The sequence below is a fragment of the Azolla caroliniana genome, unplaced genomic scaffold, assembly GCF_043228905.1.
Source record: "Azolla caroliniana isolate FFs.n. ecotype wild unplaced genomic scaffold, voAzoCaro1.0.p SCAF_7, whole genome shotgun sequence".
Lineage (NCBI taxonomy): Eukaryota > Viridiplantae > Streptophyta > Polypodiopsida > Salviniales > Salviniaceae > Azolla > Azolla caroliniana.
Window position 1 is genome coordinate 7,754,672 of NW_028230442.1, and position 72,089 is coordinate 7,826,760.

A 72,089-nucleotide genomic window follows, 5' to 3' on the forward strand; every position below is an offset into this window, starting at 1 on the left:
TATCGTCTATTGTACTCCCGGTACCGATCATATCTATCATGCCGGTCGTAGTTATCCCGCCGATCACTGTACCGGACATCATTCTCCCGTCGATCGCCATACCAGACCTCCTGTGCCAGTCGGCCGCGGTCCATTCGCCGCCAACGTTCCTCTTCTTCATCCCGGCTGCTGCGTGGCTCTATTTGTCGGACGGGCGGTGCTTGCCGGTTCAATAGATTATACTCGCACCTATCCGTCGTATGGCCCTTGGATTGACAGATTACACATTGTGTCCTCATAGTGCATTCTAGTGTCGAGTGTCCGGAATTCAAGCAGGTTGTGCACTGTATTGCTTGCCGAAACCGGAGGTCTTCATCGGACGGTAACGCCTGTTGGAGTGCTCCTAGTGTGAGCCAAGAGCTTGTCTTTTCCATCTCTCTCACCCGGTCAATGACCTGGTCGATGATACTTGTGTGGAAGTCAATTACCGTGCAAACCGTGCGTAGGGGTTCCCGCAGCGCATTTAGGAATATAGTCCGTAATTCCTCCTCCTGGGGTGCGTGGGCAAGCTGACTATGCATCCGTTGAAACCGGATGACAAACTGGGGAATGCTCTCCCCTGCCTCCTGTCGGATGGTATAAAATAAGCCCACCATTACTGTCTGGTCCACCTCCTTTTGAAAAAAATGCAAGAATTTAGCTTTTAAATCTGCGAAGGTGGTGATGGTAGACGGGTCCTACGTCCGGCGCCATCTCGCTGCCGGTCCTTCCAACAGGTTCCTCTTCCTCCGGGGTCAATCGCTGGGACACATGGTTGGCTTCCCATGTCTGTTCAAAGGCGTGAACATGAGCTTCCGCGTCCGGATCATCTCTATACTTGGAGTACTGGAACGACATGTTGTCGTCTGGTATTGGTGCGCGGGCTGGCAGTGTTGGTGGTCGTTCCTGGATTTTCTCCGGCGTCGGTGGTCTTTCTTGATTTGTTTCCAGCGTTAGTTGTCTTTCCTCTTCTTTTGGTGACGGAGGCCTCTCCTCTTCGACTTCCGGTGTCGGAGGTCGCTCTTCCTCTGCTGGTTCCGAAGGTTCCAGCCTTAGCACTTCCAGTTCCGGTGTCGGTAAGGTGTCCGATCCTTCGTCCTCTGGTCCACCCGGGGTTTTGTTGTTGCTACGGTAGTTCGTGTGCACATTGTATTCCCCTTCGGAATCCGATTCATACGCTGAAAAGGCTTCTGCTTCGCCTTCTCCGTTTGCCAACGCCTAGAGAAGGGATTCGGTTTCCCAAAGGCTGCTTAGGCTGTTGCCGTCGTCCGGGTGCGATGTTTGCTGTAACCAGAGGGAGTCCTCCGCTACTCTCTGGATTACGTTGGAAAACGAGCGATCCGCTCTAATTTCCTGCGCCGCTTGCTGGAAAGCCTCACGTCTCCTTTGCCTTTCGGCAAGGCGTCGAGTTTGATCTGTAACCAGGTCATGCGTTGATCTAGTCATCCATTTGTGCCGTCGTTCGCTGCAAAAACAAGAATCGTGGTCGCCAAAAACTGTGTTAACTCTTAGGGCCGGACAATGGCCTAACACAGGGTGTCTACGGAAGACACTTCACCAAAAGGGTGTTACGGCAAGAGGATTAGAATCAACAATTAATCCGACTTAATTAGGCTACTTAGTAAGATCGTCCTTAATAATCACACGCGTAAGATATAACAATGAATGCAGAACGGCAATTAACACAGAGAGATAAAAACACTAAGCTTTATTAATTAACGGCTCCTCATTACATTGTATCCGGGCCTTTAAATAGGTTTCCGGTTTGTAGTACAAAACGGTGCCAACTGCACCTGTTCGGGATCGGTCGGATCCGGAACGGCATACTGATTCTGGTCCGTCCGTCCACACTCATAGCTTACTTATAACCATTCCTAATAATTAACTAACTCCCCGTTTCACACTCTGGACTCCTTTGTCGGCCGGGCCGGTAACAAAGAGTTCGCACTGACGAAGATCCACACGGCCGAGAATGGGTCAGATATGTTGACCAAAGTACTGATACCCGACAAGCTGGATGCATGTCGGAAGCGGATCAGATTAGTAAGACATCCCATGCTGGAGTGAAGGGGGAGTTTGTTAGGAAACAGGTCCCTCTGGATGGGAAGTAGGAAGACCTGATGAGAACCAGATGTGGTGTACCCGGCAACGGAAGACCCAGTGAGAACCGGATGTGGAGTACCCGGCAACGGAAGACCCGGTGAGAACCGGATGTGGCGTACCCGACAACGGAAGACCCGGTGAGAACCGGATGTGGAGTACCCGGCAACGGAAGACCCGGTGAGAACCGGATGTGGCGTACTCGACAACGGAAGACCCGGTGAGAACCGGATGTGGAGTACCCGGCAACGGAAGACCCGGTGAGAACCGGATGTGGCAAGCCCGGTGAGAACCTCTCATCGGATGGAAGGGACATATGTGTAAATATGTTCCAGAGAGCCCATTGGGGCTATATTTGTAAATAGCCCGAAAGTCATATTAGTATAAATATGACCAAGAGCAAACTTAATATGGAGACAGAGTTATTGGTGTAACTGTTGTACAATGCATAAGTGAGAGAGAGAGCGATATACAGAGATTGTGTCTCTGTTGTAACCGCCGCTAGGCGAAGATTGTGAGCAAGAGGTCGTTTCCTTTGTGCCCCCTGTTGTATTCTTCTTACAGAGTGATAGTTTGGAGTCTGTGAACTCCCGTGGTTTTTCCCTCTCAGGGTTTTCCACGTTAACATCCTTTCTCTTTCTATTTTGTGTACTTACCTCTATTCCCATTTCATCTGTGTTTTGATTGTCATCAAGTGATCTACGCTTCGGTTGTGGCCGGAGATTAATCCGCGTATTACACGTCAGTAAGAAGCAGCCAAAAGTTGCCTTGTCGAGCATTGAGGCCCAATACCGAGGAGTGGTTATCGCGACATGCAAAGCCATATGGCTAAAAATGCTTTTGACGGATCTGCGAGTGGAGGTGTCTGATCCAACGACGATCTATTGTGACAAGCTCAGCAACATCCAGTTGGCAAAAAACTCCGTCTTTCACGCCCGGACAAAGCACATCGAGGTGCACTACCATTTTGACCAAGACTGCGTTCTCTCTAGCGAAGGGGAACTGCTACATGTTCTAACGGATCGATAGGTGGCCAATATCTTCACCAAACCTCTCGGTTTAGACAAGTTGTGGCAATTTTCCGGTGCACTAGGTGTGCAATACCTCGATATGCCGACATTGAGGGGGAGGAATGAGGAAGAAGACCGAAAAGCCAAGTTGGAAACTGATTTCGATTTTGGCCCAACTGAAGAAGATAGAGTGCACAGGATGGTTGCAGAAGCCAAGATCGGACGCAAGGGGAGCCACCGGAACGGAGAACCCAAGCTGAAGCCAACCGAAAAAGGAGGAGGCGAAGCCGGGAAGACCACGACATGGACATGGTACGATGTGGTAAAGGGTTTGAAAATTGACGATGAGTTGGAGACAACCAATTCAGACAAGAGCTGGAAGAATCCGAGGTAGCCGATTCGGAAAAGGAGTTTGATTTGGAGGAGCCGAATCAACAGAAGTCAACACCGACACGAAGGAACCGACGGGTCGAGACGTGCCGAAGTCGCAACAGGGAAAGAGATGAGATGGGCCTTATGAGCAGACAAGCCGACCGACAAGGTCGAGGAGCGCGAAACCGAACGGGTTGAGGAAAGCAGAACTGGACCAGTCGAGGAGCGCGAGCAAGGCAGGAAGACGTTAGGTGGAGCCAGAGGAGAGGACCAACTACCACAGACAGAACGATCTGACCTCAAGTTGAGCTTGAGGGGGAGTGTTGAGTGGACAAGCTCAACTAGATCCGGATTGGTGATATAACATGGTATGGCTTCATTTGAACCTATGACCTTGTGTCACATGGGTTGAAGCCTTACCATTAAGATATACATTGTAATACAAAAAATATTATTGCATTATTTCACTTAGGAAGTCCATGTATATTCTAGATTTCTCTAGAACATTCTAGAAATGTCAAGAGTATTCCTAAGCCACTATAAAAAGAGGCACATGGCATTATTGAGAACCAAATCAGTTCAACGCCAATCTTAAGCCTCCTAGCTATTCCTGTATATTCTCTTCATATAATATATATCTTTTGTTATCATCACACACACACACTCTCTCTCTCTCTCTCTCTCTCTCTCTCTCTCTCTCTCTCTCTCTCTCGTTCTACACCCCTCTTAGTACTAATCCTCATCTTTTAGTACTAATTCTCTCTCTATCTTAGTACTATTCCTGACAGTTTGAACTGATTTTGTCATTCCTTTTATCGTCTTACTTATCCCTCCTTTCTCTAATACTATGGCAGTTGTTAGCGCTCAAGAATATCAATCCATTTTCTCAGAGTTGCAATGCTTGAAAGAGAAGTTTCTCGCATTGGAACAAGAAAATCAACGACTGTAGGGAGATCTTCAACAAATCTCCTTAGAAAAGTAATAAATGCAACAACAACATGGGGAATAGCGTTATACGTGCGGCAACTTGAAGCAACCATTGTAATGTTGCAACAACAAGGACCAAGTACGCAAGGGATTCATAAAGAACCCAAGATCGGCCTTCCTATGAAATTCAATGGAACGCGATCACAGTTCAGAGGATTCCTTAATCAAGTACGATTAGTCATTAAAATGCATCCTTCCCGATATCCCACCAATGCATCACGAGTGGGTCTAATAGGCACGTTGCTAAGTGGCTCAACTTTGGCATGGTTCGCGCCTTTGTTAGCAAAAGGAATCTCCATTACTACATAATTTTGAGGAGTTTATAAGCGAGTTTAAAGCTTTTTTTGGAGATACTGATAGCATAAGGACGACAATCAACAAAATCCGACGATTACGTCAAGGCGATCATCTAGCCTCCGCATACGCTACAGATTTCCGTTTACTTGCCTTCGATATCTCATGGGATGATCAAGCATTAATGGAACAATTTTGATTCAGAGGATTCCTTAATTAGGTACGATTAGTCATTAAAATGCATCCTTCCCGATATCCCGCCAATGCATCACGTGTGGATCTAGTAGGCACGTTGCTAAGTGGCTCAGCTTTGGCATGGTTCGCGCCTTTGTTAGAAAAAGGAATCTGCATTACCAAATAATTTTGAGGAGTTTATAAGCGAGTTTAGAGCTTTTTTTGGAGATACTGATAACATAAGGACGACAATCAACAAAATCCGACGATTATGTCAAGGCGATCATCTAGCCTCCGCATACACTGCAGATTTCCATTTACTCGCCTCTAATATCCCATGGGATGATCAAGCATTAATGGAACAATTTTGATACGGCCTACGAAATGATGTCAAAGACTTACTCCTGACTTTCCCTGAAGAACCAAAATCGCTCACAGAGGCAATTAATCGAGCGGTAAGATGCGATAACTGGCTTTTTGAGTGACGTTTGGAACGCTAATTACAAATGTCAAGGACTAGGTCAGAGCCCACATACACCTCGGTTGCAACAAAACCATTGCAAGGGAGTCATACAATGCATCTTCGGCAAATACTCCAACACCGATGGAAATCGACACCACACGTCGTCGTGGTCCATTGTCGGAAGAAGAAAAGCAACGAAGCCGAGCAAATCGATTATGTCTCTATTGCGTAGGGCTAGGGCATATCGTAGTAAATTGTCCACACAGGCCAAGAAGACAAGTAAATCAGGTAGTAGCTTGTACTAAACCCGAGTCTATTTTCATTAGAAATTTCTGATAGATCTAATAGTATTGTTAAGAATTAGGTAAGTAATTAAGCAAGGGTTAATTAGTACCTAATTATGTGATTAAGTTAAGCGGAAGATTAAGTGATATGTGTGTGAGAGGAAGAGAGAGAGGAAGTTACACTTATGAACAACACAAGATAGGGGATGAGTAACTATATTAAATTAGCATTATTATAATCATCATCATCATCATCATCAAATACAAAAATACCTACAATGAGGTATATATAGATCTCATGTGCAAGGGTGCACATGTGTGAGTATAATATAGGTACAAAAGTGTAAGTCATATATTAAATGTACTTAGGAGTGGAGGATCTAGAATATCCCACTTAAGTACAAGGTCCTATTTAAGGCATTATAGTCAACACTGTTGGGGATATGTCCCTCCGGTGGGAGGAATCGACTGTTCGGAAATAGCCGATAGTCGACAGTCGAAGAGTTGACAACAGAGAGTCGATTGTTTAAACATATTATTATTATTGTTATAGTAATAATAATAGTAATGATATATAGCAGTGGCTACAATTGTAAATAGTCCATACGATGTATAAGTATAAATACATCTAGGGCAAACATAGTAATTAGTGAAGACAATAGAAGTGTGCGTAATAGAGACGTGAGAAAGAAAGAAAGAAAGAAAGAAAGAAAGAAAGATATATTAACGTCTTCTAAGGCCAAATTTGGCCCATGAGACAATTGGTTTACGACAAAAGAGTATTTATCCAGTCATCATAACTAAAATAAAATTAAGTAAAAAATAGAACTTAAACTAAAAGAGTTCTAGTAGTGTACAATATGTAGTATACTCGAAAGTCACTATACACTAAGCCTAATTTTATTTCCACCCAAGCCTCTCGAAAAGAAGTGGGGGGTCAAAGGGTCTTGATGTGGGTTCCAATGTAGAGAGTGCCCTAGCCATGGCTTCTAGGCGGTGTAGCTCACGTTCCCTTATTTTCAATATTGCGTCCACATCACGTCGAGTTGCTTTGAAACCCGGCACCCGAGGACGTCTGGTTCTTCTCTAGTTTTCTGCCTCATCAATGGAAAGGCCGAGTGGTGCAAGTGTGTCGGCATTCGTTGTCTCCTCAGGTTCCTGAAAAACTTCATTTGTTACATGTTCGTCATCATTAGCAACATTATTGTCAACATTTTGTAACTTATTCTCTCTGTGTTGTTTTAGCTCTAGAATGTATTTGCCTAATTTCTTTATATCTAGAGTATCTAATAGTTTGGGGAGGGTGGGAGACGGACCAAGTATGTCTTGGTATTTTGCCCTTATCTCGGCATAGGTTGGACACTTGCATGTAAAGTGGTACTCATCCTCTATCTCTATGTGACATAACCTACATATCCTTTCCTCCCTAGGGACTCCACTAGTACGGCCATTCTCAATCTCAAGTTGGTGAGATGATATTCTAAGTTGTCCAATGGCAATCCTTAGTGCATGTGGTAAGAATACATCTAGATATTTTGGCCGCGTGATAAAACCTAACTCAGAGAAGTGCATGAAGTGTTTCTTATAGTACAACATTTTAGATGGGAGTGGCTCTAGTGGGGTGATCCATTTACACCGAGTGTAAATTTGCCATATTTCTTGGCGTATTACTTTATTGCGGTCCTCATGAGAGATTAAGGTGTTATCACTCGTGTGGTTGTACCTAAGGGGAGGTAGGTTATTAATGTCTAGACCATTCGCAAGAAGCCAACTCACCATCATGCCATACCATGAGCTAGTATAGCCAGACTTATACAATGATCGAGAGGCCTTAAAGGCTTGATGAGATATTCTATCATGTGGTTGGCTATGTATCCTATCAATGAAGACTACAAGTTGAAAAAGTGCCTCTACTAACATTGGGGGTAACGTGAACTCGGCCCTAATAATGTCATGTGGTACAGTCGATTTGCTTCGGAGTTGGCGTGATAGCATCATCACCAATGGTCTCTCTAATTGCGTCCACATGAAAGATGGTAATCCTGGAGCCCAAACCGCTGATGCATACATGAGGGAGGGGGTCACTAATGAGTCAAAGAGCCACCCTTTAGTCCGTGGCTCTTGAAAGTGTGCTTGGTGGCATTGTCTCTCTAGGAGTGAGAGGGATGCATGTCCTCTCGTAAGTCTATCCTTCACTGCCTGTGTCATCGAAAATTTACCTGAGAGGGCACTAAAAGTGACTCCGAGATAAACGTATGATCCAACCACCTCAACTGGGCTATGGGAGATAGTTAGGTGACACTTAGCTCTAACTTGGGCCGATGTGTGGAAGATAAGGACTTTCGTTTTCCCTAGATTCACTACCAATCCTCGTTGTACACAAAAGTCATCTAAGGCATTAAGGTGCCTCTATAGGTCGTGTTCGGATTCAGAGAGCAAAACTATGTCATCCGCATAGAGCAAGATACGAACCTGCGTATCCCCAAGGACCACTCCGGTGCCTCCCTCACAAGCAATAAAATCTGTGATCTCATCAATGTAGATCCCAAAAAGCGTCGGTGATAGGGGGCAACCTTGTTTTACACCAATAGTGCTAGTGAAACGATTAGATAGGCCACCTGGGCATCGGACACACCCGGACACTTGTTCATATAGTGCGTAGATGGTCCATACCATATCATCTGGTATCCTCAAGCTTTTAAGTCTATCAAACAACCGCTCTCTAGGGACTGTGTCAAAGGCTTTGCGTAAGTCCACAAAACAACAATATAATTTCTTCTTGCGAGCCTTAGTTTGGTCAATTAGGCATCTAAGTGTGAAGATATGATCAATAGTGGAGAAGGCTCGTCTAAAGCCAGCTTGTTCAGGTGCACGAAGGTTTAGGGTCTCCATATAGTCGCTAAGCTCTGCTTCCATTACTACACCATATAACTTAGCAAGGGTATGGCCTATCATAATGGTCCTATATGTATTTGGGTCCATGGGGTCCCCCCCTTTATGTATGGGGGCCACTGTATTCATAGTCCACTGTGGTGGAAAACCCTCCGCAAGGGCACGATTGAAGATTAGAGTTAGCAAGGGAGCTAGGCACTCTCTCGCATATATAATGTGTTCTGCTCGCAATCCTGTGTGGTCCATGGACTTCCTATGTTGTAATTTCTTTATGACCTTCATGACCCTAGAGGTCGTGAAAAGTGTCCCCGTGGTAGGCCGGGGTGTGGAAGGCATTGGAATGGGTGGTTGGTTTGGGATTTGGTAAAGTCTCTCTGTATATGTGTGCCAAGTTTCGGGATCTTCGATGGGTGTTTGTGGTCTTGGCTCCCGTAGTCTCTTCCATGCCGTGGCACAATCGCTACTCATGAGCATATGGTAGAGTTCCCAGTATTGGGATGCCTCCCACGCTCGTCTCTTACGACGGGTCATCTTACGCATTTCTTTGCGAGCTTGTATGGAGGTAATACTACCATTGAGTTGCGATACTGTAAGTTGTCTATGTAAGTCCCTACAATCCTCGTCATACCATTTATTTTGTGGCATTGATCCTGATCTACCTTAATTTGAGTGTTTTGTATATGGGAAACTACTAGCTGCTGCGAAGTGAAGGATGTGTGTGAGTTTTGTACTAAGGCTTTCTAACGGTAGGGAGGGATCAAGGGAGGGGAGATGGGCCTGAACATGTTGAGAGTATATGTCAGAGAGCTCATGTGTGAAATGTATTGTGGTGTGATGGCATGGTTGACTAGACTTGGTGACCTTAGAGATATCACATTTTAGCTCGAAGTATAAGAAACTATGGTCTACGCCAATAGGGCATGGGGCCACTCGGAAGGAGTTAATCATGTGGGTAGCTTCAGGGCGCCCTATTAGATAGTCAACTGTGCTTTCCCCTCCTCCATGTGGGAAACATGTGAGCTCTTCCGAGCCCGACCACTTAGCTAAACCATTATATATGACCATCCGGTGCCGACTGCCAAGTTCGAGCAGATGATGGCCAAAGCTCGTGGCGTCCGCACCTTGATCCTTTGATCTACGTGTGGTGCCTATGTCTAAAGGATCAACATTTACCATTTCTAGGTTTCTATTCATCTGAAATACTGTGCATTGTCGGGATTGGGTTCTCGCATTGAAGTCTCCTACAAGAAATACTTCTCCTTGGGAAGAATATCGGATTATGTCATCCGATAGGGGTTCGTATGGAGAAGGCCCATGTGGCATTCCTTCATCGACTAATCTCGTCAAGCCACCAATATTATAACGGGATCCTTTTGGGGGAAAGTAACAAATGGCGAAAAATACTGCCTGGTCTTTGCTTGTGGAGACTTTCACCCACATAAAATGAGCTTCTGGGTCTATCTTCATTATTTCTATCCTATTATGTAGCTCTCTACGAAACAGTATCGCGACACCTCCAGATCCCCTAGTAGTGTGTCGACGTGAGGTTTGTCTAAAAGCGGACTCCCAACGGAATCCTTCGACCCGTGGGAGTCCTCTATTTGGGCTCTGATGTGTTTCTACCAAGAAAAGTATATCAGATACCTTTAGTATCTCCTCTAGGTGGCCGGGGTGTGCCCAGAGTGCGCCATTACAATTCCATAGGGTCATCCTAAGTGCATTTTCTGTCACATGGGCCACACGCCGTCAATTAGTAGTGCGATCATTTATGATCACTCGCCCGTCTCGGTAAAAGGCGCAATGGCCTTCTTTACGAGCTTGCATAACTCGTGGCATACAATTCTTGCGATGCTCAATTTGCATCTTAGTGAGGTCTTCATCGAGATAGATGGGGTCCCCATCCATTCCTCGAAGGATTGGTCTCTTCTTAAAGAAAGTGAGTGGCGTCATAGTTGTGTGTGTAACAACAAACGCCAAGAACCTTGTGTGGGTGATACACTCAGAAAGAGTGTTGTAATCTCTACCTTGTACATCCACTGTATAGTGAAGTTTCTGCTCTCCCGTGGTTTTGTCTCCCGTTTTAGGGTTTCCACGTAAATCTCTGTGTACTGTGTTGTGTGCCTGTGTTGTGTATTTTTTTTTCAACATCGTTTGAGAGTTTACGAATCAATTCTCAATAATCTGGTATCAGTGCTTGAGGTGCAAGCATGGAAGGAGGTGTGAACGGCTTCCCAGGCATGATAGTTCTAAACTCACAGAACTATGCAGATTGGAAGATAAAGATGGAGGACCTTCTCATAGTCAAAGACCTGTATGGGCTAGTTGACAGAGTAGATATACCCAGGAGGGTATTGGAGTCGGATTGGAAACTTCTTAACAGAAAGGCGGTGGCCACCATCTGACAATGCATCGACGTAAGTGTCTTGCAACATGTGGCGAACGACACAAATGCACACAAGATGTGGTAGAAGTTGTCGGGTCTATATGAGAGGAAGAACGCGCTCAATAAAACCTCGCTGATGAGAAAGATTGTACGACTAAAATATAGAGACGGGGAGAGCATCATCGAACACATCAGCACATTCATGGGGTATGTGAATCAACTTGCTACAACCAAGTTTCCCCTGGATGATGCGATGCAGGCCATTCTGTTGATGTGCACATTGCCGGATAGCTGGGAGAACCTGGTGGTTACTCTCAACACCTCTTGTCAAGAAGAGAACTTGTCTTTACAAACCTTAAAGATAAGCATCCTAAATGAGGAGGCAAGGAGGAAGGACAAGGGAGTCATATCCCAGTCGGAGTCGAATGTAACACAACATTCAGATAGAGGAAGGAACCGGCAAAGAAGTCCACAAAGGAGAGAAAAGTCCCAAGCCAGATCGAAGTCCAGATGTAAGCTTGTGTGCTTTTACTGTGGTAAACTTGGACACTTCCAGAAGGACTGCCGACGCATGAGAAAAGACAAGGGTGTTGGAAACAATGTCTAACCCAGGAAGACTCTTGATGAGAAGAACACTTCTGTCATTGCTATGAGAAATGAAGAACGGTTGTTCATCTGTGAACAGACAAGTGCAAATCTTGCAAGTGAAGAATGCCCTTGGGTGATCGATTTCGGGGCATCGTTCCACATAACTCCATCGAGAGAGTATTTCTCGACTTACATAGCCAAAGATCACGATTATGTGAAAATGGGTGATAGTGGAGAGTGCAAGATCGCCGAAGTCGGAAGTGTCAGCTTGACGACGTCGACAGGGTGTCGATTGACTCTGAAGGTGTTTGACACGTCCCCAATATTAGATTGAATCTGATATCGACTAGAAGGTTGGATGATGAAGGCTATAGTGGTAACTTTCAGAATGGCAAGTGGAAGTTCTACCAAGGAAATCTTATAGTGGCCCGAGCACAAAAAGAAGGAATATTATATATGATGCATGCCCGACTGTGCAAATCGGAAGTAAATGTGGTAGCTGACTCAGTAGGAGAGATATGGCATAAGAGGCTAGGCCACATGAGTGAGAAAGGAATGCACCTGCTAGCCGACCAAAAGCTTCTACCAGAAGTCAAGGGAGTGCACCTGGAGAAGTGCGTCGACTGCTTAGTCGGAAAGAAGAACAGATCAACATTCCACACAAGACCACCAAGAAGAAGAGAGGCTGCACTGGAACTGGTACACACGGATGTGTGTTATGTAGATGCTCCATCGCATCGAGGTAGACAATACTTTGTGACGTTTATTGACGACTATAGTCGGAAGACATGGGCCTTTGTACTGAAGTCAAAGGATCAAGTATTGTCGGTTTTCAAGGAGTTCCAAGCTAGAGCTAAAGGAGAGTCGGGTCGGAAGTTGAAGGTTGTTTGAACCGACAATGGTGGCATGTATAGAGGGCAATTCAAGGAATACTGCAAGTGCCAAGGTATTTGGATCGAATACACAGTGCCAAAGACCCCAGAGTTGAACGGGCTTGCAGAAAGGATGAATCGAACAATCATGGAGAGGGTAAGGAGCATGCTCTCTCATGCGAAACTGCCGAAATCCTATTGGGCTGAGGCGATGTACACAATTGTTTATCTTATCAACAGGTCTCCCTCAATACCATTAATGGGTGATGTCCCACAGAGAGTGTGGACAAGGAAGGATGTCTCCTACCAACACCTGAGGGTGTTCGGATGTTTGGGGTATATGCATGTACCGAAGGATTAGAGGTCGAAGCTCGACAATAAGTCGAAAGCATGCATATTCATGGGATACTCGGAAGATGAGTTCGGCTATAGGCTATGGGACCTAGTCAACAAGAAGGTAGTGAGAAGTCGGGACATAGTCTTTCTTGAAGATAAGACGATTGAAGACTGGAAGCAACAGAAGTCGGATACAACTCCCCAGTCAATCCTGACTATCGTCAATCTAAGGTCAAGTGAATCGACAACGTTGGCTATTCGGAGACAGCCAGTCAGCACAGCCGAATCCGAGTCGGTCGACTCGGAGAGACCGACTGACTATGAGTCAGAGTCGGCAGAGCTGCTAAGGTCAATTGAAGAGTATGAGTTGGAGTCGTCTAACCTGGAGATGCCGGTTGACATGCAGGAATCCAAGCAGAGAGAAGAGTTGGCAAAGACATCCGAAAGAGAGCCAACAACGAGTGGAAGGAGATACCCACTCAGAGAAAGGAAAGCACCGACAACATATGCCAGTCAATACATCCTCGTGACTGATGAAGGTGAACCGGAGTGCTATGAAGAAGCCATTGCCGACGAGCACAGAGAGAAATGGTTGAGCGCGATGCAAGATGAGATGGAATCCTTGCACGAGAATTACACCTACAACCTGGTAGAGTTGCCAAAAGGTAAGAGAGCACTCATGAATAAGTGGGTCTACAAAGTGAAGACTGGAGAAGTCGACAGTGAGCTCAGGTATAAAGCCCATATAGTGGTGAAGGGTTTTCAACAGAAAAAGGGCGTCGACTTCGACAAAATACTCGCAGCAGTCGTGAAGATGACATCCATTCGAACTCTTCTGAGTATAGCAGCTAGTATGAACTTGGAGATCGAACAGTTGGATGTCAAAATCGCATTCTTGCACGAGGAGCTAGAAGAAGAAATCTACATGCAACAACCCGAAGGCTTTGAGGAGAAAGGGAAAGAGAACTTGGTGTGTTGAGTGAAGAAAAGCTTGTATGGTCTCAAACAAGCTCCATGTCAATGGTACAAGAAGTTCGAGTCCTTCATGATGGAACACTTGTTCCAGAAAACATAGGCTGATCACTGTGTGTTCGTCCAAAGGTACAAAGAAGGAAACTTCTTGATTCTCTTGTTATATGTTGATAGTCAGTCAAGACACAAGGAAGATCGGAAGTTTGAAGAAAGCTCTAGGCAGGTTGTTTGCCATGAAAGACCTTGGACCGGCTAACAGATCTTAGGAATGCACATAGTTCGAGACAGAACTCAAAAGGTGCTATGGTTGTCACAACAAAGTAAGTGACGAAGATCCTAGAAAGGTTCAACATGTCGGACGCAAAGCCGGTCGGCTCGATGTTGCTGACAAATTGCAAGTTGAATGCGAAGCAGTGCCCGAAAGGGGAGAAGGAGAAGGCCGAGATGAGGAAGGTACCATATGCCTCGGCCGTCGGCAGTCTAATGTATGCTATGGTCTGTACGAGACCAGACATAGCATTTGTTGTGGGAGCAGTAAGCCGATATATGAGTAATCTAGGAAGAGAACACTGGGCAGCAGTGAAGTGGATACTCAGGTACTTAAAAGGCACCTCAGGGGTGTGCCTAGGGTATGGTGTCAGAAAATCTGTGCTAGAAGGTTTTTCCGACTCGGACATGTCGGGAGATGTAGACTCAAGTCGATCCACGTCGGGGTACATGATGACCTATGGAGGGGGAGCAATGTCGTGGCAATCATGACTACAGAAGTTTGTAGCCTTGTCAACTACAGAGGTAGAGTATATGGCAGCGGTAGAGGCTGGCAAAGACCTGATCTAGATGAGAAATTTTCTCAATGAGCTAGGGATGAAGCAGAGGGAGTTCTTGCTTCATTGTGATAGCCAGAGTGCCATACATCTTGCCAAGAATGTTGCATATCACTCCCGGACCAAGCACATATAGAGAAGGTATCACTGGTTGCGGGAGAAGTCGAAGAAGGAGAGTTTACACTTGTGAAGATCCACACGGATAACAATGGATCCGACATGCTCACGAAGAACCTACATATGGAAGGGGGAGTTTGTTGGGGATATGTCCCTGCAGTGGGAGGAACCGACTGTTCGGAAATAGTCGACACTTGATAGCCGACAGTCGAAGAGTCGACAATAGAGAGTCGATTATTTAAACAGATTATTATTATTGTTATAGTAATAATAATAGTAATGATATGTAGCAGTGGCTACAATTGTAAATAGTCCATACGATGTATCAATATAAATACATCTAGGGCAAACATAGTAATTAGTGACGACAATAGAAGTGTGCGTAATAGAGACGTGAGAGAGAGAGAGTGTGGTGCCATAGTTGTGTGCCTAACAATAGACGCCAAGAACCTTGTGTGGGTGATACACTCAGAAAGAGTGTTGTAATCTCTGCCTTGTACATCCACTGTATACTGAAGTCTGCTCTCCCGTGTTTTTTCTCCCGTTTTAGGGTTTCCACGTAAATCTCTGTGTATTGTGTCATTGTGTGCCTGTGTTGTGTATTTTTTTTTCCAACATAGTTTGATTTTGTGGTTTTACGAATCAATTCTCAACAAACACTTCTAACTAGATTCTATCTAGGTAACTACAAAGTTACATGGTTGACTAAATAACTAAACTAAATTGTGCTTGATCTCTCAACATGCCCCCTCAAGCTCAAGTGTGAGGCGTCCGACATCTGCTTTGGCTTTTGTCTGCTTTGTGTGTTTCCGTCCGGCCTTCAGCTTTCTTCGGCCTTTCCAAGGCAATCACGGGTCCTCCCCCTCAAGCCGGTGATGAAGGCTTGTAGTGTGTGGACGAAGGTCGACTACTTCCACCCATCGTGGGTTACGAGCCACTTCGGTGGAGCTCTTGGGCTCTTGTTCGACCGTTACCTTCATCGCGAAGGCATAGTGATGGGCCATGTACTCATTATAGCTGAGCTCGCTCGCCAATGTGAGTGCCTTCTTTGCTCCGGGTGTCCGCATGATGGGTACACCGAACTCATTGTCTAGTGAGGGAGCCGACACATCTAAATAATTGTCGTCAAGGTGATCGACTTCATATTCGGGCATCTTACCTTTGCCTTTGTCCAAGTTCGTACTTGGCTGCGACGTGCTTGGGTCGCGTGGGGGCTCTTGTGGCCCACTAGGCCTTGTCGTAATCGTACTTTCTTCGAACATGTGTTTGAAGTGATCTCCATCTTCTACCTCTTGTTCGGTAGTCTCGTGAGGATTTTCGGCCATGGTGAGAAAACCCGAGCGGGAGGAATAAAACAAGATGTGCAACATTGCACGTGAACTTAGGAAAATTGTAACATAGGAATAATAGACAAATGTAAGGAGGAAAAGTAAGATGTAAAGGTATAAAGGTGATGTGCACTTTGTAGACTAGATGTAAGTATGGGTGTAGGGAGTAGTGGGCATTTAGTATGTCGGTGAGAGGAGAGGGAGTTAAGACCCATCAATCTCACCTCCTAAGATCGAGGTCAAATACTCTCCTTTGAATGAAAGGGGATTTGATCACTCATTTTTGTAATGTGCCTCACCCCTTATTACTATAAAAGGGAGTGAGGGGTCACTTTGGAGGGGCTTCCACTTTTGGGTTTCTTTGGGTTGCCATTAGGGTTTTCGGAATTATGGGTTTTAGGATCTCGTTTTAGGGGTTTCATTTGTCTTCTTCTTGTTCTTCTTCTTTTCCCCTATCCGGTTAGGGTTTCATCTAGAGGGTTTACATTCGGCCCACACGACCACGGTTGTAATTGGTCTGGTGCTTTCCATAATGTATCTTGTCTTCTTTAGATCTTATTCTCTTGAATCTTAATCTCTCAAATCTTAATCTTTCTCTTCGTTCTCGGTTAAACTCCCAAGCTTCTCGCCCTCCTCTTACTCCCTAGTCCAAGACCCCCATGGTCCTGTCCTATTTGACACACACGCGCAGATTTCCGCGACAACGGATTCCGGGTCGAGCGGAGTTAGAGTCGAAGTGGTCTCTAGTGCATACCAGGATGCGGACTCGTCGAAGACTAACTCTCAACTTACCCAAATTGCTTGGGTAGAAGGGTTGTAGAACTTGTATGCCTTCTTCTCGGACGAGTATCCTATGAGGATACATTCCTCCGACTTCATGTTGGGCTTCTGTCAGCTTTCGTTCGGGATGCGTACATTCGCAATGCTTCCGAACACCTTGAGGTGTGATAGGATCGGCTTCCTTCCGACGAGGAGCTCGTAGGGAGTTAGCTCATGCACTCCATTGGTGGTGCATCAAGTCATGAGATAGACTACCGTGGATGCCGCTTCGGCCCAATAGAAGTTCGACATGTGTTTCTCATGCATCATGGCGCGTGCTACCTTGACTATTTGCCGATTCTTCCTTTCGGCTACTCCATTTTGTTGGGGTGTGTGTCGACACGAGAATTCTCTCCGGATGCCTTCACTTTGGAGGTAGGAGGTGAATTCATCGGAGAAGTACTCCTTTCCTCCTTCCGATCGTAGGCATCGAATGTGCTGACTGGTTTCTTTTTTGACTTGGCTCTTGAGCTTTTTGAAGTGGGAGAGCACTTCGCTCTTCTTCTTCATCGGGAAGATCCACGCGTAGCGCAAGTAGTCGTTGATGAAGGTGACCTAGTATCGACAACCATAAATCGTTGACGTTTGAGCCGGTCCCCATACATCTAAATGTTTGACGTCGAGGAGGCCTTTGCTTGCGTAGCTCTCCTTCAGGAATAGGAGTCGATGTTGTTTGCCGAGTTGACACGCTTCGCATACTCGGTTGACTCAAATGTCGGAAGTCTGATGATGAAGGTGACCTAGTATCGACAACCGTCGATCGTTGACGTTTGAGCTGGTCCTCATACATCTGAATGTTTGACGTCGAGGAGGCCTTTGCTTGCGTAGCTCTCCTTCGGGGATAGGAGTCAATGTTGTTTTCCGAGTTGACACGCTTCGCATACTCAGTCGACTCAAATGTCGGAAGTCCGATGACGACTCCCTTTGATTGCATAGCTCGGAGCCGTTGGAGGTTTATGTTGGGAGACAGGTCCCTCCGGATGGGAAGGAAGAAGAACAGTGTCGACGAACAAACTCGACCGAGGCCAATAGGCCGAGGCCGAAACGGTATGAGGAGTTCCCGGCTACGGAGAGCCGGATGATACAGACCTGGTGAGGACCGGATGAGGAGTACCCGGCTACAGAGAGCCGGATGGTGCAGGCCCGGTATGAACCGGGTGAGGAGTACCCGGCTACGGAGAGCCGGATGGTGCAGGCCTGGTATGAACCGGAGGAAGAGACATATTCGTAAATATGTTTTTGAGAGCCCATCGAGGCTATATTTGTAAATAGCCGAAAAGTCATATTAGTATAAATATGACTTAGGGCAAACTTTTAGTTGTGTGTTGTTACTTTTCTTGTTGGTGCAAGAAGAAGAGAGAGCACGTAATAGTGTACAGAGTGAGAGTGAGAGAGAAAGAGGTTGTTGCCTCTGTTGTAACCGCCGCCTGTGGCGAAGAGCGTGAGTCCGAGGTCATTGCCTCCGAGAACTCACTGTTTTGTACATTCATACATAGTGACAGTTTGCAGCCTGTGGGCTACCGTGGTTTTTCCCCTAGTTTGGGGTTTTCCACGTAAACCTCCTGTGTAGTGTGTGTGTATCTTCCTCTCCTTTGTATCGTGTTTTGTTTCCCGTTTTCCTGTGTGTCATTCTAACCTCGGTTGTGGCCGAGCGTTACGCATAAGGAATGTTGGGTTCCCGTCAAGTGGTATCAGAGCGAAATCGACACAGAAAATGGACGAATCATTTGGCGGCATGTTCAAGCTCACCGGCTCCAACTATTCAGTATGGAAGTCGAAGATGAGGTACATGCTCGTTGTTAAAGACCTCTGGCTGCCGGTTCAGTTCGGGGACAAGAGACCGGACAAAATCGACGCCGCGATATGGGAGGTGATGCACATGAAGACAACGGCGTACATACGGTGCTTCATCGACATGAGCCTATACAACAACTTCAATGAAGAGAGCAAGGCTCATGAGCTCTGGGAGAAGATCGGCATAATGTTCCAAAACAAAAATGTTGTTAATCAGGTTTCGGTATTCCGGAAGCTAGTAAGACTCTGGTACCAAGATGGCTCCAACATGGCGGAGCACATGAATGCCTTCCAGGGGCTAATCCACCAGGCAACTTCATTGGAAGTACCTCTCGCCGATGAGGTACTTGCGCTACTCCTGCTCGGTTCCCTCCCGGATAGCTGGGAGACGTTGGTTGTCACTTTGGGCAACGCCGGGCCGGAAAGAAAGCGGTTATCCCTAGCAACAGTAAAGTCAAGCTTGCTAGATGAGGAGGCGCGTCGGAAAGACAAAGATACGAGCTCCGACTCCAAAGCGCTCCTTACTGAATCGGAACGTGGGAGACATAGAAACCGTAGTCCCCCGAATCGGGAGAAGTCGAGGACACGGTCAAAGTCAAGGGGGAGGCCTACTTGCTTCTATTGCGGCAAGCCGGGACACTTCCAAAAGAACTGTCGGCATTTCCGTAAAGACAAGGAAACCGACGGTACCGATTCGGAGCAAACCCCGAACCGGAACGGTACAGACTGGAACGGTAAAGAACGGAGGGGGCCGGACCGGAAGGGAACGACGGCAATCGCGGCAAGTGAAGAAGAGTTTATGCTCATCACCGAGGACTGTGAGATAAACCTTGCCGGCGACGAGATGACCTGGGTGGTAGACTCCGGAGCGTCGTTCCACCTTACCCTGGACCGGAAATGCTTCTCATCCTATTCAGCCGGTGATCACGGCTGTGTCCGGATGGGGAACGAAGGAACATGCCGAATTGTCGGCATAGGAGACGTGTGGTTGACAACACCAACCGAATGCAAGTTGCTACTGAAGGATGTACGACACGTTCCGGAAGTTCGTCTGAACCTGATATCAGCCGGTTAGCTAGATGATGAAGGCTACACGGGTAGCATCCGGAACGGTGTCATGAAGTTCAGCAAAGGGAGCCTGATTGTGGCTCGGGCCCGGAAGGTAAACACATTGTACCTGATGTACGCCTGGTGATGTCCGGAAGAAGTGAACGTGGCTTCCGACATTGCTGGTGAGCTGTGGCACAAGAGGCTATGTCACATGAGTGAGAAGGGGATGAAGAGGCTTGCAGACGACAACCTCATTCCAGTGAAGAACGTGCACTTAGAGAAGTGCACTGATTGTCTGGCCGGTAAGCAGAACCGGACCTCCTTCCGACCAAGGCCACCGATGAGACGTAATGCACCACTTGAGTTGGTGCATACGGATGTGTGTCAAGTAGACACGAAGTCACATGCCGGAGCGCAGTACTTCGTAACGTTCATAGATGACCACAGTCGGAAGCTGTGGGCCACACCGTTGAAGACAAAGGATCAGGTGTTATCCGTCTTCAAAGAGCTCCACGCGAGAGTGGAAAGAGAAACCGGCCGGAAGTTGAAGGCGGTTCGAGCAAATAACGGAGGAGAGTACCGGGGGCAGTTCGAGGAGTACTGCCGCTCGAAGGGAATCCGGCTCGAATTTACCGTGCCGAAGACGCCGGAACTAAACGGATTGGCCGAGAGGATGAACCGGACCATAATGGAGAGGGTCCAGAGTATGCTAGCGCATGCAAAACTACCCAAGAAGTTTTGGGCTGAGGCACTGTCGACGGCGACATACGTGATAAATAGATCACCCTCAGTACCCTTGGACGGAGACACGCCACAGAGAGTGTGGACCGGTAAGGAAGTATCCTACCGGCATCTGAAGGTGTTCGGGTGTCTCGCGTACGTGCATGTAGCAAAGGACCGGAGAGGAAAGTTAGATCCAAAGACCCGGCCATGCATATTCCTCGGTTACGGTGACGATGTCGGGGTAGTTGTGGTTCGTGCGGCGAAGTCGCAGGGACTAAGGTTAAGGGGAGTTGAAGGAACTTTTATAAGGCTTGCGCGCAAATGTTAGGAAGATAAAGGATATGAAGAATAATAGTTTAAAGTAATATGTGTGAGAGAGAGACTAGTATAGATAAAAGATAGAGGCAATGTATGATTCAAGACGCAAGATAGAGACAAAGTATGATTTAAGACAAAAAAGTATATGATATGTATTACGAATACAAGATTTTACCAACTTTACAATGTTTGGTAGCAAGATGAACCCTTTCTCTACCGACCCTTGATTCGAACTCACGACCTCAACTTCGAAACAAGAGGTTCTCCACCCAATGAGCTAGTCTTCTTCAATTGATTGTATTATTTTTTCACTCTCTCTTGATTCCTTGATCCCCTTTTGTTTTCCTTTCCTCTCTTTTTATAAGTATTTCCATGCATATGGTAATGTCATGCATGTAATGCATGAGTTACATCTGATGCATGATCGCCACATGCATTGCATGTGATGCATGATAGCCATCATGCTCATTTGAGCTCCCATGTATTGGGATAAGTATAATGATGGATATAACCCTAAAACAAATAACCTAGTTTAGTGGTGTATGGTTTGTGCTTGATATACAAGGTTGAGGTTTCAAAATCCTCAATTTTACTTAATACAATATATAGCTTCATTCTTATATCATGAAGCACATTTATTACATGCTTTTACAAATAAATAGCCTAGCCTAGTGGTATGTACATTGTACATCGTATATAAGGATGTGGGTTCAAGTCTCTCAAATATTATTAAATACAACATTTAAGCTCATTTTTATATCGTGAAGCACATTCTTCACGACACCCACCCCCTCTGAACTTGCACATTGGTTGTGCAGAGTTCATCCAACACTTCTTCCGATTCTTTTAGTTCTTCTACTTCTTCATAAAATTCAGGCTCTAATGACTCCCTCCTTTTAAATATTTTAATCCTTTTTCCTGCAATTGGGATACGAATTTCTGTCCCATCTAATTCATTGAGGAAATATGTGGCTTTATCTGTTATTTTCCTAACTTCATAAGGTCCAAACCATCTTTTTGCAAACTTCCGAATAGTACTGTATTGATTATCTAGGCTATTATCATATACTAATACCCAATCTCCCTCTTGCACCTTTCTTGGTCGTATTCTTTTCATCTTGTCAAATCTGTCCTTATTCTTGATTCTTGCCTCTTTCAATCTAGTAGCTGCTTTTTCTATGTCTTCTATCCTTGATTGAAGTTGTCGTATTCGAACCGCAAGTAAATCTTCCCTACTCATTTCTGATTCCCAAGGCAACACAGCCCATGTAGTTATCTTTTCTTCAATTGGCATTATTGGCTTCTGTCCTGTGATTAATTCTGCAGGCATATATCCAGTAACAGTGCTGTGAGTTGTCCTATCAGCCCATAGTGCATAGGGTAAGGTTTTTGGCCAATCACTAACCCGTCCTCTACATGCCTTTGCCAAAGCTTTGACTATTGGCCCATGTCCCCTTTCTACCTTTCCATTAGCTTCTGGATTGTACGCCGTTGTCAAAGAAAGCCGAATTCCTATTTTGTCGAAAAAATCTTGAGCTTCCGCAGAATTGAGTTCTCCCCTATCTGCCACTATCTTCCCGATACATCCATATCTACAAACAATGTCCTCCAAGATGAATTGACATACTCCTAATGTCCCTTTTGTTCTCAATGAACGACCTTCCACTTGATTTGTTAGATCTTCTCTAGCAAGAACCAAGTATCTCTTTTGTCCTACTCCAAGTGGCATTGTTACCAAATCTATCATCCACTTGTAATGCACCCCCGGTGAGTATGTTGGGTGTAATTCATCACAAAATTTTACATTTGAATAATATTGACAAGTGGGACAAGTTTCCACATACTTTTTTATTTGCTCATAGTATCGAGGCCACCAAAATCGTTCTTTAATCTTACTGAAAGTGGCCCACACTCCTCGATGACCAGCCCATTCTTTGTCATGCAGCTCTTTGATTATCTCCTTTCTTTGCCCTTCAGAACCTATTACTCTTTGCGGGTTTCCAGTCTTGGTTTTCGGATGTCGCCATAGATATCCTTCATACAGGAAGAACTTATGGGCTTTCTTGCGAAACTGTGCGAACTCTTTTCCAGATCGACCTTTATACTTGTCAGGGGTTTGTAGGTATTTTCCTATTTCCTTGAATTCATCTTCATACTCCTCTTCTAGAAACTGCATTCCTCCTTCCCGAGTAATGCTTGTGGTAAGGACTGTTTGTTCTTTGTCCTCATCGTCCGAGTCTGGAATCTCCTCTTCCTCATACCTTGCTCTTGATAACATATCTGCTACTGCATTTCTATTCCCAGAGATATGTCGAACTTCAGGGTTGATTGATCTAATATAAATACACCATCTTAACATGGCTTGATCTGGAATATCACAATTAGCTATGATACCCAGAATAGGCAAACAATCTGTTTCTATTATTACTTCAGCACCAATTAAGTAATCTCTGTCTGTCTTTACAGCTGTTACTATCCCTCATAGCTCTCTTTTCACCTGTGCATATTTTCTTTGTCGACCACTAAGAACCTTTGCCCCGAATCGGACTGGATACCTTTCTTCCCTATCTTGTTGGCTTATCACCCATCCAATTCCAATGGGACTAGAGTCTACTGTGAGATATATGGGCCGGGTGTAGTCTGGTTGCTTTAATGGTGGAGCTTGTGCCAAGTAGTACTTCAATTTCTTCATTGCCTCTGAATGCTCTTCACTCCATTCAAATGTCTCTCCTTTTCTTAGGAGTCTATATAAAGGTTCAGATAAATGGGCATAATGCGGAATCCATTTACAGTAAAAAACACATACCCCCAGAAACCTTCGTACTTCTGAGATGGATGTACATTCCTCTTGCATATTTTGAATTGCATTGACCTTGGTTGGGGATGGCTTTCTCCCATACGGGCCACACATATGACCAACTATTAATATCTCTTTTGCCCCAAATATTGACTTCGCCCCTGATAAGGTCAAATGCACTTCTTCCATCCTTGATAGCACCTTCTCACAATCCTTGATATGATCAGCAACGAATTGACGGCAACCACTTTCGTCCAATTCCTCGTTCTTCTCTTCCTCCTTGCATCCCTTAATTGGAACATCATCTAGAAAAGGCATTGTAATATGAGGAATAAAATCACGAAGTACCTTGTTCATTCCATTCATCATATGCGCCACTGAGTTGGTCGCTCCTTGCGGCAAGGTGCACATCCGTACTAACCCTATAGGTGTCTTGATAGAAGTTATATCTCGACTTTTGATAGCAAGTTGAAATTGATCATACCCGGAATAAAGGTCTCCCATTGAATATATAGCTCTTCCTGCAAACATCTCAGCAAACTCATCCACAATTGGCCCTACTCCCGAGTTTCGGATTGTTACCTTATTCACGGGTTGCATATCTTGGATAAATTGGAGTCGCCCATCTTTCTTTAACACAGTGAACCATCGACTCGAGTAAGGAGCGTTCGATGGTTCCAAGATACCCATCCTTATCTTTTCTTTCAAAAGTTCTAATAGTTGAGGGATTCTAGCCCTAGGCATGGGTATTGGCTTAAAGTTCCATGGAATATGAGGGATAGTGAATATAACCATGGGCTCCACAATTTCTAGATCCACACACCCTATTTCCTCCGGTTGGAATGCAAACGCCTTTCCATGCCTTTTTAATATCTCCCTGAACTGCTTTTCTTCAGCGGGTAATAGGAAGTCACCCCCTCCTATTTTCATCCCTTGTATTGTTTCCGGAGTAAACACATGTCCTACCTTTCGTGGGTCTCTGATCATTGGCTCTGTGGCTGCTTCTTTGATTGCCTTTTCACTATCCCCTGGAAGTGGAGCAGCAATAGGACGAACCTTCTTCTCCACTGTCTTGTACTTTGTTAGTACATGTGCTTCATGATCCTTTCGAGCAACTTCTTCAATGACCTCATACATCTTGATTGAATGGACAGGAACTTGGATTTCGTTGTCTTCTTCCATTGCTTCCAAATGAGTTATTGTATCTTCAAAACTTAATTCTTCAAACATATCCTGAATTTCTTCATCATCATCTATTAATCCAGAACACTTAAAGTACTCGAAAGCATTTTGTATTTTATTATTATTTACTTTTAGTATAAAAGTAGCACCATTAGATGAGATTGAACAAGGAATATCTTTATTTACATTATTATTTATGGGGTTTTCTTTTATGCTCGGGCTATCACAGCCCCTACCTGTAAAAGCCCTATCTAAAAATCCTGGGAAAACTCTTCATCCATCTCTTGAATTGGATGTTCCCTCAAGCATTCTTTGTTTCTTTCATGGTTGGGCCTCACGGTTAAGAATTGGACAGTCTTTCTTCCATCTTGACTCTTGATTCTCGCGAAAGCCGAACCATCATCAATAACCTTTGTTTCCATCCTCACTGCGGTGATGTAGGGCTGGCCAAGGATGACGGGGTAGGTTGATCGATCCTGCACAAAGAAATTTTGATTCACCGAGACATCACCAATTGTTACCTTCACACTAGGACATGCTCCGAATAGATCCTCCGTAGTTTCTGTGGCAGCTCTTATTTTCCACCCATGATTCTTGTCAATCGGCCATCGTCCTCGAGCGTAAAATTCCGATGACATCATGTTAATCTCTGATCCATGATCGATCAAAGCAATACATGGAATTTGTTGCTCCCCAATTTTTGCAGGTGCCTCCGTTGTTGCTCGAGCCCAATGGTCCCTTGTATAGTGACTCCTATCCCCTTCATGGACGCCAACATCATTCTGGTTTTTTACACTTGCAGCATTGATGGTGCCACCATACAAATCTTGGAGTGTTGCTGCACACCCTCCCGTAATTTCCTCCGTCACCTGTCTCTTCCTTCTAATAATATCTATGATAACTTCATGAAATTCTTTCTTTGCTATACCCAACACTTCTCTTAAAGTAAATTCTACCTTACTATTTAATATTCTTGTTTCTAGTACCTTTTTTATATCCGTCGTTGTTTCTATGTCTGAGGCAAGCTTGAAAGATGGGCCTGTCTTTCCTTTTACTTTATCAGCTTCCTTCGGCTCAATAGCACCCTTTTCCATCTCCCTTCTCTTTTGTTCTCGTGTCTCATGTCTCTTTGTCGGATCAGCTTCCTCAGCTCTCTTCCGCTTCTCTTCCACTAGCACATCTTGTGCATTCACTTGGGCGAATGCTGATAGCGCGTCTACTGGATCATTCCATCCAGTGAAGTTTCGTATTTCATCTCCCACTCTTTTTAATTCATCCACTCGAACCTTCCCTTTTCTTGCATACTCCATCACACCCTGCCAAAAGTCAGATCCACCATATGAGTCTTCTACGCGCAACCCTAAGGTTGCCACGGATTGTATCGCTTGAGTCGTTTCTCTCTCGGCATCTTCCATTAGCTTTTTCATTCCTCCTCGCCCGAAGTTGAGTTGAAGTGGTTGTCGAGTCTCTGTCGAGTGAATCTTGCCCTCTTGATAGTAGATTTTATTACGATTAAGAGCATCCCTATGCTCTTGACAATCTTTCTTCTGGTGGTCGATACTATCACACCACATACACCTTCGGACCATTCCACCTCCCTGCCTTGATGAAGTCGAGCTTTGTCCCGATTCTAGCTTTGTCACTTTGATCGACAAGTCTTTCATGCCTTTCACCAATTCGTGTAAGAGTGATTCTTCTACTTTCTTTTCTCCCGACTCGTTCCCCGTTTCTTCATCATTTCTGTCGGGCAACTCCATAAACCATAACTTTCTTTTGCAGAAATGGGCGCACGCCCTTTTCACCTCCTCCCAGTCTTCGGTAAGTCCACTTGGACTATTCTGATCTTCTAAAAGCATTCCCAAGTCCTTCCTGTCTTTAATATTAGTAGCTTGTAGAAACAATATTACTTTATCTGGTACTATTATATTTCTATCTCTAACATTTAGTTGCTCAAATCTTTCAGAAAACTCTTTTAATACTTCCAAAACACTTAAATGTTTATTAGACTCTACCCAATCCATGAAAGCTCGCCTTGTCATCCTTGATATATCGTTGAGGTTGTATTCATTGAGTAATGCCCTTTCGAATGTTGTCCATGTCTGATTCTCCCTTTGGAGCTCTTGGATCCTCTCTTGTAGCCCAATCGCAGCGACTCAACTAAAGCTATTAATTTTTGTAGCTTCGTCGACACCGCGTTTAAGCATTTCTTCATTATAAATCTTCAGAAATCTTGTTAAATTTATACCTTCGAAGATTCCTACTCGTGCGAGAATATTGTCGACGGCTTTGTCGATGCTTGCCATCATCCCTTGTTCCCGCATCACTTGTTCCATCATCGTACACATAAGCCTCATTTGCTCCTCCATTTCTCCTCGTCGCCGCCTTCACGTCGGGTTCACCAAATGTGTCGGGGTAGTTGTGGTTCGTGCGGCGAAGTCGCAGGGACTAAGGTTAAGGGGAGTTGAAGGAACTTTTATAAGGCTTGCGCGCAAATGTTAGGAAGATAAAGGATATGAAGAATAATAGTTTAAAGTAATATGTGTGAGAGAGAGACTAGTATAGATAAAAGATAGAGGCAATGTATGATTCAAGACGCAAGATAGAGACAAAGTATGATTTAAGACAAAAAAGTATATGATATGTATTACGAATACAAGATTTTACCAACTTTACAATGTTTGGTAGCAAGATGAACCCTTTCTCTACCTACCCTTGATTCGAACTCACGACCTCAACTTCGAAACAAGAGGTTCTCCACCCAATGAGCTAGTCTTCTTCAATTGATTATATTATTATTTCACTCTCTCTTGATTCCTTGATCCCCTTTTGTTTTCCTTTCCTCTCTTTTTATAAGTATTTCCATGCATATGGTAATGTCATGCATGTAATGCATGAGTTACATCTGATGCATGATCGCCACATGCATTGCATGTGATGCATGATAGCCATCATGCTCATTTGAGCTCCCATGTATTGGGATAAGTATAATGATGGATATAACCCTAAAACAAATAACCTAGCTTAGTGGTGTATGGTTTGTGCTTGATATACAAGGTTGAGGGTTCAAGTTCCTCAATTTTACTTAATACAATATATAGCTTCATTCTTATATCATGAAGCACATTTATTACACACTTTTACAAATAAATAGCCTAGCCTAGTGGTATGTACATTGTACATCGTATATAAGGATGTGGGTTCAAGTCTCTCAAATATTATTAAATACAACATTTAAGCTCATTTTTATATCGTGAAGCACATTCTTCACGACAACGATGAGTTCGGTTACCGAGAGTGGGACCCGGTCGACAAGAAGGTATTCCGGAGTCAAGATATTATCTTCATGGAGGACAAGACGCTCGCCGACTAGGAGTCGGAGAAGAAGATAATGAACTCCGAGTCGACCGGTAAGGATAGACTCTACGATGAGCAGACCCAACCGGAAAGAGACCGGTTAGCACTCGAGGAACCAGCCGGTTACGGTGAGGATACCGAACCGGCAGAAGAAGAGGAAGAGGAAGCTGAGACCGGAACCGGCCAAGACCCCAAATCGGATTCGGATGAAGAGCAAATGGAGGAGCCGGTTACCGAAGCCCGAAGACGTAGATGGCGCCCCGGAGATTTCCGGATGCAGAGCATGTTCTACTGACCGATGAGGGGGAGCCGGAAAGCTTCGAAGAAGCGAAGGAAGACACCCACAGCCGAAAATGGTTAAGTGCCATGCAGGATGAGATGGATTCCCTGCATGAGAACCATACATACGAATTGGTGGAGCTGCCGAAAGGAAAGCGGGCACTCCGAAACAAGTGGGTGTACAAGTTGAAACCGGGAGATGCCGGCAACCCCCCGAGATACAAAGCCAGGATCGTGGTGAAGGGGTTCCAGCAGAAGAAGGGCGTGGACTTCGACGAGATATTTGCCCCGGTAGTAAAGATGACCTCCATCCGGATGGTGCTGAGTATAGCAGCGAGCATGGACCTCGAGGTAGAGTAGCTGGACGTGAAGACGACATTCCTTCACGGTGACCTCGAAGAGGAGATCTACATGCAGCAACCGGAAGGATTTGTGGAGAAAGGGAAGGAGCACCTGGTATGCCGGTTGAAGAAGAGCCTGTACGGACTGAAGCAGGCTCCCCGGCAATGGTACCGGAAGTTCGACTCCTTCATGACTGATCAAGGGTACCACAAGACGCAGGCCGATCACTGCGTGTTTGTGAAGAAGTTCGAAGGAGGGGACTTCGTGATACTCCTCCTATACGTGGATGACATGTTGATCGTCGGACGAGACCAAGTAAAAATACGGATGTTGAAGAAGGCTCTCAACCGGACCTTCTCAATGAAAGACTTGGGTCCGGCAAGACAGATGTTGGGGATGCACATCATTCGGGACCGGTTAAAGAAGCAACTATGGTTGTCAGAGGAGAAGTATGTGACAAAGGTGCTTCACCGGTTCAACATGTCAGAAGCAAAACCGGTCGGATCGACACTTCCGGCAAACTGCAAGCTGTCCGGCAAGCAAAGCCCGAAGACGAGAGGAGAGAAGGCAGATATGATGAAGATTCCATATGCCTCTGCCGTCGGGAGCTTGATGTACGCAATGGTTTGTACCCGACCAGACATTGGATACGCAGTCGGAGTGGTGAGCCGGTTTATGAGCAATCCCGGCAAGGAGCACTGGAACGCGGTCAAGTGGATACTTCGGTATTTGAAGGGCAGTTCAAATATGTGCCTCCGATTCGGCTCCGGAAAACCTCAACTGGACGGTTTCACCGATTCGGACATGTCGGCTGATGTGGATACCAACCGGTCTACATCCGGGTATGTGATGACATATGCAGGGGGAGTTGTTTCGTGGCAATCGAGCCTGCAGAAGACGGTTGCATTGTCAACCACAGAGGCGGAGTACATGGCGGCTGTGGAAGCCAGCAAGGAAATCTTATGGATGAAGGACTTCATCGGTGAGCTCGGTATACGACAAGAGGAATACCGACTCTATTGCGACAGTCAAAGTGCCATCCACCTTGCTAAGAATGCGGCCTACCATTCTCGGATGAAGCATATCCAGCGGAGGTATCACTGGATCCGAGAAAGAGTAGATGATCAGGAGTTCGCACTGACGAAGATCCACACGGCCGAGAACGGATCAGATATGCTGACCAAAGTGCTGACACCCGACAAGTTGGATGCATGCCGGAAGAGAATCGGACTGGTAAGACATCCCATCCAGGAGTGAAGGGGGAGTTTGTTGGGAGACAGGTCCCTCCGGATGGGAAGGAAGAAGAACAGTGCCGACGAACAAACTCGACCGAGGCCGATAGGCTGAGGCCGAAACGGTATGAGGAGTTCCCGGCTACGGAGAGCCGGATGATACAGACCCGGTGAGGACCGGATGAGGAGTACCCGGCTACGGAGAGCCGGATGGTGCAGGCCCGGTATGAACCGGGTGAGGAGTACCCGGCTATGGAGAGCCGGATGGTGCAGGCCCGGTATGAACCGGAGGAAGAGACATATTCGTAAATATGTTTCTGAGAGCCCATCGAGGCTATATTTGTAAATAGCCGAAAAGTCATATTAGTATAAATATGACTTAGGGCAAACTTTTAGTTGTGTGTTGTTACTTTTCTTGTTGGTGCAAGAAGAAGAGAGCACGTAATAGTGTACAGAGTGAGAGTGAGAGAGAAAGAGGTCATTGCCTCTGTTGTAACCGCCGCCTGTGGCGAAGAGCATGAGTCCGAGGTCGTTGCCTCCGAGAACTCACTGTTTTGTACATTCATACATAGTGACAGTTTGCAGCCTGTGGGCTGCCATGGTTTTTCCCCTAGTTTGGGGTTTTCCACGTAAACCTCCTGTGTAGTGTGTGTGTATCTTCCTCTCCTTTGTATCATGTTTTGTTTCCCGTTTTTCTGTGTGTCATTCTAACCTCGGTTGTGGCCGAGCGTTGCGCATAAGGAACGTTGGGTTCCCGTCAGTTTATGTGGCTGATTCTCTTGTGCCACAACTCGATGCTTGTCTCGGTTTTGAGACCTTTAGCGTACATTCCCGATTTCACCTTGTTCGAATCGAGGATGAACATTCGACCATCTCTCCGTCCCTTGGCTATGAGTTGGCCATCTTTCTCGATGAAACAACCTTCGTTGTTGAAGCGGACTTGTATGCCTTGCTCCACGATTCGACTGAGACCAAATTCTTCGTTATTGTGGGCATGTGCAAGACATTCTTGATGCAGCTTTGTTCGCCTTCTTTCCTGAATGGGATGTGTGGTGTTGTCTCCCGTCTCTATGAAGCCAAGTCGATCCGGCGTTTGTAAATCACGAAACCACTCTTCATGAGATGTCATGTGATGTGAGGCGCCAGAATCAACGAACCACACGTCTTCCGAGTTGGAGGTGCTTGTGGAGTTGGAAGCGGACATAGAGTTCACTCTATGCCTCATTACGAATAGTCCGCCGTAATCGTCGTATTCGGAGTTGGTGACATAATTCGTGAGTTGTCGACTTGTCGACTTGTCAAAGCCAACTCGCTTCTTCTTTTTCGGCATTCCTCCTCGCGGTGGCTGATTTTTCCGCAATAGTTGCAAGTTGCGGGCCTCATTTGCCGGCCTTGTTCGGCATGGAAGCTCCCCCTTCTTCCGAAGGTTCCTCGATGGCTTCCGTGAAGGTTTGAGTTCCCTTCATGTAATGGGCTGAATTGATCTCTTCTACTGCCTCAACCTCGTCCTCGGCCTCCATCCGAACTCGAGAAGAACATTTTTCCTTTTGATGTCTTGGTTTTGGTTTGGACGTGGTTCTCTTCAACCATTAGCATTGATTGAAGGTCGAAGAACGAAGGAGGATTTTCTCTCGCCAAGATTGCCGTCCGTAATTGATCAAATCATTGTGCGAGGCTGCCCAAGCATACTTGAACCATCTCGTCTTCATCGACGTTTATTTTGATGGAGCCAAGTGAGTCGCAAATGCTCTTGATCTTGGCGGCGTAGTCCGACACAGACATGTCTTTTTGCCAAATGTTGTTCAACTCTTGTCGGAGTTGATGCTTTTGGGCGGTCGTGTTGGCGGCGACCATTTTCTTTAAGTTCGCCCACGCTTCTTTAGGCGTCTCGAATGTGGCTAAGCATGTGGTCGTGGACACATGTTGCCAAGCAATACATGACTCGACTCGTCGCTTGGTCCCATGTTGCATAGTCGGCGTTATTTGATTTGGGTCGATTTTCTTGAGCGCCGTTGATGTAGCTCCAATACCCTTGGCCGACGAGGTATTGGGTCATCTTGTACTCCCAAGATGAATAATTGCTCCAGTCTAGCTTTTCATTAGGGAGCGAGCTACCCATTTATTTGTTCATGTTGATTAGTCTCATCTGATATCCCTAAGAAAACTTTATTGCCCAACATCTGTAGTAGTTATTGATGGACGTCCCATTGCTTTCTAAAATATCGTAGAAGAGTCAGAGCCGAGTTAGAACTTGTCCTAGATAATTTGGTGTGTGTAGTATCATTTAATATAATTAGTAGTCCAGATCATCGAATTGTCTTGGGGTTACCATGGTTCGAATTACATAACCCAGACATAGATTGGAGAACAAGAGAAATCTAGTATCGACAAACCCAAGGACCTACTCATAGGATTGCAACCATTTTGCTACATCAATTGCGTGAGGAAGGACGCAAGGAAGCAATGTTTGTCTTCGTAGTATCAGTAAAACCTTCCAACACCACTAAAGAGGAATCCACACCTCAACTTCCAGAGAAGTATCGTCATTATGCCGACATGTTCAATAAGGTACAAGTCAGTACAGTTCCTCACCACTGACCGTATGATTGTCCCATTGATTTACAACCGGGAAAAGAGACATGTTGGGGACTAATCTACAACTGGTCACCAACCGAGCTTGAAATCCTTCGAGCCTACATAGAGGATAATTTGGCAAATGGTTTCATTCGACATTCGAAATCTCCAGCCGGCACACCCATTTTCTTTGTCAAGAAAAAGCATAGATCACTTCGTCTCGTCGTAGATTACCGTGGGTTGAATAAGGTGACCATCAGGAATAGGTATGCACTTCCCCTTATCTCGAGTCTTTTAGAACAGATCACTGGTGCAAAGATCTTCATAAAGATCGACTTACGAGGAGCATATAATCTCGTACGGATCCGACCAAGAGATGAATGGACGACCGTGTTTCGCACCATATATGGGCACTTCGTGTATGTGGTTATGTCATTTGGTCTCACTAATGTGCCAACAGTCTTCTAGCACATGGTAAATGATATATTCCGAGATCTCTTGGATATTTGTTTGATCATCTATTTGGATGATCTACTGGTTTATTCGAAGACTCAAGAAGAACATGATTCTCATGTACTATTAGTACTAAAATGACTTTGAGAACATGGTCTTTGACGAACCCGCTTATTCAGTTCCTCTTCTTTTTTCTTCCCTTGAGACCTCATAGGAGTTCACTCCTAGTATCTTTGCAAATGTTGTTAGTGAATCTACTAGGTCGTTCCCTCCAGTACTACTCCTTATCTCATGCTGACCTTGCATACATCATGGCATTGAACTTTCTTTTCATTAGCCGACTTGATCACTTTTCGCTAGAATCTTGATCCAATTTGGAGATCACCACCCTTCAATCCAAAGGTAGTCAAAAAGTACATTGCTTGTATTTTCTTCGATTCTGCGTCCTCCATCAACTTCTTCAATCCACCTTTGCCAAAGTTAGACTCATTTGCATGACGATGGTTGCTTCCATTTCTAGGACTTGACTGAATCCCACGTACCATTTTGATGCAAAAGGCAACCATTTCATATTGTATTTAACGAGCTTCCACTGCTCCATATGCTCTTACAACATGGCCTTATTATCATGCACGAGGGCTCATCGCAGTCTAGCAATGATGCGTTGTCTGATCCGAGTAGATCTCACGAAAGGGGAGCATCATGCGCACGAGGAAACACAAATGTTAAGAAGCCTTAGATTCGGTACGCAACGATATGTCATGTATTGTCGACATGCAAAGAAAGGGTGGTGGGACATCTCGAACTTCCTGGATCCCCTCTACCACCAAGGAGACATGGGAATGACTACACACACCGTCTTTGTTCACCGGTTCGATGAGAAGCGGTCAAGCCAGTCAAATCAAAGGTTAGGAATGGTGAATCAAGTGGTCAAACCGGTCATCGCGTGTCAGTCAATGGCTAGGTATAGGAATGGTCAAGCATGTGGTCAAGCCGGTCATCGGATGCCGGGCAATGGTGGATGGCTAGGATAGCCTAGGAATGGTCGGTCATTTGGTGTTGGTCAATGGCTAGGAAGGGTCAAGCAAGTGGTCTCATTTCCTTCCTCCATTCTCCATCTCCATCATTTCCATCTCCATCTCCTTCTCCTTCTCCTTCTTCTCCTTCGCCTTTCTCCCCGCAGTGATGCCCAGAGAAGGTTCCTCTCTCAGCCACACAACAGAATTGACCACCCCCAAAACTGAGGAGCACAGCTGCTGCACCCTTCACCATCGCAGAGGAAAGCACTTCTCCCAAGAAAAGCCGGAGGAGATCGATGACCCTAAAGGAAAACTAAAGCTTATCGATTCAGAAGATAAACTGAAGGTTAATGGCTCTCTCGTAAATTTGAAGATTAATGATCGTGAAGTAGAAGCGGAGTTTGAGCCAGAAGAAACATTGAAGATTGTTTCGGACAGGAAAGTGAAGAACAATTGTGAAGGAAGCAGCTCAGTTTGTGCTACATCTGGACAAAGTTCAACCTATCTTAGTGGTGCTGAAAGAGTGGGTCAGGATGTGATCAGACAAAGGCTCGATTCTCTTTGGATCGCAGATTCAGCAGCGGATGATGAGCTTTCGGAACTCCAACAAGAAGCTAATAAGCAGGAACAGCAAGATGAGGTAAGCCATGGATATAGATAGATAGATAGATGCAATCTAATAGTTATATCTATCTATCTGTCTATCTATCTACCTACCTATCTATCTATACATATATGGATGGATGATTTGTTACATGCTAGTTAGACACCTGTTCTCAGTGTGTAGATTGCATCTGTATAATAGATAGATGCAATCTAATAGTTATATCTATCTTTCTGTCTATCTATCTATCTACCTACCTATCTATACAGATATGGATGGATGATTTGTTACATGCTAGTTAGACACCTGTTCTCAGTGTGTTGATTAAGTATGTAAACTTCAAGGTATGCGAACCACTTCCATTGCCTCCTCTTCATAGGATGCTACTGATTGTCAGATTTGGCAATGCTTATGACCATGATTTTGGTCTTCGCCACATTGTTCTAAACCAATATGCTCATAGAATATGTACTATATTCAAATGCTTTTGCAGTCTGCAAAAATTGGGACCAAGTTTTAATTTTTCTTATGTTATCCTAGAGCTTCTTGGATGAAATCTTCAAGTTTATCAATACATAGATTGAATTGGAGGGCATACTTGTCTCACTTCCATGGTGCTCATTCTTCAATCTGCATCTTAGTTGTTGATAAAACCGTGTATTTTTGCTTTCATGAGTGTTGACACTCCAAATATCTCCATTCTTTCCCATAACCAGGTAGCTATGATTTCATGTGTGTTGGGCTCAAATCTACAAAAGAAGACTGCAAGGGGTTGTTTTTTAGGTGACTTCCTTCATTATGACCTACCAACAAAGAAGATGAGCACTAGTTTCTGTGTTTGGGTCAAAAGCTTGCTTTTCCCACAACTCTCTTGCTGTTGTCAGCAATTCATTGAGTTGATGTTCCACAAGACTGCGTAGAAGTTTTGCCATACAAGGTGCCAACGTAATTGTTTACTGATTTATATCCCCTTCTTTGTATTGTGGGATGATTACATTATCTTGTGAACCTTGAGAAAAACCTTGTCCATTCTTTAACCATAGGTCCAATACATTTTAGCATTTCTAAAAATAAGTTGCACTTCTCATTACCTCCTTTGTCTCAAAACTGTTATTTTGCATAAAGGGAAATGCGTCGGTCATGGATGCCTTGTCATTCATTTATGATTGTTCCGTATATGTCAAGATTTCAATTGGGGAGAAATGTCTGTTTACTTCCATGCCCCCTTTGGATCCTTTTAAGTCCTTAAATATCTCGTGTCACTTTTTCAAGTTCAGATTGTCTACATTTTGCTGTTCAAGAATGTTGTATTCCCTTTGTCCATGCATTACTTAATTCCAGAGTAGTCTTAAGCTTTCCTTTGGCTGCCTTACATTTATCATCAAACCATACATTGTAAGGTGGCCTTTTTACATGTCTTCTTTTTATGCTAACAATAGAAAAATGAGAAGCCACATTTGTTCAATAATATACGTTGGTATGTCACAACAGGAGGGAGAAAATACAGAGATCACTCATATTTACATGAGGAGAAACTTCCTCTATATAAAGGCCAAAATCTGGCCGTTGGGGTAACTAGCTGTTGGAGCTAACTAGCCGTTATAACTTTTAATCATTCTCAACACTCCCCCTCAAGATGGGCGAAAAAATATCCATTAAGCCCACCTTGTCACACAATCTAGTAAGAATTGCTGGCCCAAGCCCCTTTGTAAGACAATTTGCTACTTGATTTCAGTAGAAACATGACTCAATTTTAATATTCCATTATCAAGCTTCTCCTTGATAAAGAATCTGTTGATTTCGATGTGCTTGGTCCTATCATGCTGTACCGGATTGTTGGCAATGCTGATTGCTGACCTATTGTCACACCGCAACATCATCTGACTTTCTTGATTCACCTTTAGTTTTACTAGGAGAGTTCTCAGCCATAACATCTTCGCAACTCCTACAACAATAGCTCTATACTCTGCTTCGGCTGTTGACCTTGCTACTATTGACTGTTTCTTACTCTTCCAATAGACCAGATTGTCCCCAACAAACATGCAGTATCCTGATGTGGATTTCCTATCATCAGCACAACTGGCCCAATCAGAATCACAATAGCCCGCAATGTTAAAATGACCATGTTTTCTAAAGATCAATCCCTTCCCCGGGGCACCTTTGAGATATCTTAGAATATTGTACACTGCATCCATATGATCTTTCCTTGGATCATGCATGTAGCGACTTACTACACTTACTGCAAATGAAATATCTGGCGGGTGTGAGTCAAATAAATCAGCCGACCTACCAATCTTTGATTGTTTTCACGATCAACTTTCTCTCCTGCAAGTTCAGTTAGCTTGATCTTTTGGTCGATTGGAGAAGCTATGGGCCTACAACCCAACATTCTAGTTTTTGTGAGAAGATCTAATACATATTTTCACTGAGATAGAACAACTCCTTTTGCTCCACGAGCTACCTCAATTCCAAGAAAGTATCGTAGCAATCCTAAATCCTTCACCTCAAACCCTTTACCCAATTGCACCTTCAGTTGGGCAATTTCTCCTTCATCGTTACCTGTGATAATTATATCATCCACATACACAACAAGTAATGTAGTATGCTCCTTCTGTTGTCGAAAAAACATTGTATGGTCTGCATTCGTTTGTTGGTATCCCATACCCACCATAGCCCTTCTGAACCTGTCGAACTAGGCTCGAGGAGATTGCTTTAGTCCATAAAGCGACTTCCTTAGTTTGCAAACCTTACCTACTATTTGAATTGTACCAAAACCTGGGGGGATATCCATGTACACTTCCTCCATTAACTCTCCATGAAGGAATGCATTTTTTACATCTAATTGATGTAATTTCCAATCCTTATTCATTGCTAAAGAAATAAGCGTTCTAGCAATGCTCATCTTTGCTACAAGTGCAAAATTCTCATCGTAATCAACACCATATGTCTGACTATATCCCTTAGCCACCAATCGTGCCTTGTATCGATCTATTTTTCCCTCTGGGGTTTGTTTTATTGTAAACACCCATTTGCACCCAATTGCCTTCTTTCCTGGTGGTAGTGACACAATCTCCCAAGTTTTGTTCTTCTCAAGAGCTCCGAGTTCTTCTTGCATGGCTGCTTTCCACTTTAGATCTTCTTTAGCAACCTGCCAACACTTGGGTAAAGTGATAGAGTCTAATGATGCAATGAATGCTCTATGTGTAGCTGATCTGTTAGAATAAGAGATAAACTGAGCAATATCATGAGGAAAACCATAACGATCAGGAGGGACTCCTGCATTACTGCAGGAGGTCCTCCTAACCTCTATAAGAGAAGGAGAGGAAATCATATCACCCGTGATTTCTGGGTTTGAGAGTTCTATAGGTATTTCAGAAGTCGAGGCAGGTCGGGACATGGAACTTGATGGCACAAGTGGCATTGAAGGTGTGTTCATATTTCCTTCTTTCTGCCTCCTCTTCTGTGTATACACATTTAGCTCCCCCTCAGCTTGAGTCCCAACACATATAGGTTCCTTGTCTTCTTTTCCTTCTTCTTCTTTATCTCCTACACTTACTTGTTTCTTAGCTGATGTAGGGATCAACAAAGGAATTGATCCTTATTTTAGCAACCTCTCACCATTATCTCTGTCCCTTATATTTTCAGTCTCAATTAAGTCATCAAAGGGTGAAGTTACCTCTTGTTTATAATATGGTTCCGACTCTCGGAAATGCACATCCATGCTCACAAATAATCTCTTCTCTACTGGACTCCAATAAACATAGCCTTTTGTGTGGCAGAGTATCCCACAAATACACATTTCACAGCTCTAGGATCAAGTTTTCCTACAGATGGTCTACTGTCCTTTACAAAACACACATCCAAACACCTTCAAAGGAAGGATTCCAGAGTTATTCCTTTACAACAACTCACATAGAGACTTCTACTCCAATACTCTAGAGGGCATTCTATTGATCAATGCGGCAACCGTCTAAACTGCTTGTCCCCATAGCTGCTTTGGGACATTCATAGAAATCATCATGCTTCTTGTTACCTCTAGAAGATGTCTATTCTTCCTCTCTACTACTCCATTTTGTGTTGATGTATATGGGCATGTAGTTTGATGTTGTACTCCTTGATCTGAGATGTATGCCCTAAATGTAATGTTAGTATACTCTGTTCCATTATCAGACCTCAACACTTGTAATATTGCACTATATTGAGTTTTGTAAGGGTTAGGAATGATGTCAATCGGGCTAAGGGATACTCAGGATTCACCCTAGTATAGGCCCTTTAGATGCAATACTGGAGCTATGGTAGAAAAGATAGAGAGAGAGCAGTAGTTGGAGAAGCTCACCTTTGAAGTGAGATCCAAAAGTTTTTAACTTATGTTTTATAAGACCCATTTTGGGTTGGCCAAGTTCACAATGAACTTGGCCCAAAAATAGTGAAAAAGTGGTTAGTGACTTTTGGCCTTTATAAATAGGCCTATACACATGTACACACTATAAGGGGGTCATTTAGGGCCTTTGCCCTAACAATTTCCCACTTAAAGGCATAAATGACGCCTTTAAGCTACGTGACTCCCACCATTTGTATACATTTCTGATGTTGTGCTTTGGGTAAGCACTTGATCAGTACATCCGCAGGGTTTTGTGATGTGTGGACCTTTATCAATGTGATAAGGCCATCCTCAAGCACTGCTCGAATGAAGTGATATCGCACATCAATATGTTTTGTGCGTGCATGAAACATAGCATTCTTTGCCAAACAGATGGCACGTTGGCTATCACAACCAAGAATGGGTGCCTTTTAGGCAAACCAAACTCACTACATAGATGTGCTAACCATATTGCTTCCTTGGAAGCCTTAGTGGCTGAGATATATTCTGCTTTGGTAATGGACAAAGCAACAACCTTTTGCAGCTTACTACACCATGATACAACACCACCTGCAAGTGTGAATACATAGCCACTTGTGGATTTTCGTGTATCCACATCACCTGCCATGTTAGAGTCACAGAAACCCTTCAGCTCTAATGGGTCTTTTCCATAACAGGCATTTATTTTTAGTCCCTTTTAAGTACCTCATAATGGACTTTACTGCATTCCATTGTGCCTTGCCCGGATTAGCCATGAATCGGCTTACAACTCCCACCGCATAGGCAATATCAGGTCTAGTAGCAACCATAGCATACATAAGTGAACCACAAGCTGAAGCATAAGGTACACCTTGCATGTCATTGATTGCTTCTTGTGTCTTAGGACAATCTTCCTTCGAGAATTTATCATATGGCTGTAATGGCACTCCAAGAGGCTTTGCGTCAGCCATACAAAATCTGTCCAGCACCTTGTCAATGTATTTTTCTTGAGATAAATACAATGTGTGCTGCTCCCTTTGTCTCCTAATTCTTACTCCAAGTACATGTTCAGCTCCCCCAAGGTCTTTCATTGAAAATGCAGATTTCAGCTGCTTTTTAAGTACATCAACAGTGCTCCTTTTCTTGGCAACAATGAGCATATCATATACATATAGTACAAGAATGATTGGGCTGCCACTTTCATCTCTTTTAGTATACAAACAGTGAATAGCATGGCTTCTTTTGTACCCATGTTTGAGCATAAAAGCGTCAAACTTTTTGTACCATTGTCTAGAAGCTTGTTTCAGCCCATACAAGCTTCTATTGAGCTTACATACCAAATGTTCCTTTCCAGGAATAACAAAGCCCTCAGGCTGTTTCATGTAAAGCTCTTCGTCAATGTCACCATGCAAAAAAGCTGTATGTACATCCATTTGGTCTAATTCCAAATCAAGTGCAGCCACTATAGCAAATAGCACTCGCAAAGTGGTCATTTTTACCATAGGAGAAAACACTTCCCGAAAATCTATGCCCTTAGTTTGAGCATATCCTTTTGCAACCAGCCTTGCTTTATACTTGGGTTTGTCATCAACGGTCTTGATTTTATATACCCATCTGTTAGGAATAGCGTTCCTTCCTTTGGGCAGTTCAACCAAGTCCCAAGTATTATTTGGATGCAAAGCCTTAATCTCTTCCTACATAGCAAGCTCCCACTTATTGCTGTGCTCACATGCCTTTGCCTCTTTATATGTAAGAGGTTCTCCCTCATCGGTCAACATTATGTAGTGCAACGAGGGGTCAAATCTGCTCACATTTCGTCTTATACGAGTAGAACGTCTCACCCAATGATCCATATTGTCAGGTAATGGATCAACATCAAGTGGCATGTCTAAATCATCATTGTTAGGCTGCTGTCCATTATTTTCAGCGCCATTTTCAGCATTATTATTTGGCTGCATATTCCTCTCAGGATCCTCATCTTGTTGTCCAACATCTTCTGGTTCCAAAACCACTGGATGAGCAATATTTTCAGTCCTTTGTGGTGGATCCTGATGGTCAAAACTGGGTCTAACAGGTGGCTGGTCATGCTGAAATCTAACCCTTTTATGGTCATCTTTTGAGGCACAATTGTTTTGTAGAGGCCTTGCCTCATTGAAAACAACATCTCGGTTGCGTATAACCTTCTTGAGCTGGGGTATCCAAATCCTATAACCCATTTCGCCTTCTTCACCATATCCCATGAAGAGGCCCTTAATGGACTTGGCATCAAGTTTGTTTCTTAGCTCAGGCCTTATATGTACAAAAACCTCGCAGCCAAAGACACGTAAGTGATCATATGAAGTAGGTTTGCCAGACCAAACCTCTTCAGGGATGTCACCCTTTAAAGACGTGTGAGGGGATCTATTGCATACATGTACTGCAGTTTTGAATGCCTCTCCCCAAAATCCATGAGGGAGATTAGCGGTGGACAACATGCATCTCACTCTCTCACAAAGTGTCTTGTTATATCGTTCAGCCACGCCATTAGAAGAGGGGCTGCATGGAACAATAAGCTCCCTCTTAATACCTAAAATTTCACAAAATTTCTTGAATTCAGCACTTGTATACTCACCACCATTGTCCATACGCAAACATTTCAGTTTTTTGCCTGTTTGGGTGGTCACAAATGCATAAAAACAATTAAATGCAGCTAAGGCTTCATCCTTAGATTTAAGCAATTGAACCCAAATTTTTCTAGAGAAATCGTCAACAAATGAGATAAAATACATTCCGCCCCCCATAGATTTGGTGGGCATGCTACACACATTAGAATGAACAAGATCAAGTACACAAGACTTATGAGACACACCAGAGTAAAAGGAACAGTTCACTTGCTTTCCATATTGGCATTCATTACAAAAATCAAGCTTCGTGCCTTTAGCATCAAGCTTCTTTAGATTATAAAGCCTAGTGAGACCCTTTTGGCTCATATGGCCAAGTCTCTTATGCCACAACTCCATATGGGAGTGAACTTCAGCCAAAGCAATAAATTTGCTTGATATAGCATTTCCATGTAAGCAATAAAGAGTTCCCTTCTTTGTGCCTTTCACAATCAGCCTTGAACCTTTTGTCATTTTCCAAGATCCTCTCTCAAAGAGAATGCTATAACCATGCATATCCATTTGCCCCACATAAAGAAAGCTCTTCTTGATCCCTGGTACATAACGCACATTATGCAAAACCAGCTCATTAGTGCCGTTTGTAAAAAAACGCACAATGCCAATACCCTCAATGGAACATGCATGATTGTTTCCAAGGTATACATGGCCATGGCTGCCTTGATAGGAGTCACATGAAATGTGTTGGAGTGTGGCAGCCCTAGACCTGCACTCTCTTTTATCTTTATTATCTTTGTACTACATTCTCTCTCTTCCTAGATTCTTCTCTCTCTAGAATCTGCAACTCTTTAAATGCCTTCTCTCTCTAGAATCTGCAATGCTTTAAATGCCTTTTCTCTCTTCCACTTTTTCCAAGATATTCCCTTTTTTATTCCTAGTTTATTGTACTTGTTTGGTAGTACAAGAGTCTCTTAACTACCAAACAACCATTCCCAATTTTGTATAAATAGGCTTATACCAACCTCTTTTGTAATGAGATTATTTTCTGTTGCTACTTACAAACAAGCACAACTCTTTGGCTGTGTCTCTACTCTTTGCAACCATTTTTTCTACTGCTGTTTAATAGCCTTCTCACAGCTTGGCTGTGTCTATTTTGTTCTAACTCTTCCGCTGCTGCTATTAACGGCTTTTCGCACAAAATGAAGCACTAGATTCAACTATCCTTGTTTGGGCCAATGCATCATTGACAGTCAGCAAAGCATCAATAAGATCATTCTTAGTGATACACATGTCCTCTGAATGAATATTTAGAGAGGCATCATATGTGTAAGTATCATGAATTGAAAAAGTAGCACATAAAATGTCCTCAACATCTGATAGCTCCTTTATGACTACATTTGAGGCCAATTGGCCTTCTCTTCGTCCTTTTGGTTGTCATTAGTCTTGTCCTTTCTCTTATCTCCAAAATTCTTTTTTCTTTCAAGTTCTGCTTTGTAATAGTGGCAATCAGGTTTCTTGTGGCCTTTCTTGCCACACTAACAACATGTTACGTCATTGCTTTTAACTTTGCTGCTATTTCCCCTTTCTTGGCTTTTACTTTTGTTCCTATGTGCATAGTTACTTCTCTTATTTGTCCTACCTCTAACCATGTTGGCTGAGCTGCCACCTTCTCCACTTGCTTTTCTCCTGATCTCTTGATTGAGTATGGAGCCCATAACACCATCAAAGGTAAGTTGGGGCTATTAGACAATGAGACTACCAATGTCTCCCATGAGTCAGGTAGTGTCATTAGCAGGAAAATGGCTTTGAGCTTATCATCAAAAGGAGCCATTCCTGAGTCCTGCAACCATAGATTGACATATTCGCATTCGTTGGGTTTCCCATTCGAATGCAAACGAATACGAATACGAATGAGAATATCACGAATATCACGCATGTGTCAATCTATGCCTGCAACTGTGATAAGGTACCTGATAAGCTGCACTCTTGGACTCATCCAATTGCATGCCAACAAGGTTTCCCATTAAGTGTACTTGATTAACAGGTGTCATATGTAGCCTTCAGGTTTGCCCATATTTTAGAAGCACATACCAACCCTTTGAGATCTACCAAGATCTCATCAGAAGCAGCCATCTTAATATATATGACAGCCTTTTTGGTTAAAAACTGCCATGCATCTTCTGACATGTTCTTTGGTTTTTCTGCCTCCAACGCCCTCTCACAATCCTTCAAAAAAAGAATTCCTTGCATTCTTTCCTTCCACAAGTTGAAACCTATTCCCTCACATCGTTGAATCTCAAAAAGATTCTTCACTTTTGAGGAGGATGACGCCATAACTCACAATAAAGAGGTCTGCACACCTGTTCTTTGCTGTACAACAACTGTGCAGAAGTTCGGAAACCCTAAAATCTGCTTTGATACCAGTTGTAAGGGTTAGGAATGATGTCAATCGGGCTAAGGAATACTCAGGATTCACCCTAGTATAGGCCCTTTAGATGCAATAGTGGAGCTATGGTAGAAAAGATAGAGAGAGCAGTAGTTGGAGGAGCTCACCTTTGAAGTGAGATCCAAAAGTTTTTAACTCATGTTTTATAAGACCCATTTAGGGTTGGCCAAGTTCACACTGAACTTGGCCCAAAAATAGTGAAAAAGTGGTTAGTGACTTTTGGCCTTTATAAATAGGCCTATACTACATGTACACACTATAAGGGGGTCATTTAGGGCCTTTACCCCAACATGCATTGGTGGGTCTCTGTATACATAACAATAACTGTGTTTTTGAAGGTATCTTCAAATATCTGACATCTGTCCATATAGAGCCATTGTAATTCCATATAGTCATGTGTAGGGTCTCATAGGCCATATATCGTCATGCGGTTCTCTTCTATGTAATAATGACTTTACCATCTCTATATACGTCACATTTTCCTTCTTTGCATCAAGCACTCGTGGCATGTTTTCTTTGCGGTGTGTCACTTGGGCTAGAGTGAGATCGTCATATAAGTACATTTTCTTACCCTTGAATGCCCTTCTTTTAGATAGGAAAGATTTTTTCTTTTCGATATCCATGAAGCAGACAATAAAGGCTTTAGCTCTAGACTCATCTCTTCCCACCCTCCACGTTGAAGCAAATAGAATATCTAATTGGGAGGGGGGGAGGGAGAGTGAGAGAAAGAAAGACAGAAAGAAAGAAAGATATATTAACGTCTTCTAAGGCCAAAATTGGCCCATGAGACAAATAGTTTACAACAAAAAATGGGATATTTACCCATTCATCAAAAGTAAAAAATAAAAATAAAAATAGAGTTTTAAGCTAAATAGTTCTAGTAAAATAACAAACATGTTCTACAATGAAAATGATGTTATACTAGGCCTAATTTCATTTCCATCTAAGTCTCTCGAAGAGAAGCGGGAGGTCAAAGGGTTTCGATGTGGATGTGGCCCGTGGCCCCAATGTAAAAGGTACCCTAACCATAGCTTCTAGTCGACATAGCTCACATTCTCTTATCTTCTTAATCCTTTCTACTCGGTGTCGACTTGTTTTGAAGCCCAACATCCGAGGGCGTTTGGTTGTTCTTTGCATTTCGGCTTCCTCAAGAGAGAGGTTGAGCGGCGTAAGTGTATCCACATTAATTGTCTCCCCTTGTTCCTAAAAAATTACACTAGTTACAAGTTGATGAATAGTAAAAGGGTTATGGTTAACACTTTGTAATTTATTCTCCCTATGTTGTTTTAGCTCTAAGATATACCTACCTAGTCTCTTTACATCCGGGATATCTAATAGTTTGGAGAGGGTGGGAGAGGGTCCTAATATGTCTTGGTATTCCACACGTATCTCGGCATAAATTGGGCACTTGCATGTGAAGTGATACTCATCCTCTATCTCTATGTGGCACAACCTACATAGCCTTTCCTCTCTAGGGACTCTATTAGCCCGACCATTCTCAATCTCAAGTTGGTGAGATGATATCCTAAGTTGTCCAATGGCCACCCTTAGTGCATTTGATAAGAATGTATCTAGATATCTTGGTCGTGTAATAAAACCTAACTGCGAGAAGTGCAAGAAGTGTTCCTTATAGTACAACATTTTAGATGGGAGTGGTTCTCGTGGGGTGATCCATTTATATCGAGTATAAATTTGCCATATTTCTTGGCGTATCACTTTATTACGGTCTTCATGAGATATTAGAGTTTGATCAGTCCCATGGTTGTACTTAAGGGGGGCTAGGTTATTAATGTCTATGCCGTTTACAAGTAACCAACTCACCACAGTGCTATACCAAGAGCTAGTGTCTCCAGACCCATGTAGGGATCGGGATGCCTCAAAGGCTCGACGGGATATCCTATCTTGTGGTTGGCTTTGTATCCGATGAATAAAAACTACCACTTGAAATAGTGCTTCTACTAACATCGAGGGCAGACTGAACTCTGCTCTAATAATGTCACGTGGTACTGTCGATTTGCTTCGGAATTGACGTGATAACATCATCACCAAAGGTCTCTCTAATTGCATCCACATGAAAGATGGTAGACCTAGAGCCCATACTATTGATGCATACATGAGGGAAGGGGTCACTAATGAGTCGAAGAGCCATCCCTTAGTCCGTGGCTCTTGAAAGTATGCCTGGTGGTATTGTCTCTCTAAGAGTGAGAGGGATGTATACCCTCTCGTTAGCCTATCTTTGGCTACTTGGGTCATCGAGAATTTACCTTAGCGAGCACTAAAAGTGACTCCCAAGTATACATATTATCCAACTACCTCAACTAGTTTATGAGAGAGGATTAGGTGACATTTACTCCTAACTCGGGACGATGTATGAAAGATAAGGACTTTAGTTTTCGCTAGATTCACTACTAGTCCTCGTTGTGTACAAAAGTCATCTAGGGCATTAAGATGCTTTTGTAGGTTGTGTTCTGACTCCGAGAGTAGGACAATGTCGTTTGCGTAGAGTAGAGACTAACTTGCGTATCCCCAATAGCTACTCCCTTGCCTCCCTTACGAGCAATAAAATCAGTGATCTCATCAATGTAGATCCCAAAAAGAGTCGGTGATAGGGGGTAACCCTGTTTTACACCAATGGTGCTAGTGAAACAATCAGATAGGCCACCTTAGCATCTTACGCACCCAAAGACTTGCTCATATAGGGCATAAATGGCCCAGATCATGTCATTTGGTATCTCCAAGCTCTTAAGTCTATCAAACAACTTCTCCCTAGGAACTGTCTCAAAGGCTTTCTGGAAATCCACAAAGCAACAATATAGTTTCTTCTTACGAGCCTTCGTCTGGTCAATTAAGCACCTAAGTGTGAAGATATGGTCAATAGTGGAGAAGGCTCGTCTAAAGCCAGCCTGCTCAGGTGCTCGAAGACTTAATGTTTCCATATAATTGCTGAGCTCCGCTTCCATTACCACACCATATAGTTTAGCGAGCGTATGACCTATCATAATGGTCCTATATGTATTTGGGTCCATTGGGTCCCCTCCTTTATGTATAGGGGCCATTGTGTTCATGGTCATTTGTGGTGGAAAACCCTCGGTGAGGGCGCGGTTAAAGATTAGAGTGAGAAAGGGGGCTAGGCACTCTCGAGCATATATGATGTGCCCAGCTCGCAATCCTGTGTGGTCCATGGATTTCCTATGTTGTAATTTTTTTATGACCTTCGTGACCCTAGAGGTCGTGAAAAGTGTCCCCATGGTAGGTCGGGGTGTGGAAAGCACTGGAATGGGTGGAAGACCCTAGAGAGGGAGGGAGGGAGGGAGGGAAAGAGAGAGAGAGAGAGAAAGAAAGATATATTAACGTCTTTTAAGAGGCCAAAATGGTCTATAAGACCAAATAAGAGATTACATCTTAAGTGTTGTCTCGTCTTAAGAACAAATCAAAATAAAATAAATATTACACAGTAAATATAAAAGTAAATAACATGAAAAGAAAATTAATGAGGGAATCTGGTTTTTGGCACATGTGAGATCCTCAAATTAGGTATATTGTAGCTTTTGTCTTCGAAAGATCTCTATCATAGGTCGATCCAGAATGGAAATGTCTCCGAAGCGAGGGAAGCACCTACGATGGCGGGAGATTTGGCTTTTATCTGTCGATGACAAGGGTGTCGAGGTCGTGGTCCATGGGGCCGAGGCCTACGTGCACGGCAAATTGTCATTGCCCGATCAATTGTAACCCCTTTGTTATGTCCTGGTCTGAAGCCCATTTGTGTATCCCGAGAGAGAGAGAGAGAGAGAGAGAGAGAGAGAGAGAGAGAGAGAGAGAGAGAGAGAGAGAGAGAGAGAGAGAGCTTTTAAAACTAGATCCTTGCTTTACAAGCGATATTGGGAGAAGACTTTATCACACTTGAAGGGAATGATAGTTCTACGGACATGTTTATGGTATGCATAAGATACTATCTATTTATGAATTATAAGCATTAATGACAAGCAAACACTCATCATTATGAAATGGTATAGGTATCAATCCATGTAGCTCCAACAAGTTTGGTGGTTACGTTGAAATTACCTGATGATTCGTACAAGTTGTCAAGTGATGTTTTTGATCGAGATGGTCAAAACAAAATCCGGGCATGCTCACTTGAAATTTTACCTCCAATTTATTTGATATACAGAATGCCTCGGTCATATCCTTCTAATAGGCAACCTACTTTCGTTTTATCTGCCAAATGGTTAAATAAGGATGCACTTGCAAAATTATGCCAAGGTCTAGATGCCTTGTGGCAAGAGCAGGTTGGAAATGTAGTTATTTATTCATGGACAGATTGGCTGCAAACTACATGCCTGTCTTATTTAGGAATAACAAATGAACTGGAGCTGGATTTTGGACCTGGTGGGAAAACCCATGATGATCGCGTGGTTTTGTACCGGTCGTCTCCTGAGAGGCTCATTCAATTTTTGATTCGTTACAATGAAGATAGGAAGAATGACATATTTTTAAAGTCAATACACACATGCTGTATCTGCTTTGGTGAACTATCAGGTAATAGGCTTTATCCTCTTGAAGATGTCAAAATCGTGAATCCTGATTTTGAAAATGGCCTTTTTTCTACATTTTACAGGTAAGGATTTTGTAAGGCTTCCATGCAAGCATCTCTTTTGCATTGGATGCACAAAGCAATATGTCACAATTAATGTCAAAGAAGGAACAGTGAAAAGGTTGAAATGTATGGACACAACGTGCAAGGATTCAATACCACCTTCAGTTTTGAAACAATTGCTTAGCGACAGTGAGTTTGTACGGTGGGAGAACTTGCTTTTGCAGAAAACACTTGATTCGATGATTGATGTCGTTTATTGCCCTCGTTGTGAGGTTGTGTGCATCGAAGAAGAAGATCATTTCACACAGTGCATACGTTGTCTCTTCAGCTTCTGTAGCCTTTGTAAGGGACCACGGCATGTTGGAAGAGAATGCCTATCTGCAGAGGCAAGGTTGCATATACTCAAGGTATGGCTTGGTTTAATGATCTAATATTAAATCTTATCCTGCTAAATGTCCACAGAAAAAGAAAGAGAAATTATTGGCTGCCTATGTATTTTTCAGTTGTGTCTGAAAATGTTGGCTACTGTTTGTGTTTAGAAAAAAAGCATGCAGTGGGTTGTGATGAAGAGCATTAAAGGTGGAATTTCAGCACGATGATCCCTTTCAAGATGCTACTTTAGCTCATATATTTATCCTCTTAAAATCCTTTCATGCTATCTTTCCTTGTCTTCTTCTGTTATTATTATGCCAAAAGTAATGCATGCATTGTTGTTGCTTGTGCATAAAAACTTTCACAGTTGCATCATTTGTACTGAATGTGAATTAATGCTGTAATCTGGAATTTATGGTCCTACACTAGAAAATATTCTAATAAATGGTGAATAGCTCATATAGGGAAAGTTGATTGTATAGTAGATGTCCTGATGCACCAAATATGTAACTTTACCTTGTTATAATGCACTTGGTTTCAGCTTAGTCAATAAAATAAACTTAATATTTCAAGTCTTGAGAGGAGTATATGCTACACTTCTGTAGGGGGAAATCCTCAACTGATGGTATGAGTGGATTGATATCTTCTTTATCCTGACAATATACAATGAAGTTGAGAAGGTGAAATTACAGTTTAAGCCTTTGCATTTGTATGGATTTTTCATTTCTATTCTTTCATTATATCCCTTGGTTTTTACTTTCTTTTTTCTCAAACCATTTTGGTTCATGTTTCTCTTTCTTTTAATATATATTTTTTGTAACTTTGAACTCTTGTTTGACATTATGAACGTTTGTCTGTCACTTAAGTAGGATACAATTTTGTAAAACGGAAACGTTTTCTCCAAAGTTCTAAGAAGCTGCTTTTTTTACTTTCTTTTCTCTCAAACTCTTCTGGTTCATGTTTCTCTTTCTTTCAAAAAATTTTCCCGTAACTTTCAACTCTTGTTGGACACAATGAAGGTATATCAATTTACCTCTTAAGTGGCAGGAAACTTCTGGAAGCGTTTTGTCTGAAGTACTAAGAAATTTTACTGATCTAGCCTTTTGGATTTTTAGGAGCGTCAACAAAGATCACATGGTGGAGCGGATACAAGAAGGAAAGAGCAAGACTACCTGAATGAGCTTATGAATTTGAAATACGTGCAGGAACAAACAAAGCAATGCCCTGCTTGTAAAATGGCCATAACCAAGTTTGAAGGGTGTAATAAAGTAACATGTGGTAACTGTGGACAATATTTCTGTTACGTATGCAACAAAGCTATTAAAGGTTATAATCATTTCAGGTGATGTAAATTGTAGTGATTCATATTCTTGAGAATATTGTATGGATACTTGAAAATTAATATCATTACGTTATTCCTTTTAGAGAGGGTTGTGTTCTCTTTGATGATGAGGAGATCCAGGGGTGGGAAAGGGCAATGCATGTTGGTAGAAATGCTGGTCCTCATGTAAGGGCTGGTGTTGCTTTACGGACTTGTCCAAATTGTCGACAAGAAAATCTCAAGGTAAATAACATTGGCTAAAATAGGATACTTTTTCTCTTCTTTTATGCATTTAGTTGAAAAACCATCTTCTGACTAAAGATACTATGTTGAGTAGGAGGGTAACAACAACCATATATTCTGTTGGTCATGCCAACAGCATTTCTGCGCTTTATGCAGAAAAATTGTTCGACGCAGTTCAGAACACTATGGCCCTAACAAGTGCAAACAACACACTGCAGATTGAAATCCTGGTGGCCTGTGTAGTTAAGGTTGGTTTTCGTTGCAATATATGTTCCTTCTTTGCTCTATTTTTCCTATATTCTCCCTAAGAGCTATCACTGAGGAGGGTAGCGCTTTTGTTGATATACTGCAACTATGTGGATATCTGTAAAGTTTTTGACTGTTCCTAAGGTATGATTGGTTAGCAGGTTGCAGGATTTAAGAGTTCCTTCAGAACCCCAATGGGGTATTTTGTTGGAAAGATGTTGGAGTATGGATTTCAAAGTGACTTTCTAATAGACATTTGAGTACACTACATTCACTTGTCCATGATAATGGACTCTTGGTGAAGCTTGGGAAAACCATGGTCATGGCTCAGTGAATAAGAGGGCAGTGCCTGATAACATGCATGGACAGGAGAAGAAGGCAGATCATGCTGATTCACTGACCTTGGTGTAGTGTTCACTTGACTAGTAGGGGTTATGAGCACTGGAAGGACTAGAGACGATGCTGTCATAGACTATGTTCCTTGAACACATACTAAGTTATAGTTATGTGATACCCTTATTACACCTACAATCTTTATGAAATGCAGATTTGATGACCTAGTTTGGGCTGTCATTGCAGATGTGGAGAAATCTCCAATGGGTGGAGATCGATGGAGAGACCTCTTGTTTCCATCATCTCCAGAACGCAGCTGATTAAAGCATCTGTACCCCACAAGATTATTAGGCCTGAGATATAGCTGTATCACCGATGGTTGTAGAGGCTCTAGTCAGTTCAATGTCCTTTCATAATAGTACATAGTTCATGGTAACTGCATCAACATAGATATGCCAGGTTGGTGTTGGAGTTCCTCACAATTGGCAAGTAAGAGAGATACTTTATGTTGCTATGCACAAATAGCACCATGGTTTCAGCATAAACAGACAACCCCACCATCCCGTACACCTTGAATACACTATCTCTCACATTCACTCCTTGGGAAAATGATCAGGCAAGATCTCATGCAAATGAAATCCATCAACGAAAACCAAACTGATTGGGACTAGAAGCTTAACTCCTTGCTTCGGCTGTATCGGAAAAGCAACAAGAGTAGGAAATCGTTAACAACCCCTCCCTCCGTCGCTCTTTGACTCTCGATAATTTCCCAAGCGATGAAGGGTTTATTTTTGACAACAGGAAACTTGAAACCCCAATAAAATATAGGAACATACTCAAAATGGGCTCATTAAAGAGCCATATAGGAATTCAATAGAGAATATCCGGGCAGAGTGGGTGGTGGAGGCATGATCTTTCTCCATCACCCACTCCTAGAAAAGTGTGTAATAGAGGCAACTGGCCGCATGTTGTTACGACAAATACCACGAGAACAATGAGCATTCCCTCTGATTTATGCGGTTGATATTTTACTTTTGGCATATCATTAGTTGAGACTGCAAAAGCGTTTAGATACATTGTGTACTTTCTGTGAACATGCCCTCGCAGTCAATGTAGCTAAGATCGACGTCATAGTAGTGGGCATTGCCAAATCTGAATGTCAACAGCTTACAATGAAGAGGCAATCGAACAGTTTCACAATGTCAAATACCATGCATTTACATACCTAATTAATGTAATTTTAACAGGTGTCTAAATAGGAGAATGAAATATGGTGCAGCCAAATACTATGAATCTGAGTACAACTGAAAGATGGGAAATTGGAGAAATTGTATTTGAGTATGCCTGTTGCAGTCATTGTTTTTTTTTCAACCATTATAAATTTCCCCATTTAGCGAATGAGAGAGTAGTTTTCGTTGATTTGTTGTCCAGTGGCTCATTATTGTTCCCTTGTGAATGTTACTACAAGTATTCTCTCTCTCTCTCTCTCTCTCTCTCTATGAAATAACTGTAGTTGGAATTGGAGGAACACTATGTTTTCGATTGTGTCATTTTTATTAAATATGAGGGGGTTGTCAAACAAGGCTCTGGCTCACTATGCAATAACTGGATATGAAGAAGACTGACTGTTATTCAAACTGTTCTTTCTCAAACTCAAGAGACAGAGAGAGAATTTGTTGGACAGCAATACAACCACTACACTCATCAACAAAGAACCATCCTGACTTTCTGTGACTCCATCGCTTATGCAACAAGTCCATAAAGGGCTACACAAGTAAGGTCTCAACGCCAACACTGGAAAGGAGTTACACTAGATCAGGCATTGAAATTTGCCATGCACATAGGGTAGTCGATCCATCTGGACTGCAACCATGTCATCCTTGTTATAGATGGGTGAAGGCCATCATCACCTGAAACTAAAGATGCTTCCCTCACTTTGGAGACCCCTCCATCTTGAATTAGCCCACACAGGAGATCTTTCAATGACGCAGAGTTTCAGTCCATCTATGTTCAGAAGGTGAAGTGCTTGAGTAATGAGTTTTTCTAGTACCGAAGGTAGTTTTACTAATTTAGTTATATTTATTTTACTTTAATGCTTTTAAATATGAAATAGATTTTAAGATGTAATCTCTTATCTGGTTTGGTAAGTCATTTTGGCCTCTTAAAAGATGTAAATACATCTTTCCTTCTCTCTTTTTGTTTTGTTGAGCTCCTTTCTTGTAAGGAAAAAAATCTCTGTTGAAGTTGGTGACACATGTTACTTGTGTGTATATGCTTCCCCTCTTATACACACTGTTTTTGCTTACAGGTTGTTACTGAAACAGTCTCTTGCTGGATAAATACTCAATTTTTATAAATACTGGATATTGTTATCACTTGCTGCCATGTGTACAGTAGGAGGTTAGTAAACGAGTCCAATAAATTTGATTTATATGCAGCATAGCCCAAATTTCAATTTTGTCAGATAAGCTTACGAGAGCAGTCTTGTAGTTTTTGTTGGTTATTAGATGTGCAAAAGAACATTTAAGAAATCTTCCCTTAAACATTTTCCTATGAACCATAAGAGAAGACAAAGGAAGTGAGGTTGATGTGGAAAAGGCTAAGTCCCTTTTTCTAGGGATGATGTTGATATGTTGAAGTACATTAGAATGTTGATGTGGGTTAACACTGAAGTGCTCTTCTGGAGTTTCCCCTTTTTTGGGTGCTGTTGATATGTTGAGATTGTATTCTAAATAAAAGAAAATTTAGATGTTTATTAAGAATGCAATCTCATTCAGTTATGATGTGTGGAGGAGATATAAGAAGCTTCTTTTTGAAGGATGTTGACGTGGTGAAGGAATAAGAAGAGCCAGCTATAAGAAGCTCCTCTTTTGAAGGATGTTGATGTGAAGGCATAAAAGTGCTCTTATGGGAGTCGATTATAAGAAGTAAACTTGGTTTTTAAGGAAACTTGGTTTTAAGGTGACTTACGTTACATGTTTCATTTGAACTATCTAACCTATACATGTAATGACGTTGATTGCATGTTATTATCCATTTTATCCTTACTCAAACTCAATTATTGAATTGCAGGTGATGTGGAGGTTTTACTGATGATAATAATTTACTGAAGTTATAAAGAGAAATTCTGCGGCATTTCGAGGGTTTTCAACAAAATTATTCTTTACTCTTTATATTGATGATTATAATTAGAATAAAGCAACTTTATCTCTTATAAAGTAAAATGCTATTCTATTCATTCAAATTTGTTGGTTCACCTTGCAAATAAATGTTGTTAAGCCGGATTTAACTTTAGAATCTTGGGAGATTGTCTTTTTGTAAAGGGTTGTGTAACCACTCATAAAGCTTATTTATCTTTTATCCTTTATGAGAGTAATGTAAAAGGTTTCAAATATGAGTAGATTTACAGTGGTGGATGATCTTGGCATTTGGAGTAGCATGAAATCAAAATCAGAAAGCCAAGTGTGAACTTTTCAGTTTGGCTTGCTTACACAGATTTTAAGATATTAGTTGCTGAAAGCTCCATCACAAGATTCTTTGCTTATTGTTAGTTTTCCTCGAGTGGCCTTACCATTATGTGTACTTGAGTAACTGAAAGCGATGGTGTTCTATGTTTCGCATAAACAAGTGTTGTGGTCAACTTCAAGCTGAATGTAAATGACATGACATTTATTTTACTCTGATTTCCCGACTATTGAACAATGCAAAACAAATAGCAGGATGCTCTTATCAACTATGGCACAATGTCACATAATTTCAAATTCGAAGGATGGACATACTACTTTTTTATGACTATTGTGCCATACTATGATATTTCTTGGGTTTTGTTCAAGAGTTGGAAAACCGATGTTAAACTATATAACATAACCTATAATCGTACTGGTGTTGGCACATTGCAACTCTTTGGAAAACTTATATATTTGTAGATTACAGAACCATGTGAATATAGGAGGTTAAACTCTTAATCATTGATTGCATTTTTTAGGCATTGAATATTAGTGCAGGAAATGGAGGTTGCGAAGAGGTGATATCTAACTTTGTCATGTGTTTTTATCCTTGACCAAGTTTAGTACTTTACCCCTTGCAAGCTTGAGAGAACAAATCAGCATATCAAAGTAAGACATAACCTTGACCTACCGAGTGTTTCATATGGAACTTGGAGGGTGAGCTTTGTTGTTGTGAAGTTGACATGGAGGCTAAACAAAGCATAGAAGAGGCTAACCACAACTTCAACAAAATGTCATTATTTTACATCCATTGCTTATCGTGAGGTTGATGAGGATATAGTACATATGATATCCTTTTAATGTCATGGCAGGTTGATAGTGATCTATGATACAAGGCCTAGCCCATGGCGAGGATTGAACCTCAATTTTGTGACTTTGATGGTAGAGTGTAAACCACCAAGCCAACAACAAAATAGAAGAGATGAAGTGATGCACCAATAAAATCTAGTCTAATGTAAGATTCAGAGAGGTCCTTACCTAGGTTAATTTATTTGGTATTTCCTCATTACTAAATATATGAAAGGATATTTGGTATCGTAGAGTTGTGAGAGTGTAGCTGAACTGTTAGATTTGGAGAGTTCCTCACCTAGTTAATTTATTTGGTATTTCCTTGTAGAGTAATTGCTTTAATATTTCCTCATTACTAAATGTATAAAAGAATGTTTTCTTCGTAGAGTAATTGCCTTAATATTTATTTGGTATTTCCTCATTGCTAAATGTATAAAAGAATGTTTTCTTCGTAGAGTAATTGCCTTAATATTTATTTGGTATTTCCTCATTACTAAATGTACAAAAGAATGTTTTCTTCATAGAGTCCAGAATAACGAGCATTGATGAGTCTTGTGAATGGAAATAGGCTTGCTTTTGCATCAGATCTACAATCATTATATTAATTCTAGAGCATTAATAGTGCAACCTCATGAAATGGTTGAGTAGTTATTGTTATTAAAAGGAAAAGTGAATATGATTTGTTGTCATTTTTTTGAGCTTGATAAGGCATATTTGTAGAGTATCAAAAGAGATGTGGCACTATGATACAAATTTACAAACGATGGACATAAAATAACATGTATAGTGAAATGGTGTGACTCCATATTGTATTTAACTAAGAGGCTAATATTGTATGTTAACTTTTGACACTAAATGGTCACTACTACATTTTGGTTAAATGGTCTATCGTATCTTGCATATATAAAACTATTGATATTAGAGCTCTCATGCAAAGACACTTACAAGAACTCTTGAGTGATGTATACATTATAGTGGGTGGTTGATTATTATTAAACCAAGGGGTACACACCATGATTTCGTATTATCATTTCTCCACTAATTGAGTTTTTGCACGCATTACGTTCACCATCAAAATCTTTGTTAATGCTCACATTCATTGTAGGTATATTAAAATTTGTCCCCACAATTGAAGCCTACTTGCATTGCATTTAAAATTTGAGCTTCAAATGCCTACAAATCGTTTTTTCTGGTCAGAGTACTTTCAAAAGATTTTGTATGCCATTAGATTAAAGAAAATATCTTGGGAAAGTTTTGACATTGTAAGATATGGAAAACCATGGTACTCATATATAAGTGATTAACTCAAAATGAAGCAAAAAGTATTTAAATCTAATCTCTCACAATATGTGGCTTGTTGAACCACAAAATGCCTATTGTTTTATTTTGCCGAGTAGATTGGACTTCGTAACTAGTTTGTTGTTTTGTGAACAAGGCCCCCAATGGAGACAATAGTTCCATATACGCCTATGATGATACCAATAATAACCATGATTAATATCATGATCTTTTTCATCACATTAAGCTGGTTCCAATAAAGCTTAAGGTAGAAGATACATGGGAAGATCAAGCATATGGCGATTGTCATGGATGATCCAACAAGTGCCACGATGTACTCAAAGTAAGGAAATACCATGGAGAAAATAGCAATCATGGCTAGCACCATGGATCTCATAAGTGTGCTAACACCAAAGAGTATGCTCTTTGATGCCTTGCAACGTTGATAGAGGCCTGCCTCCAATGCTGTTGTAATAGGAGATAGTTGCAATGCGAATTTGAACATGGGTGTGAGCACTGTCATCCACAACACAATTTTTGTAGTTATAAACTTTAAAGGCATGCTTAGTGTTACTTGTGAGGCCGTTTCATCTCCAAACATGTAAGCTCCAAGTATGCCAAGGCCACTTATAGAAGTAGTTGCAATGACAAAGCTCACAAACAATACCTGCCATTTCAATAGAGCTTTCAAATAGATGGACATTGTAAAATAAGAAACATAAATTTATGTGTGTGGTCGTGACGATATAATGTATGTGTGCGACATTTCAAACACTAGATAGTGCACCGTGTTCATTCAATATATGGAAGAAAACTATATTCTATGCGATGAGAGGAGAGGGGAATCTTACTTAAGTGAAACAAACAAAAACCTATGGTCCTTCCTAGTTATGAGAAGGAAATCTTAATGCAAGTAAATAGCAATTTAATATAAAAAACATAAGTTAAAGAGTAATGAGATACTGTTGACACTTTCTCTCACTATAATCCATGTGCTTTTCATAACTCGTGACAATGTGATGTTGTAAAGAACAACTTGAGGCTGAGTCTAGTATGGGTTTTGGAGTTACCATTCACATTTGATCTAAGTATGTTGCATCTCACCCACAAGAAGTTTATGATGTTGAAGAGTAGGCACAGAGAGGATCCTAGTAATCTGCTATATTCCAACACACCAAGTTACCTATGTCACACCTAAGTTACAAGTCCTATGGAAGGTGTTAATTCTACAAGCAAACCAAGGGGTAAAGATCCCTTGTGGGGGAGGATATAGTAATCCACTATATTTCATCACAGTAAGTTACTTCTGTCGCACCTTACAAGTCCTATGGGTTATAAAGTGTTAATTGTACATGCAAACCAATGGGAAAAGATGATTCCCTTCCTTGCCCACAAGTGTCAAAGGTGTTAATTCTACATGCAAACCAAGTGGATGTGAGCCCTTCACACACACACACACACACATGACAAAGTACCTTTGGGAATTGGGAGCGGTCTTTCATTGAGGAGTAGATCGATGGAAACACGCTAGTGCCCCCAAACGAGAATGCGTAGAGGCCAGCAGCAACGGGGACTCCAGACATGCGGATAAGAGGTATAGGATGCGATACACCGATGCCATTGATGGAGGCCGCGAGTACAACCGCCACCAACAATCCTAGTGTCGAAAATATGCACCATATGGATGTAAAAGAGAGTGCCGACAAGTCACGTAGCCACACAGTCGGTAGAATGATGAGGGATGCCACGAAAATCATGAAATTGTGTCCGGTGAGTCCCGGTAGTCCCCAATGGTTGAGGGTCGGAAAGAGATAGGCCAAGTTGTCCCCAACACTAATGCAATATCCAACCAATGTGCCCGTTATTTCAATATAGAACATGGCATCTATCACTGTTCTCATCCGTCGTCCACACACTATCCTCGCAACACCTTCGTATGTTCCGTTGTCCTCTCCATCATCACAATCCTTGGCCGTTGCTATCTCCACACATCGTGACATCAAATAGGCGGCATACATGTATCCCGTTGATATTGCCACCCCTATCAATGCACCCGTCCACCCACCCTTTGCCACCGCAAATGGGGACGATAGCATTCCTAATCCTGCCATCATTATCGCCCAATTCAGGTTTTATACAAAAAAACATGAGATATTATAGAATCTAGTTTCCTTTGACATGTTCTAGATATATATTGTGATGTACTTTAAGCAAGACACTCTAGTTCAGATCCTCTCTATGTACATTTCACAATATATTTTTAGCTATATATTTTGCGTCATTGCGCCCATGGATGTCAAATATGGCCAATGGAACCCAAAGTGTCTAAACATTGCATTGTGTCATGTCGGAGTTGATAAGTGATCTCCAATGTTAAAGAATTCAACCAATTAATGTTGAAAGTGTAGGAATTATCGGGAATGGTCGAAAATATGGGGGGTAGCTTGAACGTAAATGATGATGAATCATAATGATATTGTGTGATGCCCAAACTCACCAACTTGTTTATGCCTCATCTCATATTGAAGAGTATGTGTGTTGAATAATATGGAGCCAACGATGTAGATTACATAACCCTTGTTTCATTTTTCTATTTGTAGGCTTCAGAATCTACATTGGTTAACGATACATCCTAATTATCCCAATATTCGATGATTTTCGTTGTATCTGTAAAGATTTAGATTCATAAGAAGAATTTGGTGGCCATTTAGATTGCACTTTCTACTTGTGATGGACAAGATTTTCTCTATTTCATTTGAATATTGGAATATTCTATTTTATTGGTACATTTTTAGGTATTGGGTTCCAACTAAGGTATATTCTTCTTATATATTCAAACATTATGCATAACTAAATTAGTAAACTTTGGAATTCTAACTTTGCAAGCTTAGAGATGGTAAACCATAGAAAAAGCTTTACCAAACATATTTTTACAATTTAAGAATTGTTATTTTTAGGTACTTGTTGTGAGCCTCAATCTTAAACAAATGAACATGTAGACTCTTGGTGGGTTAATGTTTAATGACGGTTAGGAGCTTTGAACCTATGGATATAAACCTTTTAACTACGTATGCATACTATAAGAAATAAATAGATGAGATGGGGTTGGGATGCTCAATGCTAACCTTTAAAATATTGGATCACAAAGAAGGAAAAATGTACACCCCCACAACGGAGGAAACATGCAAATAATCTTAATAAAGCCAAATATCCAAACCAACGAATTATTAGGGAATAATGGTAAAGAAGCTTTTCTTGTGAGAAATAGGTAAGAGTAACCAAAGGCAAATATCGCTATTTTAATTCAAGGATGCATTCCTCACAATTTTTCTTGTGCTTCATGGGTCTAATGTGTCCAAATGAACCTAGAATGATTACTCCCTATTATAATCTAGATGATCACCATCTCCAATTGTAGAGTTGATAGCCATTTCTGTGATGGAGAACTATTTCACCCGCAAACCAATGACTTAAGCCGCTTAGTCATAACACATCCATTCATCATAAACCTTGCTTTCATTGATTCAATGTAGCAAATACATACCACACACAAGGTCAAGCGATTGTAATATTATGCACATACTTGTGTATTTACACACACAAACCAAGTTTGTGCATTTTGCTTCTATGGACATGGCTTAAATGATGGATGGTTGTCACAAGTAGGGAGCTTGGTGTATAACAGCACCCCCAACAAACATGTCCATTTATTGATCTAAACCACATGAAATTGTTGTTTTGGGCACTCATATAGGGTATGGTGTTGTGTACCTTATCTTCATATGATGATAGAGACTATCAAGCCTAACATTTCTACATGCATAGTAGTAATGGTAGCAAATTCTCTAGGAATGCCTGTAGAACCAACTTACATGCAATGCAACTTTCGAAAGATATTTATGATGTTTAATATTTTTTGATTTTAGAAAATATTAAGAAAGCTTACCATAGAGCATGCTAACACAATTAACTGTGGTTTGAAAGAAGGTGGTCTTGCGTCGTTTTGGAAGCTCATGCAAGGCCTTGATGTCCTTAGAGTTACTCATATTTATGTCAACATGAAACTTTTTAACCTTCTCTTCAGGAATATAGATCTCAGGAGGGGAAACCATTTTTTGTACTTCATATGCAAAAGTATCTTGGGCATGTGACCCGTCATCGATGGCCACTTTCTCACTCAAGTGTGAGGCACCCATTTTTCTACAAAACAAGAAGATGGAAAAATAAATACCAATTACTATTAGTTGTAAAAGTCCACCTTAGCTTATCAATAAAATTAAAAGCATACCATACTAGTGATAATATTTGAGACTTAGTAGTAATAGTAATTATAATGAAATATATAATAACAACAATAGTAGTAGTACAAACCGAATTCTAGCTAATAAGATGTAAATGTTGTTAAGCTAGTGTGTTCATCAAATACACTTAAGGGAACAACTTTTGTTGTTTTTGCTATCACTTGTATTTGATACATGAGAGACAAGAAACAGTGTGGGACAAGGACATAATGAGTGAATGAATGAGCAAGTGAAAACGTTGAATGAGTGATGACTTAGAAATCGAGTGACTTAGAGACACTGAGTGAGAGAGAACCTTTGCCTAAATGCTTGAATCGTCCGCGTCTTCTCCCTCCCTCCCTTTGGTTCTTTCTCTCTTTAAATAAGCTCATGCACAAATAAAAGAGTATTATTTCTTTAGCAATCCATCTACCCCATTTGCAATGTTTGTTCATGCTTTGACGTCCCCACCACCTTTTTCCTTTGGGATATACGTCCTCATTGTGGATATTGCAGCGGTGGGTTTTAAACTAAAAGCACAAAATAACTTAGTTAATTTGAGGGAAAGAGAACCTTCTGGATTTGCATTTGTACTCTTAGCTTAGCTTTGTGTGTGTGTGTGTGTGAGAGAGAGAGAGAGAGAGAGAGAGAGAGAGAGAGAGAGAGAGAGAGAGAGATCTAGAGTATATAGCCTAGGCGTATTCATATTCATGCATTAGAGAAGAAACATCATATTATTGATAGCGCACTCGTACTCTTATGCTAAGAATAATATACATGTGGATTTTGTGATCTTACATTAGACAAAGTATTAAAGGTGCATATTTTGTATTCGTAATTCTTCGAATTTGCCTTCATTGAAAATTATGCAACATGTCCAATGTAAATTTATAACTTATCATATATCTTTTGTGTCACTTTGCTGGCCGTTTAGGGGGAGTGACTTCTCTCATCCTTAAGTTACCCTTAGGAATGCATAAGAAAAAAGAAGATGAAGAATACACTCTCACATAAGTTTTCTTTGTTGCTTGGCTTATTGTAGCATAGTGTAATCAAGTATTGAGATGCATTGATCAATATACATCAAATTTGAACATTTGACATTTCCATAAGGTTATAGAAGTCATGCTTTAAGATTGGGTGGTTTCACAATGACCCAACATGTCACTCCTCTACATGTTATTGCACCCAAATTTGAATGTAATAATGCATGCACTAAACTAAATATATTCAATGCACATGAAGTTAGTAATATAGGATAATCACCTAGTGGTTATCTTAATATAGAAAAAACTCAAAAATGATTTTGGATAACTACCTACTCCATTTAGTAAAGGATAAAAATAAAAATGAATATGGATCCTATTTTCTACCGAAACCATGCCAAAATTGCAAAAACCATAATTAAAAAGGCATGTAAACATAATTTTTGTTGGATTATTCGATGAATTCATGCATAAGACTTGCAAAATGGTATATGTGTTATTTGCACAATATTTGTTGCTTTAACTTAGATCTTTCTAAAGCTTTCATATGATTGAATGTGTACACTAATTTGAGGTTCATTGAGCAATTCTACTTTGATTATAATTGGCACATGTTGTTAAAGTCACTTGGATACTTTGTTGTTGGCAATATGTTTAATTATTAGTATATGTCACAATATAACATTATCATAATCTATATTGGTTGATGAGAAGTTGGGCTAGTATCAATATATGCGTGCTTAAACAAAGGTATTTTAGTAAACACAAGTGTTTGTGTATTACTAGTAGGATGAACCGCATTGTCATTGGTATTGTGTCTATGTCAAATTCCTCAACTAGTAGCGTTGGTAGCGTTGCCTCTGCAGGGAAGTGCTATCAATTACACTCATTGAATTATGGGGAGAAAACAATAATCAATGTTGTGGAGACATTATCTTCGAAACAAACAATTAATGAGCATAGTATCAAAAAATTTATGACAAGTTTATATATATGATGAATAATGTTAAACCCATTGATAAAGCTTATTTCATTACAAAAGCTTTTCCATTACAACATTTTAGATTCCACAAGCTTTACCATTACCATTACCATTACCATTTAGAACTTTAAAATTCCAATGAGGCAACTTCATGAGTCTATGTTGAAAAATTTGTAGGGATGTTGAAAATCTCTTCTATCGTGTGTAAAGGAAATGTTTTGACAATGTGTTTTCACATACAAAGTTTGATTTGTGTGTGTAAGGTGCACGAAGCTCTCTCTTTGTCTTTGTCTCTCTTTCTCTCTCAAAATGTGAGAAGGTAAAAATTTCTTAAATATATGTCATTGATGTATATAGGAGGGTGTAAGAAATTAGCAAACCACAATGAAAAAAATCTTCTAGGTATGTATCAAACCTGAAATGCTCAAATAAATGGGAACTTGAAATAGATAGGTGTATTGTAACATATGCTTCATGATTGAAGTACAAATTGGATCAAACCTTTGTAAATAAAGGGATGCATGTAAATAATGTAAACAAATAGTAGAACAATCATGATTGGTTCTCTCATTGTGAAGTTATTCAGCTCTATAACAAAACAAATCAAAATGTATTGGTCAAAGCTACACGCAAATCTTTTAGAAACATCATCACGACATTGATCACCGTGTGACTCTTTGAGTTATAATGGAAGAAAATTGTTCGAATGGAAACCAATTATATTATTGCTTTAGGAGATGAAATTATTGGTATAAAAGGATATTCACTTTCACCAACTTACTTTGGGTTACATATTTCAATTGGAATATATATTTGATAGGTTTGTGTAACAAGAAGACATTGTTGAGGTTACCATTGGGAATGCAATGATCATAATTATGTTTACGTGTAATTAATATAGCGCTTTTAACAAATGCTTTATATACTAGAAGATGAAGAAGGCTATATGTATATCTAATGGAAGGCTTTACATTCCTAGTGTTTTTGTAGATGCATGCCTTGGTGTGTGTGAACGCCATTTCTCCCTTCTTAGTGTGAATGGATCCAAGACAAAGGTTATTCTCAATAAGGATAAACCAGGAATTCCCTACAATAATGACCTACTTGAGGTGACATCAAAGAAATCAAAGAAACATTTGAGAACATGTCCAACTACGGAGGAATAAAATCTTGATTCATGAGAAGTACTTGTTCAACACTTTGGTGATGCCATTATTGTTCTATGATGTGGTAACATCTCTAAGTCTACTTACAAAGAACCTGAAAATGTCCAAGATCTTTTCATTACAATTTTTCTCCACCTCATAGAATTGCTTTTCCATTGCAATCATGTCATGGTGAGGGATGTGGAATGCATTCTTACAATTGAAACTAAACTCTTTGTCAGTTCGTGGAATTGCATGGGAAGTAGATAAATTAGGCCAATAGGCATGGGAAACACAAAATTTTGAGTTTTGGATGGATGAAGGAGAAATGTTGATTGATTGATACATTACACTTGCTTCATATTACCCTGATATATTCCTCAATGGATATGATGTTTTGCATGATACATCACACTTGAAAAGTATATCACATATGTTGCACAAAACTACAAAAATAATTCTTGCTTTGAGAATGTAAACAGATACTAGGTATACACAGTACATTATATCTTATTCATTGTCTGCAATTTACACTATCATTTCCATGCAATAACTAATTGAGCATGCAATTAGGGCATTGAGAAGAGAGTTGTTGGTTCTAGCAACATCTTTTGTAATGTTTAGTTAATTGATTTGCAACTTAGTTTATCTAAGAACTTAACCTAAATTGTTAAAAGCACTAAGTGGAAAGAAAAAACAAAAAGAGAATAATTGTACATTTATTAATTAAGTGACCATTCTTAGTATTGCTGAAAACCATAAGTCTTAGGGTAAAACACTGGACATTAATCTTGTCTGTGTGAGAGAGAAATAAATATAGTTTATTATTGTCTTCAGAGGTCAAATATGATCTATGAGACCAAAAATATAAAATGAAAACATAATGCATGTGAAAGTGAGTACGGACTCTCAACGTTCAAGAACCTTACCAATGAGTGTCACAATTAAGAATGTAGACAAGACTTCATGAGAGAGATTCATACAACGATTGGGTTTAATCGAAAATGTATCTCGCTCGATCGACGACAATCAATCTTTCGATATCGTCGAAAATATGGAGAAAGGAAAAGAATTAGAATCACCACTTGACGAACTAATCAAAAGCATGAAGTATTTGTAGTTAAGGTTCGCCAAGTTGGAGAAATCGAAAGCTCGAGTAAAAAAAGGCCTAAGTTGATACATATGGAGCAATAAAACCCAAACATTAGAAGAGGGATTGCAAGAGTCATGAAGGAGCTCTTGATGGAAATTTAATTTTATATCAAGATGGAAAGATTCATCTATTAGAAACTCAACCACCTCTCTGATTCAACTTCAAAAAAGGCAAAATGAAGAAGTTAATGAAGGACGCCAAAGCCTAAAGGATACAAGCAACTTACTACTCAACAATATCTAAGTTTAAGTTTGGTGATTCTCATATTGGTACTCACTTTTGGCATAGGGTCATTAATACGGGGAGTAAAGAAATATCTAACAAAAGGACTCTGTCAAGACTAAGAGAGAGAAAGAGAGATAGAGAGATAATTGAAAGAGAATTATTATATTGAAGAGTAAAATGGATTACAAAGAGTAGGCTACAAAATGGCGTTGAACCAATTTAGGTTTGGGATGGGTGGTAGATCCCTATTTATAAGTAATAGAGAACACTCTAGAATATTCTAGGTTATCCTAGAATGTAGAGTAATCTAGAAGGTTCTAGTGGTATAGAACACTCTAGAATATTCTAGGTCATTCTAGAATGTAGAGTAATATAGAATATTCCTATGATATTAGATTTCATATTCTGAAAACTATACATATAAGAATATTAATACAATGGTTAAGGATTTGACATGTGTACAACAAGGTCATGGGTTCAAATCTTTTCGAGTCATAATGTGAGTGTCATGATCTTTTCGATGCATGATGTGAGTGTTATCATGACACTATCCCCCTTCTTCGACAACACGTCTCACGGGTCGTAGGGTTTGTATTAGGACCTGGTTTACAAGGATATTGACGATGAAATGCATTGACGAGTTTTGCAGCATTGGAAAGTGTTAGGAAACAGGTCCCTCCGGATGGGAAGTGAGAAGAACCGTGTTGATGAGCAACTTGGCTGAGGCGGAAACCGGAAATCGTGGAGATAGCCAACACGGAAGGTTAAACTTGTAAATAGTCGAAAGGTTACATTAGTATATAAGTACTTAGGGCAATCATGTTAGATATGTGTGTATTATTGTAAAGTTACTGTTGTCGAGGTCGTGATCTCTGTAACGGTGAGAGTGAACGAGTGTGAGTGGAAGCGTGTGAGCTCCATAGCCGCCTGTTGGCGAAGCAGGATCTCGAGGTCGTTGCCTCTGAGATCTCTGATTCTATTCCTTTCTCTCATAGTGTTCTATTTCAGAGTTTGTGGACTCCACGTGGTTTTTTCCCAGTTCGGGTTTCCACGTTAAAATTTGTGTCATTCTCAATTTCTGTATTATGATTTTCCTCTCCATTAGATTGATTATTATTCCGCACACGCAAACCGGTTGTGGCCGGCAACGATTTTAACTTCAAACTGGTATCAGAGCGAAATGACACAAAAAAAATGGACGATTCGTTGGGAGGCATGTTCAAGCTCACTGGCTCCAACTATTCAGTGTGGAAGTTGAAGATGAGGGACATGCTCGTGGTTAAAGATGTTTGGTTGCCGGTTTAGTTCGGGGACAAGAGACCGGACAAAATCGATGCCACGATATGGGAGGTGATGCACATGAAGACAATGGCGTACATACGGTGCTTCATCGACATGAGTCTATATAACAACTTCAATGAAGAGAGCAAGGCTCATGAGCTCTAGGAGAAGATCGACATTATGTTTCAGAACAAAAATGTTGTTAATCAGGTTTCGGTATTTCGGAAGCTAGTAAGACTCCAGTACCAAGATGGCTCCAACATGGCGGAGAACATGAATGCCTTCCAGGGGCTGATACACCAGTCAACATCATTAGAAGTACCTCTCGCCGATGAGGTACTAACACTACTCCTGCTCAGTTCCCTCCCAGATAGCTGGGAGACATTGGTCGTCACTTTGGGCAACGCCGGGTCGGAAGGGAAACGGTTATCCCTAGCAAGAGTGAAGTTGAGCTTGCTAGATGAGGAGGCGCGTCGAAAAGATAAGGATACGAGCTCCGACTCCAAAGCGCTCCTTACCGAATCGGAACGCAGAAGGCAAAGGAACCATAGTCCCCAGAACCGGGAAAAGTCAGGGACACGGTTAATGTCAAGGGGGAGGCCTACTTGCTTCTATTGTGGCAAGCCGGGACACTTCCAAAAGAACTGTCGGCACTTCCGAAAAGACAAGGAAACCGATGGTACCGATTCGAAGCGAACACCAGACCGAAAGGTAAAGACCGGAGGGGGCCAGACCGGAAGGGAATGACGACAATTGCGGCAAGTGAAGAAGAGTTGATGCTCATCACCGAGGAGAGTGAGTTGAACCTTGCCGACGACGAGACAACGTGGGTTGTCTCGATTTCGGAGCGTTGTTCCACCTTAACCCGGACCGGAAATGCTTCTCATCCTACTCAGCCGGTGATCACGACTGTGTCTGGATGGGGAATGAAGGTACATGCCAAATTGTCGGCATAGGAGACGTGTGGTTGACAACACCAACCGGATGCAAGCTGCTACTTAAGGATGTCCCACATGTTCCGGAGGTTCGACTGAACCTGATATCAGCCGGTCGGCTAGATGATGAAGGCTACACGGGTAGCATCCGGAACAGAGTCATGAAATTCAGCAAAGGGAACCTGATAGTGGCTCGGTCCTGGAAGGTCAACACGCTGTACTTGATGAATGCCCGGTTATTCTCGGAAGAAGTGAACGTGGCTTCAAACACTATTGGTGAGTTGTGGCACAAGAGATTGTGTCACATGAGCGTGAAGGGGATGAAGAGGCTTGCCGATGACAACCTCATTCTAGTGAAGAAGGTGCATCTTGAGAGGTGCACCGACTGCCTAGTCGGTAAACAAAACCGGACCTCCTTCTGATCGAGGCCACCGATGAGACGTAATGCACCACTGGAGTTGGTGCATATTGATGTGTGTCAAGTGGACACGAAGTGACATGCTGGATCGCAGTACTTCGTGACATTCATAGATGACCACAGCCGGAAGCTGTGGGCCACACTGTTGAAGACGAAGGATCAGGTGCTATCCGTCTTAAAAGAGCTCCACGCGAGAGTGGAAAGAGAAACTGGCTGGAAGCTGAAGGTGGTTCGAGCAGATAACGGAGGAGAATACCGGGGGCAGTTCGAGGAGTACTGTCGCTTGAAGGGAATCCGGCTCAAATTTACCGTGCCGAAGACGCCAGAACTAAATGGGTTGGCCAAGAGGATGAACCAGACCATAATGGAGAGGGTCCGGAGTATGCTGGCGCATGCAAAATTACCCAAGATGTTTTGGGCGGAGGCATTGTCGACGGCGACATATGTGATAAACAGATCACCCTCAGTACCCTTGGACGGAGACACGCCGCAGAGAGTCTGGACCGGTAAGGAAGTGTCCTACCGGCATCTGAAGGTATTCGGGTGTCTTGCGTACGTGCATGTAGCTAAGGACCGTAGAGGAAAGTTAGATCCGAAGACCCGGCCATGCATATTCCTTGGTTACGGCGACGATGAGTTCGGCTACCGAGTGTGGGACCCGGTCGACCAGAAAGTATTCCAGAGTCAAGATATTATCTTCATGGAGGACAAGTCGCTCGCCGACTGGGAGTCAGAGAAGAAGATAATGAACTCCGAGTCGAACGGTAAGGAGAAATTTCGATTTGATGAAATGTAGTTCCAACCGGCAAGAAGCCGGTTAGCACTCGATGAACCGGCTGGTGACGGTGAGGAGACAAAACCGGCCGAAGAAGAAGAAGGAATAGGTGAAACTGAAACCGGACAAAACCCCGAATCAGATTCGGATGAAGAGCAAATGGAGGAGCCGGTTACCGAAGCCCAAGGACACAAATATCCTCTCAGAGAGAGAAGGGCCCCCCGGAGATTTTCGGATCCAGAGCACGTGTTACTAACCGATGAGGGGGAGCTAGAAAGCTTCGAGGAAGCTAAAAGTGATGCCCATAGCCGCAAATGGTTAAGTGCTATGCACGATGAGATGGATTCCTTGCATGAGAACCATACGTACGAATTGGTGGAGTTGCCGAAAGGAAAGCGGGCACTCTGAAACAAGTGGGTGTACAAGTTGAAACCGGGAGATGCCGGCAACCCCCTGAGATACAAAGCCAGGATCGTGGTGAAGGGGTTCCAGCAGAAGAAGGGCGTGGACTTCGACGAGATATTTGCCCCGGTAGTAAAGATGACTTCCATACAGACGGTGTTGAGTATAGCGGCAAGCATGGACCTCGAGGTAGAGCAGCTGGACATGAAGACGACATTCCTTCACGGTGACCTCGAAGAGGAGATCTACATGCAGCAACCGGAAGGATTCGTGGAGAAAGGGAAGGAGCACCTGGTTTGCCGATTGAAGAAGAGCCTGTATAGACTGAAGCAGGCTCCCTGACAATGGTACCAGAAGTTCTACTCCTTCATGACCGACCAAGGGTATCACAAAATGCAAACCGATCACTGCGTGTTTGTGAAGAAGTTCGAAGGAGGCGACTTCCTAATTCTCCTTCTGTACGTGGATGACATGTTGATCGTCGGACGGGACCAAGCCAAAATACGGATGCTGAAGAAGGCTCTCAACCAAACTTTCGCAATGAAAGACTTGGGCCCGACAAGACAGATACTAGGGATGCACATCATCCGGGACCGGTCAAAGAAGCAATTGTGGCTGTCACAAGAGAAATACGTGACAAAGGTGCTTCAACGGTTCAACATGTTAGAAGCGAAACCGATCGAATCGACACTCCCGGCAAACTGCAGATTATCCGGTAAGCAAAGCCCGAAGACGAAAGTAGAGAAGGCGGATATGATGAAGGTTCCATATGCTTCTGCCGTTGGGAGCTTAATGTACGCAATGGTGTGTACTCGACCGGATATTGGATACACAGTCAGAGTGGTGAGCCGGTTTATGAGCAATCCCGGCAAGGAGCATTGGAACGCGATCAAATGGATACTCCGGTGTCATGTGGTTTTTCACACACGATATGAAAACTAGTAAAATAATTATTTACGATTAGCTTAATATATTTATATACAAAGATAGATGTGTTCAAGAGCTTCATAGCGTATTTTACTACGCATAAAACGGATAAACAAGTATCAAGTTATGTGAGTGTGAAGTTTGAAGAAAAGAAAAGAAAAGACAAAACTGTGAGATATCCCACATAGATAGGACAACATTGGAACCCAAAATATATAACGGAAACCAAAACATATTCATTCTATCAATGTGTGGAGCATAGAATGTTCAAGGTGACTTGGGCTACACTATGTGGTGTGCACGCTTCGGGCGTATGCGTGAGTGCATGGCTAGGTGGACGTTTTTAGACGTACACGCGCATGGACGTCTTCGGATGTATGCGTGTGTGCAAGTTTCGGACGGACGCGTTGTCGTAGTGTATTTCGTACACTACGTGAAAAAGTAAAAATAATATAACCGATTTAATTACATATAAATAAATAAAATAAGAATATCAAGATATTTATCACCAATAAATAAAATAAGAATATCAAGATATTTATCACGTGCATAGGGCAAGATTTGAACCTTGTACCTCCACGTAGCCAAACCTCAACTTTACCATTATGCTACCTTATCTTTAGTGTTCTACAAATAGATTTAATAACTATAAGTGCTTTATTTGCACCTACCTTTATTAAAAGGTAAATCGTGCATTTTTAGAGTGCGTGAATATTTTATAGAAAAACGCAAGCAACTAAAAAGTGACTCATGCACATCTAGCGTGCATGAGCACTATATTTAGCAAATAAAAGCAAGGATTAAGAAAGCATCACATGCACATTTAGTGTGCATGAACATATTAGAAAAAAGCATGTAGCTATGCTTAGTCTCTCCCATCACTATATAAGGATGGGGAGCACATTGTAGTTTTTGTTGATTATTTTTCTATAATGATCAATCAATCTAAAATATTCGTGGGATTCACGAATTTGCGAAAATAATTCTCTCTTACTACCTAAATATTGACTAAATATACTAAACTCGTGGGATTCACGAGATTCTTATCTTATAACTCTTTATACCTATTCTTTACTAGCCTTATTTGTATTTTTCTTTCTCCTAGTCCAAAACCTCGGCGGTTCCCACCCGACTCACGCAACGATCCGGAGCCGAAAGACACGACACAGTTGGTGAACCCGACGTGAAGGCGGGTGGCAAGGAGATGGAGAATCAACAAGAGGCAATGAGTATAACGATGATGATGATGTTCGAGCAGATGCTACAAGAACAACGAGTGATGTCGGAGATCACGGGGGCAGTAAAGCGGCTCGTACAACGAAACGGACAATTCAACGGAAACGATGTGTCACGCTATCTACGTGACTACAAGGCGGAGATGATACGATGTGGGATACCGGAAGGATTGCAAGTGACATCCTTCAATCGGGTGGCCACGGATGAGCTACAAGAGAGAGTCCACAAGATACGGCAACCAAACTCGACATGGGGGTCATTCGAAGAAGCTTTACGAGAGGCATATGATTACAAGAGATCGAAGGGAAAAGATCGGCGAGAATTCGACGAATGGGTGGCATCGGAGAAGACCCACCGAAGTGCAACACAAGCATTCCTAGAGTTCGAGCATCGTCTTGCTCAACTCTCGGAGCGGGAACAACGATTGGTGGGAGAGGATAAAGTCCTAATGTTCGTAAAATCGATCGATCGAAAAGAAAGGATGGACACCGGGATCGAACTTGAAGACGATGAAGGTACGAATGGTCTTACCGAAGATTGGGCCGAAGTCCAAAGGGTATGCCGGAGACATGATGAGAGGAAGATGAGAATCTTGTCAACAACATGGCCGATGAAGGATGGTCGATTGAAGACAAACGATGGAGCCGATATGAAGGCCGAAATACAACATGATGGTGCGACGGAAGAGGGTGTAAAACAAGCTACCCTCTTGTCTTGCGAAAGAAC

At 42.1% G+C, this 72,089-nt stretch overlaps 2 protein-coding genes and 2 pseudogenes across 6 annotated transcripts; 1 reads left to right on the forward strand and 3 right to left on the reverse strand.

The window, feature by feature from the left end:
- Window positions 1-34,067: 34,067 nt before the first annotated feature.
- NHL8 (NDR1/HIN1-like 8) lies at window positions 34,068-54,410 on the forward strand. Of its 5 annotated transcripts, none has more exons than XR_015530015.1 (10): window positions 34,069-34,590; window positions 47,794-47,871; window positions 47,950-48,472; window positions 48,552-48,937; window positions 50,018-50,244; window positions 50,328-50,466; window positions 50,561-50,714; window positions 53,354-53,445; window positions 53,841-54,006; window positions 54,118-54,410. XR_015530015.1 is itself a non-coding variant. In XM_087322171.1 (8 exons), the coding sequence occupies exons 1-7, from the start codon at window positions 34,117-34,119 to the stop codon at window positions 50,687-50,689; spliced, it is 1,956 nt and encodes a 651-aa protein (XP_087178297.1). In that variant the 5' UTR covers window positions 34,068-34,116; the 3' UTR covers window positions 50,690-50,724; window positions 54,129-54,410. The 5 variants fall into 5 exon arrangements, 1 of the variants encoding a protein (XP_087178297.1); XR_015530016.1 differs by having other exon boundaries at window positions 53,864-54,006; XR_015530013.1 differs by having other exon boundaries at window positions 53,354-54,006.
- Window positions 42,670-43,329, reverse strand: LOC147861784 (uncharacterized; annotated as a pseudogene).
- On the reverse strand, window positions 43,528-46,514 carry LOC147861785 (uncharacterized; annotated as a pseudogene).
- Window positions 54,411-56,569: 2,159 nt separating the features above from the next.
- Window positions 56,570-61,367, reverse strand: LOC147861786 (amino acid transporter AVT1H-like). The gene is made up of 4 exons (XM_087322591.1): window positions 61,215-61,367; window positions 60,565-60,818; window positions 58,094-58,722; window positions 56,570-57,285 (listed from the first exon to the last, which is right to left on the reverse strand). Exons 2-4 carry the CDS (start codon window positions 60,812-60,814, stop codon window positions 56,752-56,754), a joined length of 1,413 nt encoding a protein of 470 aa, XP_087178717.1. The 5' UTR covers window positions 60,815-60,818; window positions 61,215-61,367; the 3' UTR covers window positions 56,570-56,751.
- Window positions 61,368-72,089: the final 10,722 nt, after the last annotated feature.

Bases quoted from the DNA above. Each gene is read 5' to 3' on its own strand.
- LOC147861786 (XM_087322591.1), bottom strand. From the start codon at position 60,814: ATGGGTGCCTCACACTTGAGTGAGAAAGTGGCCATCGATGACGGGTCA. The intron at 58,723-60,564 runs GTAAGCTTTCTT...TAATGATGGCAG, and splicing joins TTGTGTTAGCATGCTCTATG to GATTAGGAATGCTATCGTCC. The intron at 57,286-58,093 runs GTACTTTGTCAT...TTGAAATGGCAG, and splicing joins ACCGCTCCCAATTCCCAAAG to GTATTGTTTGTGAGCTTTGT.
- NHL8 (XM_087322171.1), top strand. From the start codon at position 34,117: ATGCCCAGAGAAGGTTCCTCTCTCAGCCACACAACAGAATTGACCACC. The intron at 47,872-47,949 runs GTATGCATAAGA...GAAATGGTATAG, and splicing joins GTTCTACGGACATGTTTATG to GTATCAATCCATGTAGCTCC. The intron at 48,938-50,017 runs GTATGGCTTGGT...TTGGATTTTTAG, and splicing joins CAAGGTTGCATATACTCAAG to GAGCGTCAACAAAGATCACA.